The sequence below is a fragment of the Lucilia sericata genome, unplaced genomic scaffold (genome assembly GCF_015586225.1).
Source record: "Lucilia sericata isolate MDLA Ls3-8-SP2 unplaced genomic scaffold, ASM1558622v1 Contig000898F_arrow, whole genome shotgun sequence".
Lineage (NCBI taxonomy): Eukaryota > Metazoa > Arthropoda > Insecta > Diptera > Calliphoridae > Lucilia > Lucilia sericata.
This window is the reverse complement of record NW_023994885.1, coordinates 99,346-171,434: the sequence shown is the minus strand read 5'-3', so window position 1 is coordinate 171,434 and position 72,089 is coordinate 99,346. Positions and strand designations below refer to the sequence as shown.

Here is a 72,089-nt window from a genome sequence, read left to right as displayed (position 1 = left end):
TTGATACAACCATTCTAACGATTTGTATAGATCTTCCAAGAAATTATCTCCGAGATTTAAGGTTGTTCCGAAGTAATTTTAAACACAATGTTTAAAAATATGTTTTTTTTTTAGCAAATTGTCTGAAAACTTTCTTCATATACTGTATATATTAGCACACATACATTTGCATAAACTTATGTATGAGTTTATATATTTTGGTATATAATATTGTAGTAACTATAAACCGTTAAAATTACGTTGTCACTTTTAGTTTCAGTTAAATTTTTTGTTATTTTTTCTTCTTCTTCATTAATTTTTGACAATCCGTCTGACTGTCTTATGATGTAATTTAGTTTTCGTTGTAAAAAAAGCCAAAACTATAAAAATAAAACTTTTAGTTTGTGACGCAGATGACTGATTGTGAGTAATTCCATCATGCAATCGAAACAATAAGGAAATTAAATGTGACTAAAAATACAAAATATTTATTTGTTGTTTTCAAGAAATCCCCAACAAAATAAAAAACTTATAGTTTATAGTTAATATGGTGCAATTTTGTTTATTAACTTTTATTTATTTTTTTATACATACGTGTATAAGAGTAGGATTTGTTAATTGAAAAATTAAATAAACTATTTAAGTAAATGAAAATAATAAAAAATTAGAGTAAAATAATTTTGCATGGTACCCTGTGCCGGATGTTTAAACATTATTAATGTTGTTATTTTGGATTTTAAAACAGAGATCTTAAAAATAGTTGGCACTTTAAGCAATTAAAAAGTTTTATGGACTATATTCACATGGAAGCTGTGGGAATATTTTTAATAATAAAAATGCTCTAATTTTATATGAATTAAAAAAAGTACTTAAAGCTACCTTATTTAAAAAAATTTTATTTAATTTGAAATTAAATTACATATTATGTATATAATAATAATTCTAGGATACTATAAATTTGAAGTCATCATGATTTTTTTTTTGTTGACCGCCTGATTTCAATCCAATTGTGTTTTATCGTTGATTTATCTCACATATTCGGTACCACAACTAATAGTCAATAGTCTTGACTATTGATTAGTCTATAGTCTTGACTGTAGATTAGCCTATAGTCTTGAGTGTAGATTAGTCTATAGTCTTGACTGTAGACAGTCTATATAGACTATAATCTATATAATCTATAGATTGGTCTATAGTCTTAACTATAGATTGGTCTATAGTCTTGACTATAGATTGGTCTATAGTCTTGACTATAGATTAGTCTACAGTCTTGACTATAGATTAGTCTATAGTCTTGACTATAGATTAGTTTATAGTCTTGACTATAGATTAGTTTATAGTATTGACTACAGATTAATCTATAGTCTTGACTATAGATTAGTCTATAGTCTTGACTATAGATTAGTCTATAGTCTTGACTATAGATTAGTCTATAGACTTGACTATAGATTAGTTTATAGTCTTGACTATATATTAGTCTATAGTCTTGACTATAGATTAGTTTATAGTTTTGACTATATATTAGTTTATAGTCTTGACTATAGACTAGTCTATAGTCTTGACTATAGATTAGTTTATATTGACTACAGATTAGTCTACAGTCTTGATTATATATTGGTCTATAGTCTAGACTATAAATTAGTTTATAGTATTGACTATTGATTAGTCTATAGTCTTAACTATAGATAGTCTATAGTCTTGACTATATATAGTCTTTAGTCTTGACTACAGATAGTCTATAGTCTTGACTATAGATAGTCTATAGTCTTTAATATAGATAGTCTATAGTCTTGACTATAGATAGTCTATTGTCTTGACTATAGATAGTCTATTGTCTTAACTATTGATTAGTCTATAGTCTTGAGTGTAGATAAGTCTACAGTCTTGACTATAGATTAGTCTATAGTCTTGACTATGGATAGTCTATAATTTTGACTATAGATATACTATAGATAGTCTAGAGTCTAGACTAATATATAGTTAAGACTATAGTCTAATCTATAGCTAAGACTATAGAATAAGCTATAGTCAATACTATAGACAAATATATTCCTATAGATAAGTCTATGGTAAGGTTAGGTTGATAGGAGGATGTATCTACATCAAATCCGAAGAAATACACCTAGGCCATTATTGGGCCTATTGTGCGCTCCTTTTCATGGAAAATGTTTGTTGGTAAAAGCAAAAACCTTATAGTACTCACTAAATGTATTATCGTCCTATGTTCAGAAACTCAGTTTCCTGGACGTATTTCCTAAGAATTTTCCAATCAGTGTTCGTGATATTTGATCTAATTTCGGCGAAAGTCTAACAATGGCAAAGAAAGTGCTCCAGAGTTTCACTGTCCTCTCTACATGCTCTACATTCATCTGAATCCGCACGTCCAATTTTGTATAGGTGTGCCCGTAATCCTGTGTGTCCACTCAGAATACGTACCATCATACTAATCTCAGACTTGTTCATTTTCAGGAGGCTTCTCGTTCTGCTCTCGTTAGAGTCAACCCATAGGATCTTTGTGGTTCTACCCACGGTTTCATTATTCCAAGAGGCCTTTTTGGTTTCTCTCACCCATCGTTTTAATTCTGCCCTCGTTGCGTCAAATGGTTTTGCGTTCGTCTGGTTAACTACCTCGAGCTCCCTTCCCATTGAAGCTATTACATTCGCTGTTTCATTGTCGAGTACTCCCGACTACTTACCTCTGGGAGAGTATTCGGTTAGAGCTCTTTTACAATCCAATACGGTTGTAGATTTAAGTTTATCACCTGATATCGCCCTAATTGCCTTCTGGCTGTCGGTAAATATGTTAAGCCCTGTGGGCGCCATATTTATTCTAATCCAATTTACGCATTCCGTCTATAGTCTTGACTATAGATTAGTCTATATCCTTGACTATTGATATGTCTATAGTTTTGACTGTAGATTAGTCTATAGTCTTGACTAATGATTAGTCTATAGTCTTGACTATAGATATACTATAAATAGTCTAGACTAGATAGACTAATCTATAGTTAAGACTATAGACTAATTTATAGTTAAGACTATAGACTAATCAATAGTCAAGACTATAGACTAATCTACAGTCAACACTATAGACTAATCAATAGTCAAGGCTTTAGACTAATCTATAGTCAATACTATAGACTAATATATTCCTATAGTTTAGTCTATAGTCTTGACTATAGAATAGTCTATAGTCTAGATTTGTCTATAGTATTGACTATTGATTATTCTATAGTGTTGACTAGATATTATTCTATAGTCTTAACTAGAGATTAGTATGTAGTGTTGACATAGAGCGAGTCTTGAATATAGAGCCTTCAATAGTGTTGACTATAGACTGGTATACATCCTCGACTATTATTATATTGACTTGATTATCGAACATTATATGTTCTTGACTAGAAATCAGTCTGTAGTCTTAACTACAGAGTAGACTTTAGGCTTGACTATATACATATTTCTTTATACTCTTGAAGGTATATCAATATTTCGCTAATATTTCGGTATGAATATTCCTTCATAATCCCCTCTTTCATGTTCCCATTCGGAATCAGTATTTTTGTGTCTTTTCCTCCATATTAAAAGAATATTTAAATTTTTATTGAATGTAGATATTTAAGATGTCATATGAATTTTTAAACAAATTTCTAAAATTTCATATTCATAGTGTAAATATCATAAATTGTGTAGAAATTGCAAAATCATAAGACCTTTAAAAATGTGCCAATAAATTTCGTATGTAAATATTTATTTTATTATTTTGGAATAAACAATTTTTTACGTAGATATTTCTAAATGAAATCTTTGCAATAAACTTTTTGTATGTTTTCAATCAGTCAGTTAGTTCAGTTAAGACGGTGGCTAAATGACGACAATATGTGCGAGTGTGTTTGTAATTTTTCTTGTACAACTAAAAAGATTAAGGAATTTTTTAATTTGCTTTCGAAGTTGTTTTTTTTTTTTTTTCTTACGACTTCTGTTCACTGTTGCCAATTTAGCTATTTTCTCGTCAAATCTAGCGATTTTTAACCGCATTTTGCGGCGAAAAATATGATTTAGCTATTAGCGGGAAATCTAGCGATTTTTCTTTAGATTTCATTTATATTTTGATAATATCGCTTAAAAGTTGCTACGAATGACGATTTACATATCTGTATGTATATAAAAATATGCATTCAATGTAAATTATTTGAGTTTTAGCTGTGTGTATTATACTTATTTTGAATGTTCTGAAGAACATAATTAGGAGCAAATATTTGTGCGTACAGGTAAAGTTATACGAAAAACTTTAAAAGGGGTATATTTTGTTGTACTCAAAAACGAATATTTAATTATTCTAGTCTTTTAGTAAATGAGTTATATGATAATAAAATTTACCATAATTCTAAAAATTAGTGAACATTGGAAATAAGTGACGAAAGGATCGATCCATATAGTCCTAAAAATTTACAACATTTCTAAGGCGTATAGGGCCGCATATCGATATTGCAGATAAACTTCCCACAAAAGGAGTGTATAATAATGATCTTGGGTGCCCCGGTAGGCTAGTTGGTAGTGTGCTAGCCTGTCAGTCTGAGGGTTGTGGGTTTGATTTCCAGCAGAGATCCTGGTCTGCTACACTACAACGGTCGTATGGTTATCGTCACCCTGCTCGGTAAATTAGGTAAGAATATAATTTGTAATTGTATTGTAATGGAAAAATAAATAATACTCTTATGCTGAAAATAGAGGATCGATCCATAAAGGCCAGCATTTCGAAATTCAATTTATCTTTACAACATTTCTAAAGCAATCTGTATAGGGTCGCATATCGAAATTAACCTCAACTTGACATTTTTCCTAACCCAAAGTGAAAATATTTAACATAAAAAAAGATTCTCTTATGTGTTTGTTATAAGATGTGTTTGTATCACTATCCCATTCCTACGTATGTATATAGATTTTAGCGATAAATCGCTGACTTTAGAATAATATAAAAAATCTGAAAAATTTAGCTAGTTTTTTTAGCTATTTGTTTTCAGAATCATATAATAAATATTATTTTGACGATTTATCGCTAAATTTTTCAAAATGTCTTGAATTTAGCTATTTTCTAGCTATTTTTCAGTCGACTTTAGCGATATTTTTGGGAAAAAAGTTGGCAACAGTGCTTCTGTTGTTCACTGTGCCATGCAAGAGCAACAGCAGCAATAGCAACAGCAATAATATTTATTCACTCAAACCCCAATACAGAGTGTATGTATGTTGTCAGTATGTACTGCGAATGTAGCGTAGCGTACATTCATACGTAAATAAGTAAATATAGATTGTATAAACTGGACCATAATAATATCACTTTCACTTACTTTGTTGTTGTTTGCTTTTTTTAGGTTTTTTTTCTGTTGATTTCATTGGTTTCGATCAAGTTGACTGCTTGTTGTTTATTTGCCTTTTTGCTTCTTCTTCTACTTGTCTTTTTCTGTTGCTTTTTGTAATTCTACCAGATACTACTCTACACAGCAACAACAAACCTTCCGAATTTCATATTCAGAGACCTATAAGCGCATATTCATTCGTATTATCCATTATTTACACTGTTGATAACTGTGCTTGTCATTCATACATATTTCTTTGTATTGTTGTGTTTCTGTATTGTTTCTATTTAATCAGGGTGCTGCGTTGTTTATTAATGGTACAGAGTTCGAAAAATATTTGCATTTCACAAAATATTGAAATATTTGCTATGAGATCTTTGTACTACATTAAAATTACGGGTGACATGTCAATGTTGTCATTTCGTTAGTCACGTATTTTAAAATTGGTCACAGAACTTTTCTACTTATACATATCGCTCACTTACTACAAGACTGGCATAATCCGAAAAATGTAATTTCGAGAAATGAATGTAGTAAATGAGTGATATATAGGAATCAGGCATGGGGGATAATGATTACACAAAGTAATTCATTACATGGTCAATTACAATTACTTGTAATGAGTAATTGAGAAATAACCAATTACAAATACTTATAACTGTAATTGAAGTTTTTCAAATTACAATTACTTGTAATGTGTAATTGACTAATAACCAATTACAATTACTTGTAATTGTAATTGAAGTTTCCAATTAAAATTACTTGTAATTGTCATTAAGGTATTACTAATTACAAATTACATGTAATTATAAGGAAAAAAATTCACAATTGTAATTGGCAAAACTTCAATTACCATTACAAGTAATTGTAACTGTCAAAACAACAATTACAAATAATCGTAATTGGAAAAGCTTAATTTACAATTACAAGTAATTGTAATTGGTAACGCTTCAATTACAATTACTTCAAATGTAATTATAATTGATAATGTAGTCATTACCCCCCCAACCCTGATAGGAATGAATGTGTGTTTGTATGTAATGCTGAACCTATTTTCCTGAAAATTTCACAGTGTTCTTTTTACTTCCAAATTTCAAGTATGAGAGGTGCCACGCCCACATATAAAATAAGTATTAAAAGTTGTATATCTCAGAAACTGCCATAGCTAGAGTCCTCAAATTTTGTATAAACAATTTCGTCATCCATATAATCATATGGATATCAAAGTTGTTTATAAAAATTTTAAATTATATATCTAAGAAAATATAACAGCTGAGTCCTACATTTTTTTGGAGCCACATTAATGTCAACATGAACATTTCGAAATGGGCGGACTTTCTTAGTGGGGGCCTGGAAGCCTTCATATGAATTAAATACCAAAATTTGTTTAACTGGGAAATTATTAGAGCTAGAATCTTCAAAATTTGCACGAACAACTTTGACATCAATGTGAACATTTAGGTAATAAATAAGAACTAGCAATAGGAGGCGTGGCACCTGCCATGTGAATTAAATACAAAAATTCGTATATCTGGGAAATTATTAGAGTTAGAATTTTCAAATTTAGCACGAAGTACTTTGACATACATGTGAATATTTGGAGGAAAACGAGCGGACTCTTACGGGTCTTGACATCGACCATATGAATTAAATACAAACTATGGGAAACTATTAGAGTTAGAATCTTAAACTATTTCATAGGTTACAACGTTTAGAACATATTGGCGAACTTTCAATAGTTGGAGTGGCATCTCCCTTGCCTCTTGGGTTATTTTTTGTGTATTAAAGATAGATGATTCACTTCTTCCATAATGCAGCCCACAAGTTACAAGCTCGAGAGTTTTCATTTAATTAATTTTAGAGAAATAACCGGTAGCCAGTAGCTATAAGAGGTACCCTCTATTGCAGAACCCTGTGTTAAATGCTTCGGGGATTGTAATTTTCGCAACGCCGGAAATATATCAAAAAATCTCTTTTATAACAGTTGCAAATTTTAAAATATTCGATTATAACTTTGTACATTTATTTTTGTAGGTAGTGCCATGCCCACTTTTTTATTTTCCTCTCATTTTTGATATAAATTACGTGAAATTGGAGTTGAAATTACCCGTGCACAGTTCTGAGACACGATTTATTCTAGACATTAATTAAAATATTGGTTTTAATATATCACGCCCACTATTCAGATCCCGCCCATTGTTAGTTTTACTTAATAAAATAATAATTAAATAAATCTTGCAATGTTTTAAAAAATAGTAAATATTTTTTGAAATACTCGACAATGGAAGCTTCAACACCCACTTTCTGACCCCTCCCATTTTATTGATAATTTCATTTTTTTCATAGTTTCATTATTATGGAAGATTCTACGAAAATATCAGGAAGATCGATGTCTTTTGAATGAAAAATTGATAAATAAATTGAATCGATAAGAAATTTTGAATCAAAATATAAGATTATTTAATAAAGTTTTGTTTTTATAAACAATTTATATTAAAATATTCACACCTAGTCCTAAAAAGGGCCGGTAAAAATTCCAAAATTAATAATTTAATAATAAATTTCTTTTCCATATTTTGATAATAAATAAATATGTATATATGTCAAATTCGGCATAGCTTTACGACTTCATGTTATTTATATATGTATGTATATCTTCTTACTATTTAAGCAAAGATGATGATAATGAAGATGATCATATGTTCATCATTATTAATGATGATTTTGCTTAACTTTTACTTTCTTTTAATCACACATTGACCGTTCGTTCGTTTGTTTATTTGTTGCTGATCGATCGTGCGTTTGTTTGTGTAGGTCATGATTAGGTAATAATCTAGACTTAAAAGAAAAAGCCCAAAAATTAAAATAAAAATGAAATACGTTAAATTTGGGAATTTAGTTTAAAAGCTAATTTCGTTAAATAAACCAATAAACATTTGTATATGTATGTGTGTGTGTTTGTTGTTGTTATTATGGAAAATTATGTAAATTGTTGCATATTAATGATTTGACAATACGTTTAAGATTTTAATCGTTTTTTTTTAACATTTTGAATATATATAATTTAGTCATGGTATTTGTAGAAGTTGTTGTTGTTGTAGTTAATAGGAATTTTATTGTGAAATGTTTTCTAAATTATATAAGAATTAAGTTAAAAGAAATTGTGTCAATGTCATCATCAACATAAAATGAAATGTTGAAATTAAATTCTGCAGAACTAACAGCCAAGGTTTAAAATTAACTCAAATACTTTAACAAAAAGGGAAATTGAAGTTAAATTTGAATAATTTGTCACCCACATGATGATGTTAATTGAATAATTAAATAATTGTGTAATTTTGTAGTTTTTAAGTAAAACTTTTTAACCTTATAAAAGCTGTAATGCTGGTTATTTGGCAAACTTTTTTATCAGTACTATTAGTTTTTTTTATATTTTCCTAAATAAATTAGTTTAATTTAAAGAAATAATAGATTTCTCAAAAAACAGTTTGTATGTATTTTAAAGGCCAATTAAAGTTGTATGTTCATGACGATAGTTTTCAAGTCCAAATGAACAATAGAAACTAAAAAATGCTATAAATCAATTACATATCCAAAGAAAACCTACATGTTAACATTTATCAGTTGTAATTGTGGCAGAAAAATAAATATTAGGGTGCACTTTTTAAGTTTTCGAGGGATACAATCTAATTCGCTCTCTTTTAATATAAAAATATCAAGAAAGTAGCATATATAAAGATATTTTAGACCAGAGTCTACTATACGGAATGATCTGAATTTGTGTAAAGTCTGACAAATCTAGCATTTATGCTACTTACCTTCTTGGTATGTCCTGGAGTTTATCTAAGTCCCGGAACATGTTTCTATTAGTACTGATTGCACCATATCCATAAAACTAAGGTGCAACTCTTGTTTGTGCTAATTTAGGAACTTTAGGAACTGCCCCTGACTAAAACATCTGCGAGAGTTTTCGGAAAGTTTTATCGCGCCATGTTGACATCATCAACATCGTCATGATCATTATAAGCCACTCCTACGCAATCGCAACAACGCAGTGAAATAAAACTTAAGAAACAACAAAAATTATCTTCGTTGCTCCGGAACCGAACAGTGTTATCCATATAGCAGATCAACTGCAACAAAATTTCCACGAAATTGTGGTCGTAGAGGCCTGGAAGACAAAATTGACAATTTCAGTCTCTAAAGTTGTAGCAAATATAAAGTTGTTCGAAAAGACAGCATCTGAAGTATCGATAAGAGAATTTGGCTTCATTATTTACAACACTGTAATGTATGGAGCTCTTTCCCTCATTCCTAACTCATGAGACCAATATTTTAGAGTTCAATTTATTGCAGTAGGGCGTAACCGATTTAGAGCTCTTCCACCAGTAGCCGGCTGCCCAATAGGTCACTATCCCAATATCAGGATCTTATTAGTGTGAGATAAACGCCTCATTCTAGAGGACATTATCGCACAATATCAGCTCTGGCACTATTGCTTAGGGGAAGACCAAAGAGGAGTTTTAATGGTGGAAAATATTGATGATTTCACTTTTTACACATTGAGATCGCAGAATCGCTGGACTTCCCAACAGAGAACTCTAGTCTGACCATCTACGCAACATTTCGAACAGTGGTTTCTGTGGGATTAGACCATTTATATTCGTTTCTTTGAATTGATCCAACTATGCTGCTCAAAACGTCAAAGGCCAGCCGTACAACACTTTCGAAGATGTCCTGCCATTATCGATGTCCAACTGCGAGAGATGGATTCTGAGTTTTCGGACTGGCCGTCAGTCGTGACCTTTGCGACCTGGTAAATATTTATCCCGAGAATATACTGAACAAAAGCTGCATCTAACATCAGCTAAGTACTCAGCAACACTCTTTAACACCTGAATGAAGAGAGTAAATCTTACTCCTGAATGAAGCTCGAATTTCGACTGTGCACCAACAAATAGCGAAATAGGTCTTCAAAACGGACAAAGAAACCTTGTTGGTTAGAAGATTGCTAAATGATAAACTATGCTGATTCAGTAAGGTCTCCTTCGAGGAGTGATACTCAGTGAAGAAAGAGCTGACAAAATGCCGCCTAGAAGACAGTAACGGGCTATTTAGTAGTTACCTCACAACACGAGGTAATAAACACCTATCAGTCAGGGATCACAATATCATGTTAAAGCAACAGTTCCTCCTGGAATGCAATAGGATAAATTACAGAATCGGTTGCTTCCCCATTATGTATATGATAATAACCTACAGTTAGTATTCTACGGATTGAAACTCGGTATACGACATTGACGCTATTGATAAGGCGGTCTCAGGACACCACAAGAATGTCGTATTTAGAGGTCACCCATAGAAGACAAGAGTAATTATAGCTCTACTAAGTTCAGAATGGACTATTAGGCTTTAGACCAGCTTTAATGTTTGCCCTACATGTGGTCAGGGCCAACATAACATACATTTAAGGACTAATCATGTAAAAGTAACATACTTTTTAGGTTTGAACAGAACTCAGAGATAGTCTAGTTATTACAGAATTCCAAATAAAATCAAAGAACCCCCTAATGTCTATAAATACATATGTATATGTATGTACATGTAATTGCAATTTAAAAATTTAAATTTTTCCCAAAAATAAAAAAGGAAAGTACGTAGATACATACATATACATATGTACATAAATATGTATTAAACATTAGACTTCTTAATAGCAAACAATAGCGAAAAGCGAATCAGTTTGAGCGTTAAAATCATGGTAACAAACACTTTCTCTATAATTTACAGTTAGGACAAACAATTACGTGAAAATAAACGAAAATAACCGAAAAAATCATTGGCGATTTTTCTCAACAACTTCTTAAATTGTTAATAAATATGTATTTCTTAACAACATCTACTAACTCTAACGCACTCACACATTTTGACCTGAACTTAATGATTGTTTTAAACTCTATAGACTAACAGTTAGACGGACAGACAGTCAGGCAAACAGGCAGACATGCAGTCACTTAGTTAAACACTCTTTCAGATACAATTGGTTAGACGAGTTATATTTATTTCAAATGTATATTTTATAAATACTTTAAAAAAATTCAACTTTAAAATGAATTATTTACTCGGTTGGTTAGTTGAGTATGTATGGTTGAACGAATGTCTGAATGGTTGGTCAGTTTGAATGATCTATTCGTCTTCGGTGATAAACATATTATGTGAATTAATAAATCCCAACATCTCACACAGATTATTTAGTTGTACAATCTATGTTGAGATTTCAAATAAAATAGTTGTAATAACATTTTATAACTTAAATGAATTTTTAATGATTGTGTTGAAAAATAACATTTAAACACCTAATGAGAAATTATGAATAATAATGCGATTTTTTGGTTAAATTATTTTTTATGTTTTAATTGAACCAAAAATAATTTATATAAAACACACAAAAATTCATTAAATTTCTACTATTTAAATGGTTGTTTTGTGGTTCATAAACACACTAGTCTAGTGAAATATTATGGAATGGAATTCCTATTGAAAATATGTTTTGTTGGTTTAAATTATTAACAAGTAATATTCGACTATGCCGAAACTTATATACCCACCATCAAAACCTTGTCATATATCGATATTAATATAAACATCATCTATTATCGACCAAAGTCTTGAGATTTCGAGAGATAATAACAGACCATTTTTGTGAGAAATGCTTCTTATTACCTTGATTTTTAAACGATTTATTGACAATAAAGTGATTTTATGTGGGATTATATGGGCGGATTGGGTCAATTATGGACCGATCCTTGTGAAATTAGTAGAGAGATAAAGAGATTTTAGTGCAAAAAATTAGTTTATGTCAAATTTAATTAATCTTTTTACATTTTTTATTTAGTTATGGCCGTTAAAATAATCTGAAGGTGACTTTTATGGGGACTTGGGTCAAATGTAGACTGATTTTGTGTGTTTTACTAGCAGCTATCGAGAAATTCCTGCTCGTTTGGAGAGAGGTTTTAACTCGTATAAAAAATATGTGTGTGTGGAATTTCATCGCTTTTCTGTATTCTGTATTTTTAAGCCAGTAATGATGGTTTAAGTAATTTTTTGAAGGGCACCTTATGTGAGACCGATCCACATAAAGTTTGATAGAGAAATTTTGGCTTCAATGAAACTTATGTGTGTCGAATTTCATGACTATACTCGTATTTTTAAGCCAGTAATGAGCGTTAAAGTCATATTTTGAAGGGGACCTTATATAGGGGGTAGGGTCAATTATGGACTGATCAACATAAAATTAGGTAGGGAGATTTTGGATCATTTGAAACTTATGTGTGTTAAATTTTATCACTATACTCGTATTTTTAAGCCAGTAATGAGCGTTAAAGTAATTTTCTGAAGGGTGCCTTATTTGGGGGGTAGGATCAATTATGGACCGATCCTCATAAAATTTGGTAGGGAGATTCTGGATCATATGAAACTTATTTATGTCGAATTTTATTTGCTATACTCGTACTTATAAAACAGATATGCCTATTAAAGCTGTTTTTCGGGGGTCCACTTGTATGGGGGCTATCCGAAAACGTGGACCGATATTAGCCATTTTCAATACCAAACAAACCTTACCTATAGATAATATTTGTGGAAAATTTCAATCCTCTATTTCGTTCCGTTCGGACTCTATCGTGCTTTCAACAGACAGACGGACGGACGGACAGACAGACATGGCTAGATTGTCTTAGAATTTAATAAGGACCCTGAATATATATACTTTTGCGGGACTATGACCAATATTTCGATGTGTTACAAACGGAATGACAAAATCAATATAGCCCCCATCTTTTTTGATGGTGGGAATAAAAATGAATATTCTTCGTGTTAGGACCCTCCGAATCAGGAAAGTTTAGTCCAGCATAATTCAACTGCTCAAATCTTCGGTCTACCTATTTGTTGTAAGTTGATGTTGTAATCGATGTAATTCTGTTAAAGAACACTTAAGTTCCGATTGCCACCTGTTTCTACTCCCTCCGAGGCATGTTCCCTTGATCACAGACCCTCATCTTGGTGTATTGCAATCCTGGGGTATAGAGGAGCTACCAGTACCTCTAGTCTACCGGGACTATAAACTAGTGATATCAATTCACTCCTTGGTATTTTCTTCGAATGATTTGACATATGGCCGAACCAGAGAACCACATAATCTGGTACTACGGGTGGATGAATGTAAGGGTATAAGGATCTCATTCGCCCGTATACCTAGAGTGTGTCTGTCGTATGTTGTTCTCTTATGAGTGTGTCGGATGAATGAGAAGTTTGCAGGGTTGAATGGTAATGGATGAAAGGTATTTTAAACAAGTGATAGCATTGAATTTTCCTTCCTTGTATGGTGTGTTCAGGAAAAGCTCTGTTCATACCAGATTTTCCATAGTGTGGTCTCTGTGACCAAAGTCTTCGGTTTATTTTATGGATTCGTACTTCGGTCTACCTGTTACGTCTTTAGGTGCTGTTGCCGACTCAACAGAAGCCATCCCATCTGCGTGGTTAAAAAGTGATGTTTTTCATCTCGGAAGTTAAGCAACGGGGCAGCAATGGTACGAGATTTTCCACCTGCGTGTATGATACACAATGACCCGGCGGTGAGTCGTCATAAAAGCTCACCCAGCGGTTGAAAAAAAACCACCGTGAAATAGGCCAACACGGCAGGTGTTCGCTTAAAGTACTCGACATTCATTTGCCTTCCGTTTCTACCATCATCCATGAAACTAGTAAATCATGGGCCAGAATAAGCTGAGGATATTAAGTTCACGATGTAAGGTTTAAGATTCGATCTCTTTCCGAAGGGTTCATTGCAATTTTAGATAAATGTGTTGTACCTTGCCGATGTTAGCAGAAGTGAGCATATTTTAGTCATCCATACAACCTAGAAATTGTTGTTGTTGTGTTTATGAAAAGTTTCAGTGTGTCGATTTATGAGACATGAAATGCGCTTCCAGAAGTCGAGATAGAAAGCTTAATGAGCTGTGCTAATCTTATAAATCGTCCAATATATCAATGTACAAGATGTTGTGTCTTCATTGAGTCTAGTAAATTTGACCCAGCCAGTTTTTGTAGTTGACGTTCTAGTAATTGCCGTTTTCTAAAACGAAAAGACTGCAATCGAATCTTTTCGATAACAAATGTGATTTTCGGTATGGAATTGGCTATATATTAGAGTATAATAATTAGACATAGCATGATCATACTTTTAATGATTCCATTACTATTTAATAAATAATTGTCTTAGAAATGCAAAATAAACTACAAAGCTTTAACGATGCCTCGAGACCACAACAATTTACTAATAATACACAAAAATGGCTCACAAACAAATAGTTTTCTCCTTAAAAATTCATAACAAATTCACAAATAATCCCATAATGAAAAGATTTATAAATTAACTGTTTGTTTACATATTTCAAATAAGAAGTTCACAAAAACCCCATTAATATGCGTTAAAAAAAAGTATTAATCATTTATTTAAACAATTGTGATGATGTTAGTTTATAATTTAATAAAAAATAATGCAGTATTTGTTATGTTAAATGTAACATTTCCAAAAAAAACAAATATTTGTTATGCACAATCACTACTGAAATTAACTGTAAAATTATGCAAATTACCAAAATAAAATTAAAACTATTCATCAAATATAGTAAAACAATAAATAAACGTCTTGTTTCTTTAATATAATAAAAGAAATTTCGTTTCAACATCAATGTCACTTTATTTTTTGACAAATTTTAATAACAAAAGAAATGAATGTTTTTTTTTTGCAAATATGCATTTCCTGCTTATTCAAAAAAGATTTAAAACAATAACAACAAGTAAGAAATTATAGTCGGGCGAAGCCGACCATATAATACCCTACACCTTTGACAAAAATATAATGTGATTTAGTTGCCATAATAAAGCATTTAAGTTGAATTGTACCTTGCCTTAGATATACATACTTAAGCCGTTTATTGTTGAATAAAATTTTGGACATTTAAGTGAAATTTTGATGGGGCTTTTTATAGGGGCTAGGGTCATATGAGAACCTATTATTATGGAATTCGTCTTGTATACAACTTGGTTATTGCAGCTTTTTGTCGAGATATGAGTATATTAAACATAATTATGAACTTAAAAGCCCTATTCGGCGGGTTCAGTTGTATGGGGGCTAGGTGAAATAATGGACCGATGTAAACCATTTTCAACAGGCTTCATCTACGGTACCATAAAAGATCATGTGCCAAATTTCATTTAATTATCTCCAAAATTGCGACCTGTAGTTTGATTACAAGTTTTAAAAGCCCTATTCGAGGGGTTTAGTTGTATGGGGGCTAGGTGAAATAAAAGACCGATGTTAACCATTTTCAATAGGCTTCGTCTACGATACCATAAAAGATCATGTGCCAAATTTCATTGAATTATCTGCTAAATTGCGACCTGTAGTTTGATTACAAGCTTTAAAAACCCTATTGGGGGGTTCAGTTGTATGGGGGCTAGGTGAAATAAAGAACCGATGTTAACCATTTTCAATAGAATTCGTCTACGATATCATAAAAGATCATGTACCAAATTTCATTGAATTATCTTCAAAATTGCGACCTGTAGTTTGATTACAAGGTTTACATGGACGGACATAGCTAAATCGACTCAGAAAATGATTCTGAGCCGATTGGTATACTTTAAGGTGGGTATAGGACCAATATTATTGTGCGTTACAAACATCAGCACAAACCCAATATACCCTCCCCACTAAAGTGGTGTAGGGTATAATAAATTTTGAATAAACATTCACGGTTGATCGAATATTTATATTTGACATATTATTTAAGATGAGAAATTGATCTATTACATCATACTTAGAAAGTAATTGTCAATATTATATCATAATATCCAAAACAAATTGAATAAATCTTAAAGTATTTTCGAAAATTTGATGTTAAGTTTTAAAGACATTTGAATAATATATATATTGATGAGGAGAATTCTTAAAAAATATTTAAATTAGAGCGGAGATCTGCTCAGGAGAATCTATACCAGGAGAAGATCCGAAATCCACTTCAATCGGGCAGGACGTAAAAAGTTCACAGTATACTGGGATAAATAACGTAGAAAACTTAGAGAACTAATGCGAAAATTGGCAAACGAGATTCCTTTTCTTTGAACAGGTGGATGGAATAAACGAAAACTCATGTCCAATCAGAATCCCGTACTTCCCAATTAAAACCTGGGAACGGATAGTCGATAACATTGGTTAGAAGCAATATATCAGACAAAGATATCAAACATTAACAACATGCTTATGTCAATAACATACAAACTGTTCGTTAAGGAATAAATGGAATGTATACCACAGGACGTCGCCATTACTCTAGGTAACCATGATAAATACTCTCCTGAGGACCCTAAGCGAGACTGGACTTATCCCTGTGTAGAAGAGGCGAAGAGGTCCCGACATTATGCTATACTCAACCGATAGTTTTGTATGTCTGACTAAAATCTGACTTTCCACTGTTTCTTGGTAAAGAAGATATCAGTGAACGTGTTCTTAGGTGTCATCATTGACCGTAATTAAAATGGAGACACAACATAGAGAGGATATCATCAACAAGGCACAAAGGTGCTGAGTACTTTTTATGACAGTCGTAGGTGCGTCTCACTATGACAACTGTCTTTCTAACTTACGTCAAACTTTCGTCAAAAAGTGTACATATTATAAAATCACCTCAGGGAGTTCAGCGCATACATATGTCACGCTAACCAAGCCCCCTCAAGTTTCAATCGGTTGATCGTGATTGGACCAATTCATAATTATGTCAAACTTTGATCAAAAAGTGTACATATTATACCGCAGTCCCCTTAACTTTCAATCGGAGGAATATCCATCAACTTAGACAATATATAAAGATATAATTAAAGGTCGTTATAGGACAGTTATTGGACATATTGGAAAGCTATGTATACACAAACATCAGACACGGATCATTAGAGCAAATACCCGTAGATATCCGTTGCTACACGGATTATCTGTAAATTGGGAGACAAAACTGGTTTGGGTATCTGTAAACTGGATGATAATAAATAAGGCACCGATATAGGTCAATATATTTAGAGATTTAGATTTAAGAGTAGCGGGTACCAATTCATTCGAGAATAATCAGCAACGAAAGATTGTAAAGAGAAGGGAGCTCAAAGAAGTTATTAAGTAATGATGAATGTAAAATAAACGTAATGAGATCTGAATTAAAAGCATTGGCGAGAGTGACCCTAACGAGAAGCCTCCACAGAATGAGCAAGTCCGAGCTTAGTATGATGGTTGGTGTCTGAGTGTTGTATGTATGAATGGAATCAGATGCATATAAAGCGCAATGAAACTCTGGAACACTTTATCTGCCATATCCAGGGATTCGTCGAAATTAGATCCAAATATCTTGGGAGCGCTATTATTCCCAATATTACAATCCTCAGGAATGCTGAATTGAAAAAATCCTAAAGAATTACGTCCAAGAAAATCAGTTTTTGAACATCAGACTATAATATAATCTATATATATAAAAATGAAAGTGTGTATGTATGTATGTATGTATGTTTGTTTGTGCTTTATAGACTGCTAAACGGCTGGACCGATTTTCCTGAAATTTTCACAGTTTCTTCATGTATGTCTGGAAGGAACTATAGGCTACTTTTTATGTAGAAATTTCATGTGGGCGACGTGCACGCCCATATTAAGAAAATATTAAATAAGTATATCTGAGATAATATAATAGTTAGAGTCTTCAAATTTTGTCGGAGCAACTTTAGGTAGGTAGGTAGGTAGGTAGGTTGATAGGAGGATGTATACTACATCAAATCCGAAGAAATACACCTAGGCCACTATCGGGCCTGTTGTGCGCTCCAATTCAAGAAAAAAAAAAAAAAAAAAAAAAAAAAAAAAAAAAAAATTGTTCACTGAATGTATTATTTTTCCATGTTCAGAAACTCAGTTTCCTGGACGTAATTCCTAAGAATCTTCCAATCGGTGTTGGTTAAGAATGTTATTTCTGGAATAACATCACTTCCAAGATACTTGGATCTAACTTCGACGAATGCCTGACAATGGCAAAGAAAGTGCTCCAGAGTTTCACTGTCCTCTCCACATGCTCTACATTCGTCTGAATTCGCACGTCCAATTTTGTATAGATGTGCTCGTAATCCTGTGTGTCCACTGAGAATACGTACCATCATACTAACCTCAGACTTGCTCATTTTGAGAAGATTTCTCGTCTTGCTCTCATCAGGGTCACCCCATAGAATCTTTGTGGTTCTACCCACCGTTTCATTATTCCAAGAGGCCTTATGGGATTCTCTCATCCATATTTTTAATTCAGCTTTTGTTGCGTCGAATGGTTTTGCGTTTGTCAGGTTAACTACATCGAGCTCCCTTCCCTTTAAAGCTATTACATTCGCCCTTTCGTTGCCGACTACTCCCGAGTGGCCTGGTACCCATATGATGTGAACCTTACCTCTGGGAGAGTATTCAGTTAAAGCTTTCTTACAATCCAATACAGTCTTAGATTTAATTCTATCACCTGATATCGCACAAATTGCCTTCTGGCTGTCGGTAAATATATTAAGCCCTGTGGGCGCCATATTTATTCTAATCCAATTTACACATTCCGTTATTGCTCGTACTTCTGCCTGGAAGCTTGTGTTATGATTAGGTAAACGGTGGTATATTTCTGTTTCTGGGTCTTCAATATAGAACCCCAGACCCACTTTGTCCCCTAATTTAGAGCCATCCGTGTAGCAACGGATTCCTACTGGTATTTGCTCTAATGTTCCGCTTGACCAAGACATTCTATCTGGGATTAGCGTTTCAAAGTTTCCGACATATTCAGTGTCTGGTATGCGATCAGGCACGTCCGATGAATGTGTATAACCTTCCAATGTGTCCAGTATACATTGATGACGTGTCCTATAACCGTTTTTGGCCAGTTCGCCTAAAGTAAAGAGCCGTTCGGCTGTAAGCGCCGCCTCATATCTTATATATGTTTCAATGGGTGGAATATCTAGCAACGTTTCCAGAGCCTTGGTTGAAGTAGTACACATGGCACCACTTATACCCAAGCAGCATGTACGCTGAACTCCCTGCAGTAGTTTGATATTACACTTTTTGTCCAAAGCACTCCACCAAATTATTGAAGCATAAGCTAGAATTGGTCTAATTACACTTTTATAAAGCCAATTTGTCATAGTAGGACTAAGACCCCATTTCATGCCTATGGTTCTCCTACATATCGCCCAGCACCGATGTGCCTTGTTGATCCTATCCTCTATGTGGTGTCTCCATTTTAATTTCCGGTCAAGTATTACACCTAAGTACTTAACTTTGTCTGTCACCGGTATCTTCTTGCCCAAGAAGCAAGGTTCAGTATATGTAGAAATTTTTGTCTTTCTTGTGAAAAGACAGATTTCCGTCTTCGCCGGGTTAACATTGAGGCCTCTCGGTTGAGCCCAGCTCAAGGCCGTATTCAGAGCCTCCTCAGCTCTTCTACACAAGTAATTTGGATCCTTTCCCTTTAAAAGTATTACGACATCGTCTGCATAGCAGACAGGTCTAAGTCCTTTCTCGGTTAGGGTCCTTAGGAGGCTATTAATCGTGGTGACCCAGAGTAAAGGTGACAAAACAGACATCAGACTATAATATAATCTATATATATAAAAATGAAAGTGTGTATGTATGTATGTATGTATGTTTGTTTGTGCTTTATAGACTGCTAAACGGCTGGACCGATTTTCCTGAAATTTTCACAGTTTCTTCATGTATGTCTGGAAGGAACTATAGGCTACTTTTTATGTAGAAATTTCATGTGGGCGACGTGCACGCCCATATTAAGAAAATATTAAATAAGTATATCTGAGATAATATAATAGTTAGAGTCTTCAAATTTTGTCGGAGCAACTTTAGTATCAATATAATTATTTAAGATAAAAAGTGGGCGGATTAGCATTAGGGGGCGTGGCACATCCCATACAAATTAAATACAAAAATTCGTTTATCTTGGAAACTATTATAGTTAGAATATTAAAAATTTGCACGAGTAACTTTAACATCCATGTAAACATTTTGGGAAATAAATTGGCGGACTACCCATGAGGGGAGCAGCACCTCCCATATTAATAAAATACAAAAATTGGTTTATCTGGGAAACTAATAGAACTAAATTCTTCAAATTTTGCACTAGAGAACTTAAATATTCATCTGAACATTTTGGAGAAAAAAAGAGCGGACTTTCGTCATGGGGGGCTTGGAGCCCCCATATAAATTAAATAGGAAAATTATTATATCTGAGAAACTATTAGAGCTAGAATCTTCAAATTTTAATTGAAGAACTTTGACATTCATGTGAACATTCAGAGAATAACGGTTACATTAAAATCTCGATTACATTAAAATCTTAATTAACGTTCGGAAAAAATGCATCTCTGGAAAATATTACAGTTAGAATCTTCAAAATTATTAGGAAGATTTTTTATTTATATTGATTTTAGGGTAGCAAAGCACACTGGGTATAGCTAGTACCTTATAAAGAGTATTTTATAAGGGTTTTCCCACCAACATCTTCCATATAAAAGAGAACACTACAGGCCCGATAGTGGCCTAGGTGTATTCCATTGGATTTGACATTCTAACCTAAAGTTATCCGTAAAGATTCTTAAAAAGTATTCGGAATTGTAACAATATACCTTTGGATATGATGTAATATACTTTCTAACCTAAAATTAACCGTAAAGGATTCTTAAAAAGTATTAAAAAATTTAAATTTTTTTTTATTTAAGGTTAATTTCCAACATAAATATTTTGAACAGAAAATACGAATTAAAATTTCAACTTAAATTCGGAGTTATGAAATTTATTTTTAAAAGAAACTTCTTATATAGTAAATAATATCGATTATCTAAATGAACTTGAATTTCAACATTAAACATCTTTTTAAGACGTTTTTAAAACAATTTAAGCAAAAAACCATTAAATGTTTTTCTTAAAAACAACATATCCGCTTGGCTTATAACAACCAACAACAAAAAGACGGTCCTTAATTTCACAAAAACACATTACGTAAATTTTTAAAAATAAGTCATAAAATATAAATTTTATTTACATTAAAAAAACATCATGAAAACCAAAAACAGAATGTACTGCACCCATATTAAAGAAAGAAACGAAGAAAAGAAAAAAAGGTGATTAAATAAAAACACCAAAAATTTCTTGTCGAAAATTTTGCAATAATTCCTATACACGAAAAAAAGTACAAGTATGTAAATACTTACATATGTATGTATGTATTTACATGCCGTATGTGTCTGTATCAGATTTATATTTAAACTCACAGGTAAGCAACCAAAAACAATCAGGGAAAGACAGAGCGAACCACCAAACGATCGTCATACAATAATACTTCGAGTGAGTAAGTCAGTCAAATGTAGACAAAACGTTTAAAGTATGTTTCTGCACAAAAAATTCACTTTCACTTAAAGGTGATTCAACTCTTTTTTGTTATTGTTGTTATTATTCGGTTCCCCCTCTTCAGTATTTAACGACTTATGTACAGTGGGTAAGAATCAAAATTTATTAGGAAGTTGTTAGGATATTTGTCACAGTTTTGTAGTTGATTTCACACAATCACTGTATTAAATGCTGCAGATTTCGGTCCATGATTATGATCCTATGTACTTATACATTAAGTATTATATTCCAAAAGAATCGATCTACAATCACCACAATTCCTCTCACTAACACCATCGATTGCATTCCGGAGACCTGGTTGATATCCATATTGCAGTTCAACTGCAATGGCCTCCAATATAGAATTTCTGAGATAATCCGATATCGTGCGGTCCGGGATACAAAATTAACGAACAATTCCAGTCTACAAGATTGTAGCGGATATAACATTTTGCGCCAGAAGTAGCTGTGAGGGTATCGCCTTCATTATTCACAGAACCGTGCAGCTCTTTCTCTTGATTTCAACTTCAGTGACCAAACTTAAAGGTGTTCTAGGTATTGCAGTTAGATGTAGAAACACCGACTTAGAGCTCTATAATGTCTAAGTTCCGCCAGTAGCCAATTATCCAGCAGGCTACCGTCCCGATAGCGCGATAATGGGACATTGGTAGACGGCGATATGCGTCTTGTCCTAGGTGACTTCAATGCCCACCATCAGCCCAATTGCTTAGGGGAAGATCAGAGATGCGCGTTGCTGGAATAGCTTGACGAATACATCTTCTGTACATTTATTGGCCCACAATCCACACGGATTATGGGTATATGCGCGAGCTGGCCCGACTTCACAATTGTTCGCCACAACATGGCGAACAGTATTTTTTTAGGATCAGACCACTCACACATATTCGTTTGTCTGGATCGGCCTAACGATTTTATTGTCTCTGAACGCCGTCAATAGAAAGCCAAACTGACATGGCTTCAGAGAATACACCGAACATGATCTCATATTTTCCTCCAAGGTAGTAAAGCTATTCGCTTTACACGTATTGGTCTTGCAGATGAACGAGATGACATCCGAAATTCCATCCCAGGCGATCGAAGACTCGCCCAGATGAACCAAGAAATCAGCATGTAGGCAACTTAAGTTCAGGTGTTAGTAAGTTGTGGTCTTTAGTTCGATCATTATCTAACCTGAAAAGGTGAAGGACATATCCCAACTTCAGGGAAGGATGATCGCGCGTATTTTGTCGGCATTTCAGGCGAAAGTTCGTGCTATCAAATAATGTGTAAAAGGGATTGAATGTGGATTGAAAAGAGAAAGATATATGTTTTATACAAAATGCACTAAAATCGGAGTCCATAGTAGATCCCATACACATTTTAACTTGTTGTTATAAACAATTTTGAACACTAAATACTGATTAAACAAATCACAAGAAATCTCAAGATTATATTCATACAGTCCCACTGTATATCTTAGCAGTTTGCTACAAACAAACAAAAAAACCCAAACAAAACTCATGGTACAATACAGTCCATACAATAACAAATGTAAAGCACGTTGCACCCTTATCGTGCTCATTAGTTTTGTTTTTCCACATTTCAGCATAAAGAAGTTTTATGGTTATGGAAGAATGCTACCTTCGTAGTTTGAACTAATGAATAGAGCACTTCCATGTGGTTTTTTCAACATTATGTGTAGGCTGCCAACTACAAGTACACTGATGAGCTGAGTTCAACTATAATTAGATATTACAAAAGTTGGCACAGCCAATAGTATTGAGTAATGTGTATGAAGTAATAATGATAGTGGTCTCAGTTTCCAAGTGTTAACAATTGTAACATGGTGTCTGGTTTAGAGCCCTTATTTCTTTAATTGTCTATTGGTAACAAAATGTCATCAGCAATGAAATATTTACTATTAATGTATGTCATAGAAGACACACACACACAAACACACATAATTTGCAATCAATTAAAAAGTGGCATTTATAATGAAAATATTATCAATTTATGTCGTTTTAAATGAAATCTAAATTGTAAATTGCTTACTCATTCATCCGAACACTTAATAAAAACAGGAGTGTCGTTTTAATCATCCAGTCAGCCAGTTAGTCAGTCAATTGGTTGTTAAGTTAGCCAGCAGCATGTGCCTCTATAACTGTATGTAATGCCATATTGTTGTTGTTTTGTTTTTTCTTCTTCTTCTTCTTTTTCTGAACCTCCAATGATAGCGAAAGTAGTTTTTTTGTTGTTGTTGTTGTATAAATTAATTCACATAAAAAACGAGAGTGATATTTAAAAATTTATCTTGTAGGCGATTATTATTTATGATTATCATAGTTATTATTTTTAATAATCATTTTTCTTGGGTTGACATTGTTTTAACAGTGTACGTGTGTGTGAGTGAGTTTTATGGCTGTAAGCCATAAAACAAAAGACTTAAGAAACATGCGTTTTTATAAATGTTTCTAGTTAAACGTTTTATTGACTTGGAGGGAAAAAGATTTTAACAATAATTTTCTGAATTTAAAGCTAATTTTTTTAATTGCTATACTATAAAATAGTCCATTTGAGACCAAATTATTCGAATCGACTTTTTCATTTTTGATAAATTTGGGCGTTTTATTGTAAGTACATACTATGTACATACATACATATATCGGGTATTTATTAAACCCTGTAGTACTTGAAATTGTAAAATATAATTCAATTTTTATTGAAGAAAAAAATATCTCTATAAAAACACTTAAGGTTAAGCTTCCACAGTTCTGTTTAAAAATAGGGATTTTTGCACTTTATCGTTTTTAAAAAGATAATTTTTGATTTTGTCATAATCATAAACTTAAAATAAACAACTGAAATAGAACTGAACTAGAACTGAACTAGAACTGAACCAGAACTGAACTAGAACTAAACTAGAACTGAACTAGAACTGAATTAGAACTGAACTAGAACTGAACTAGAACTGAACTAGAACTGAACTAGAACTGAACTAGAACTGAACTAGAACTGAACTAGAACTAAACTAGAACTGAACTAGAACTGAACTAGAACTGAACTAGAACTGAACTAGAACTGAACTAGAACTGAACTAGAACTGAACTAGAACTGAACTAGAACTAAACTAGAACTGAACTAGAACTGAACTAGAACTGAACTAGAACTGAACTAGAACTGAACTAGAACTGAACTAGAACTGAACTAGAACTGAACTAGAACTAGACTAGAACTGAACAAGAACTGAACTAGAACTGAACTAGAACTGAACTAGAACTGAACTAGAACTGAACTAGAACTGAACTAGAACTGAACTAGAACTGAACTAGAACTGAACTAGAACTGAACTAGAACTGAACTAGAACTGAACTAGAACTGAACTAGAACTGAACTAGAACTGAACTAGAACTGAACTAGAACTGAACTAGAACTGAACTAGAACTGAACTAGAACTGAACTAGAACTGAACTATAACTGAACTATAACTGAACTAGACTGAACTAAAACTGAACTAGAACCGAACTAGAACTGAACTAGAACTGAACTAGAACTGAACTAGAACTGAACTAGAACTGAACTAGAACTGAACTAGAACTGAACTAGAACTGAACTAAAACTGAACTAGAACTGAACTAGAACTGAACTAGAACTGAAATAGAACTGAACTAGAACTGAACTAGAACTGAACTAGAACTGAACTAGAACTGAACTAGAACTGAACTAGAACTAGAAATGAACTAGAACTGAACTAGAACTGAACTAGAACTGAACTAGAACTGAACTAGAACTGAACTAGAACTGAACTAGAACTGAACTAGAACTGAACTAGAACTGAACTAGAACTGAACTAGAACTGAACTAGAACTGAACTAGAACTGAACTAGAACTGAACTAGAACTGAACTAGAACTGAACTAGAACTGAACTAGAACTGAACTAGAACTGAACTAGAACTACACTAGAACTGAACTATCTCTGATCTATGTAGAACTGAAATAGATCTGAACTGTAGCTAAACTAGAACAGGAATAGAACTAGATTTAAAGAACTGATGACTTCAAGGTAACTCCAGAGATTCTATGGAAATCATGATTGACTTTGCGTGTCTTGAGCGATCCTTGCACCAAAACTTTCACTTCCTCTGTTCAGAAGGTGCTATTCCTTTTAGTTTAGTCCTTTTATATAAAAATAATAAAATTAATTAGTTTTATAATAGTTTATATACAATTTCATATTTATTTTATTATCATATTCAAAAAAATGCAGTTTATAAAAAATACTAATAATAAAAAATAACTCTTTGATTCATCAATCAATAACACAACTTTTTTAAACTAATCATAATAAAATGGAATAATAAATATTCTATATTAAAATAGAATTTTTTTAATCAACTGTTATGGTTTATATTTGTTTATAATTAATAGTTTATAGTATAATAATATTCCTGTTAGTAGTTTAACATTTAGATATCTATTTTTTTATTTCGATAACATATCACATATATAGCTGATACATACATATATCTATATAATAATATTCAAAATTGTATATGCATACACATATTATATACATTACAAGATATTTTTGTTTTTACTACTGCAATGTCTAAAGAGATATATAGAGAATTATTCAATTAAATTATTATAATTATTTGAATGCTTAATACTAGACTAAAACTAACAAAAACAAATTTTGAGATTTTATGTTCAATTTAATATATTATATAGTAGTGGTTAGAATAAATTGCAAATTATATTAATAATAATTAAATTAACTCAAAAAAACATTAACATGATCTTCTTAAAGTTTATAAAAAAAATAATAATGCATTAAAGTTATAAAAGAATTAGGGTAAATAGGAGAAAAATATAAATGAATTTAAAATACAACATAATATTTTTTATTTTTTCAACTTCAACTGGGTTTTAAAAACATTAAACATAATTAGGAAATTAGGAGATTTGACAACGAAAATGAAAAACATACTAGGAACAAAATTTAGGAGCTTTCACACGCACATACATTTTAATCCGTATCTTCATCAGATTTACAAAATAGTTTCTTCCCTCTTAAAGAAGAAATATCTAGTGTTTTACGTTGACTTAAATGAGAATCCGAATCACAGTCATCGACATAAGGAAATATTGATTTATCCAAAAGAGAACCATCGTTATCACTGTAAGGGGATAAAAATAGGATACAAATGAAATTTAGTTTGTATAAATTAAGAGATTTTTTTGCGACATACTTGAAACTGTTTCTTATTGAGTCATTTCTTATGCGAAAACTACTGCCCAGATTATGGTTAACCGGGGTGGAATTAACAATTTTATTGTTTTTATTATGATAGGGCGTGGAATGTTCTGGGGCCAATTCCACACAATCGCTATCGAATTGAAAATCTATTCTCGCCTTAGCCTTTGATATAGCAGCCGTCGGTGTAGACGATATTAGTTGGGAACGTATGCATTGTGGTCTTTTCTTTTCTGCTGTCTTTAAAAGATTCGTTCCTTCTTCATCAATTGCCGGATCTGTTGTTGGAGTTTCCTGCATCCCCAAAATAGAGAGTATCGATGTGAAGAATTTAAAAACTATATTTTTAAGATTGCACAATTTTGACCAGGCCATACGTCGGGATTTTCGTATAGTGAGTTTCTGCAAGGGGAAGTGAAGAAAACATTGAATGTTAACAAAGAATTTTACAGATTATTTTTATAATAAAAAACATTCATAAAATGTATATATTTATATTAAAAGTTTAGTAGGTTCAGTAGGACATCTAGCATGTACTGATGTCTAAAATCACCAATTGGTGATTTGATGCACTCATATTAGTATTATTAAAGTTTTTTGATGAGTTAATATTCTCAAGATAACGGAAATTGAAGGAGTTGCTTTTACACCTTAGTTAAAAGCTTATAGACCTTTTGACTGAAGAATACAAAGCTTTTATATTTTAAGTTTTATCAAAAACCGTAACATCCAACTTTTAATTGTAATAACTGAAACTTACCACTTTATGCACCAGCCCCCACTGACTTCTACGCTGTAATATTGACGCCAACTTCTTATGACTCAAAAGCTGATCGACAGTTGGTCTTTCCCGTGGATCAGGTGTCATCATATCCTTTATAATATTTTGCAAATCAAGCGATATGGTTTTAATGAAATCCTCAGGCAAGACAGCATTTCTCAATTGCTGCCATAAGGGACCATTCGAAGGTAATTCCAAATAACATGATAACTCCAGCATCGCAATGCCCAGACTAAAAATATCGGCAGCCTTTGAAAAATTGCCCTGCATTATTTCTGGCGCCACATAACGAGAATCACCTTCTGTAGCCTGATGACGATTAGCACGATCTACATCGATGACTAAACCAAAATCGGCCAATTTGCAACTATCATCATAGCCTATCAGAACATTATCCAGTTTAATATCCAAGTGTATTAGATTGCGATCGTGTAGACTTTTGAGAGCCAACAGTAAATCCAATAAAATTGACCAGATTTTCTCCTCCGGCACACTGCGTTTACGCTCCAGATAACGGTCTAAACTCTCGCGACACAACTCCATTTGCATGTACAAACGATCATCTTGTTCCCAGGCACGATAGAATCTCAGACAATTGGCATGACCTGAAAACTGTTCATAACGTCTCACTTCCTCCAAACGCTCCTGCCGATATAGTTCACTACGAAATAGCTGTTTGGACATTTTTATGGCATACTGCAGACCATCCTCTTTGGAACGCACTTTAAACACCTCGCCAAACGAACCTTCACCAATTTTTTCCAAACGTGTAAAAACCTGTTCGAAATAGGTCTCATTCGAGGAACAATTATAAGTTGAACTTAGTAAATTGTCTACAGTACAATCATCATCTGAACGAAATGAGATGGCATGGGCGGTATGGTCGCGATTACAATTGGAATCGTAGCGTGGCTTCAATTTCGGTGGTTGTAGTTTTGGTGGCCGATGTGACTAAAAACGAAAATATCCATTTTATTTACACAGTAAACACTTGTTTTAGTCGTTTACAACTCACCTGCTTGTAGGAATACTGGAATGTCTCTTCCCGTATATCGGGTACTGGTAGGCGGGTCAAAAATTCAGTCTCCATTGTGTGTATTGTTGAGTTTTTCATAACAAGTTTATTCTATTTTAACTTATAATTAATAAATCGTAAAAGTTAATTCGTAATTTGTGGTATTTTTTGCCACAGGACAATCTGAACTCTGAATGAAAACAAAGAAAATGTCAATAAAGCAAACGAAGGATCCAACACAGAGCCCTGCGCCGACAAATATTAACGGCGGCGGCGACTGACACTAAATATGTCGGCGGCGGCTTAAAATCGACTGTAAGCCGGCTAAGTTTTCAACTACGTTTAGTTTTTAATTTTTCAACGATTTTAAATAAAAACGGAATCCGAGAGATCAGAAAGTAGGATTTTGGAAGCAAATATATTGTTTAACAACAAAACAGAGCAAACTCAAAAGTTGCATGAGAAATTATGCAGGGATGAATAAAAAATTCTTAATAATTAAAAACAAATCCTTTCTCCAAGTTTTACTAGGATCTGCTGATATTTAACCCTATCCTCCATATAAAACGTAAAAACAAAGATATTTTATTTGTTTATTTACTAGCTATACCCAGTATGCTGTGCCACCCTAAAAGCAATATAAATAAGAAATCCAGTTAACGATTTTGATGATTTTAACTACAATGATTTTCCAGATATACAATTTGTTACATATGGGAGATTCCACTCCAAGTCAGTTGAGTTAAAAGCAAGAAAGTTTGAGACATCCGATTTTGTAAAAAAAATGTTTAAGGTCAAGTACAGATGGCAGAAAGAATTGAGGAAAATGTACAATAGAACATTGAATAGAAATAATGATCAGTATAGACTTATTTCAAAACAAATCCAAATTTTGAATATTTTAATAAAAGAACAAGTTAGTAAGGAGCATATTAAAAATTTCAGTGACAAACTTGAAAATATAAAACCAGGCCCTCTTGCTCATAAACAAATTTATAATATATTAGGCTATAAACGTAGAACTACAATTGGAGATTTATCAGTTAATGGTCAAATTATTGATGATGAAAATGAAAAGTTAACTTCACTTAAAAATCATTTTTCGGGGATATATAGTGGCAATACACTAGAGAGAGATATTTCAGAAATAAATAGCTTCTTGACTTCTTTGGATCATAATGTTTTATTCAATTTCGATGATAATTTTTCGGCTCTAAACAATCAAAATTCAAACAGATTTATAAATTTAGACAACATTATGTCTCAACTTAAGGAACTTAATAATAAAAAATCTGCCGGAATCGACAATATCTCGAATTTTATAATAAGAAAATTGCCTGTAATAGCTTTTGAATTTTTAGTTATAATTTTCAATAATTGTTTAAATAATGCGTATTTTCCAGATAGCTGGAAAGTTTCGAAAATTGTACCAATTAAAAAGAAACCAAACTCATGTGAAATAAATAATCTTAGGCCTATTTCATTGTTATCTAATTTGGGAAAATTATTTGAAAAATTTATTCGTGAGAAAATGGATATTAATTTAAATGATGACTATATACCAAATTTGCAATTTGGCTTTAAAAAAGAGCATTCGACTGTAGACGCTTTATCAAAGTTCCAAAATGATGTTGTATGTAATTTAAGAGAACGACGCTGTACAGTTGCTATTTCTCTTGATGTCGAAAAAGCTTTTGATAGAGCGTATCCAAATGGAATACTTTTTAAAATGAAAAATATTGGAATTGATTTACACATCATTAAAATGTTCAAAAGCTTTTTCGAAAATAGGCGATTTTGCATACAATTAAATGATTCTAGGTCCGAATTTGGTGAAGTATCTTGTGGAGTACCTCAAGGCTCAATTCTGGCACCTCATTTATACAATATTTTAATTTATGACTTTCCCCACAACCTATTAAACTCAACAGGTGTACTCTATGCAGATGATTCACTACTCTATGCACACCACGAATCTCCCTCAGAAGCACTTAAAATTGTCTCTAGACACTTAGTAAAAGTTAAAGAATTTTATGATTTTTGGGGAATAAAAATAAATGCCTCTAAAAGTGAGGTAATTTGTTAAAGAAACGCATCTGGCAAATGTCCTTACTATGTTGTCCCTGAAAGTAAAAAACTGAAACTAAGTTTAAATGGTGTTGAAATACCTTTCAATGATAAATTTAAATACCTTGGTATTTATTTTAATAAACTTTTTAAATTCAATGACCACAGCAAAATTATGTTAAAAAAAGTTTATAAAATTAAAGGATGTTTTGGCAGAGTGTTAACCCATAAATCATTGCCTATTAGGACAAAATTGTTAATTTACAAAACCTGTTTAAGGCCTGTTTTACTGTATGGATTTCCTATTTGGTTCTCTATTTCTCCCACTTTAATGAATAAATTTGAAATTTTTGAAAGAAAGGTATTACGATCATGCATTGGTAAAAGTTTTGTTTCAAGATTTAAAAGATACTCAAATGTCGTAATATATGAAGAATCAGGTGTAATGCCGTTGAGCTTTTATGTTATTGATATTATTAAAAGATACATAAAAAGACTAAGTTATCATGAGAACATTATTATTAAAGAAATAAATAATTCTCAAATAGGTTTTAATTTAACAAATACACCATACGTATCTCCTCTTGGAGTACAAAATGAAAATATTGTTTTTAACATGGCTAATTCGTCACCGGATTTTTTTAAAAAAACTTATCCTGGCTCTCACAGGGGTTAATTTTTTATTTGAAGTTTGTTTTTTATCTCTAGATTATAAGATTTAATTTTAAGTTTATTTAGTAATATATGAGATATACTCTCACGACATTGATAGCCTCGGGAGCAAGGGCTTTGACATGTAATTTTTTAATATACAATTTAAACTATTATTGTTAAGTTTGGTACTGTATTTTTACGATATTAATATTTGTTTAAGACATTACATTATAATCTTAAATATTTAATATTAGTTATTTTAATATATGTTGTTCTTATAAAATTGGTTTCAAAAAAGTCTCAATAAATATAACTATAACGATTTTAAATAAAAACGGAATCCGAGAGATCAGAAAGTAGGATTTTGGAAGCAAATATATTGTTTAACAACAAAACAGAGCAAACTCAAAAGTTGCATGAGAAATTATGCAGGGATGAATAAAAAAATTCTTAAAAATTAAAAACAAATCCTTTCTCCAAGTTTTACTAGGATCTGCCGATATTTAACCCTATTTTCCATATAAAACATCTTGCAGAAAATCAGTTTCTAAAAAATTTTGCATTAAGAAATTTATCAATAACGTAAAAACAAAGATATTTTATTTGTTTATTTACTAGCTATACCCAGTGTGCTGTGCTACCCTAAAAGCAATATAAATAAGAAACCTACTTAACAATTTTGATGATTCTAACTACAATGGTTTTCCAGATATACAATTTGTTACATATGGGAGATTCCACGCAAATTATTGCAATTTCGCCAATTATTCCGAACGTTAATTAAGATTTTAATTTAACCTATGAAAAATTTGAATAATCTAATAGTTTCCAGATATACAAAATTTTGTATTTAATTCATATGGGAAGTGCCAAGCCCCCCATTGAAAGTCCGCCCGTTATTCTCTAAATGTTCTTCAGTAAAATTTGAAGATTCTAGCTCTAATAGTTTCTCAGATATACGAATTTTTCTATTTAATTCATATGGGAGCTCCAAGCCCCCCAGATGAAAGTCCGCCCTTTTTTCTCCAAAATGTTCAGATGAATATTAAAGTTGTTCGTGCAAAATTTGAAGAATTTAGTTATATTAGTTTCCCAGATAAACGAATTTTTGTATTTAATTTATATGGGAGGTTCCGCTCCCCTCATTGGTAGTCCCCCAGTTTATTACCCGAAATGTTTACATGGATGTTAAAGTTCTTCCAGAACAACATCATTTAAAGGGATCACAAAGAGATTGAAAAATATTCCAAAAGTTTCACTTTGAAAACATTATTAGAATGTATGAAAACTCGCAACTCTAAAGGAAGACTATTCCTATTTTAGTGGTATTTTATGATTAAAATAAGTATGAAGTAAGAGTTATATTCGGCAAATCATATGTCGTAAAAAAGCAAATTTCGGAAGTGGTCCAATCATTAGATTAATAAGAACGTCGCCGTGATTTTCGGATTAGGGACTTAAATGTGGAATTGGATCAATAATATATATAATTTAAAGTATTTTTTTTAATTCTACCATAATTCTATCATAATGATAACTTTTGGAATGATGTATTAGCTATAAACTGATTTTCTGTAAGAGGGTTATATTGGCGGACCGATCCTCATAATTTTATTTTTCATAAATGTGGGTTTCGGTTCCTAAAAATGTTTATTTCGTCGACATCGACATTTGAAAGCCATTTATGTGCGTTTAAGTCATTTTCTCAAGAAGATTTCATTACATATTTTCGTTCCAACAAAAATTGTTTTATTATGGTATTATTAAGTACGTAGAAAACGTTAAAATCAATTATTGAAGGGGGCAGGGTCAACTATGGCCTATAGAGATTTCGATTGATATCGAGCCCTTTTTGCAAAATGGACGTAAGCGAGATAAATTTTCGTTCAATTAGGATACTGCGTGTTTAATTTTATGTTTATATATTCAATATTTTAGAAAATTCAAAAAGTACCAGTTAAAGAACGAAAAATTACCAGAAATACTCCAGTTTAAATTTTCATTCACTCAAGTCCCTGATTGCTTAGTTTTATGTTTTTAGGTTCATTATAAAAGAAAATCCAAATAGTACAAGTTGAAGAACGAAAAAGTACCAAAAAGTCCCGTTTTATATGTTCTCACTTACTCCATGTTCAATATTATAGAAAATTCAAAAAATACCTTTTGAAGAACGAAAAAGTACCAAAAAGTTCCCTTTTATATGTTATTACTTTCCTAAATTCATGTTTCTAGGTTCAATATTATAAAAAATTCAAAAAGTACCAGTCGAAGAACGAAAAATAGAAAACTCAAAAAGTACCTTTTGAAGAACGAAAAAGTACCAAAAAGTCCACTTTTATAGAGTGCTTAATTACATGTTTCTAAGTTCTAAGTCAAAAAAGTACCAGTTGCAACATCGTATTGGGAGCCCGTTATTATGTATTCATATGTATAAGTTAATAAACCAAAAACAATGTTTTATAAAAAAGTACCAAAAATAGGTACAATTTTCACCCCTTAAACGTTCGAATATCCTAAAAGTACTAAATTTATATTTTTTATTTGTTGTTCTCTGGTTTAAAAGATACATGGGGTGCAAAAGAAGTACCAAATTACAGTTTCTACCCGTTAATTCCCCAAAGGGGCCGAATTTGAAAAAAGTACCAGACACCTGCCCGCTTATTTTTTAAATGAACGACGATAAGCTTTAAACTGTTTTTGTATCTTTTACAGTTTAGGAGATATGAGGTTACCGAATTTACCCGTTTTTACCATTTTTAACCCCCTAATCATTCGAATTTCCAAAAATCCCGTCTAAGTGGATCTATTTGGTGGGAGACCAACCTCTTGTCTAAATTTCAGCTCTTTAGCTAAAACCGTTTAGGCTCTACGATGATGAATCAGTCAGTCAGACAGTCAGTAACGTTAGAATTTTATATATGTATTATGTATATAGATTTCGTGCATTGAATTATACTGTAAAAACATTGTAATGTTCGACTTGAATTCAAGTTTCGTTTTCACTGGAGAATGCTATTGAATTAAAGTGTATTTCAACACTTGAAATTTAAATGTTTGACTGGAATTAAACTTGTTTTAAATTTTAATTCCCGCAAGAATGCTTATTTGGTATAGTGTGACAACTATAAGGGACCTAAAGTCGACATAAAGCCCACAATGGTTAGTACCAATATTTTGCCCAAACAACATCTACATACCTAGCCAGGTTATATCCTCTAGGTCCGTGAAGACATTCACGGACCTAGAGCTATAAATTTGTATAAAAGGCGGCTTAACAATTGTTTCTTGTAAATATTCGGCCACCATAGTGTTTGGAGACAACAAGAGCTTCACTGAAAGGCACACCAGACAGACATCGCGCTCTATTATGGGTGTATGGTAGTGATTCTGCTGAGATCAATGGTATAATAATAAGTATGTATCCCAAGGATACCCCCTGAATACGGCAATCAGCTTCCGTCCATTGCCTCTAGGTGATAATATACCATGTCACCACTAGCCGACCGACCACCACCCGCCTAGGTGACTAGGGAGTTATATATGTGGGCATTCTTCCAGGAGACCATCATGATGCCTCCTCTTTCTTGAAAAGAAAGACGTTCTTTATAGACAAATAAATAATTAATTAACACCATTACTTACATTTTTTAATCTTCTAGATCTCACAAATATGCCAAATATAGATTTCGAAAAACACTTTTGGGTATTAAACGAAAACAAACCCCGCCTTAAAAAAATTTCATCATAATTTAACTAAATTCAACCCAACACTTGCTGTTTCTTTGTACAATGACCCTCGGTATAGTAGTATAGCATACAATCTTAATAATATCAATTGTTAGTAAAAAATTATTTTTTTATTTAAAGAATATCATTTCTGTCATTTTAGATTTTTGCACACACACAACAACAGATTTTTTGTGGCAAATAAAAAATACAGAAAACAGCTTGGCGCGAAAAATTCTAGCAGAATTTCTTTTCGCAGTCGGCAGAATTGACATCAACTGCACACATGTTCGATACCCTAGCCCTTTACGGTATGACATACCAGCAATGTAAAAAGGTGTAGCTCCGTTGACGTCAACGAAGCTGGTTTGAAGTCAAAGCAGCGACTCGAATTAGGCGCGAAAACACGAAAATATCTGAGGCGAAGCATATACATCGAACGTTGAGCAAAGATCTACACCGGCCAAATTTCAATGAGCGGCTTATTATTAAATAAAAGAAAACTTGCTTAAATGAAAACAAATTAATTTTATATTGTAAAATTCCACAAATTTAGCGAAAGTATTCTGTAAATTGTACAAAATATGGCGAAATTTTCAAGCCGTATTAAGCTGAAAAATTTTCGGCGGCGGCGGCTTTGACATATTGTTCGGCGGCTAGGCTTAGTCGGCTTAAGCCGAATCGGCGCAAGTCTCTGTATAGGGGCTTATGACAGGGTTGCATTTTGAAAAATACATGTACATACAAGCTTCGTTAGTATGGCAACTCTTTCGCATGTTATTAGTGCTGGGCGCTTTCGAGCAGACCTGGTGATGTGTAAGTAAAAAAATATATATTTAATCGAAAGAATACAGTTTTCAATAAGTAACAGTGGTGAATTCGACTACGTCTTATCTTATATGCATCTAATCTTATATGCACTATATCTTTTTCAATATTTTTGTTTCGATTTTTTTTAACTTTGAATTAATAAGAATATCGGTATAAAATTTGACCCTAATGTATTTTATATGTGCAAATCATTCTGTGAAAGATTTTACCCATCGGCCCAAAATTGATCATAGCTCCCAAATTAAGCCGTCTTCTGAAAATCAATTAATCGCAAATAACTCATTAATATTAGTATCGGAATACAATTCTACACAAATATGTTTTGTATATATGTATGTTTACAAGTTGGTCCTTTATTTGTTTATTATTTCATCTTTGAAAATTTGCTTATAGGGTAAGGTTAGTTGTTTTGGTATAGTATATATAAATTTATTGTTGTATCTTTTTTAGAATGGGTTATATAAAATAACCGAATATACCACTTAGTTGTTTTGGTATAGTATATATAAATTTATTGTTGTATCTTTTTTAGAATGGGTTATATAAAATAACCGAATATACCACTAAAAATCGAATTTCAGGAAATTTCTTCCTAATAAATCTACATGACCGAAAATACATCTATTGTCGATAATTATTACTTTTAATTGCATATTCTTTGTAATTTTTTCCATATTTTAAAACTTCCATTCACTCGAACGTCACGTTACTGTTGGACATCTCTGTTTTCTTTGGTATATTATTAACTTAAATTGTCCATGTGGCAACATCGTTAACATTTCATTGATAAGGCGAATTCATATAAGTTGAACTCAGTAGCGATTTATTTTTTGTTTTTACATCTAATTTGACAACTACGGTTTTGGGAGTATATTTTTTATATATAGACTTTGACAGTTTTGCTATAACTTTACATGTACAAAAAACAAACTGCGATTTAAATGACTTCACCTTAAACAAATTTGCCTTGATTGATAAATTTCAATTGAATAAAGTGGGAGATTGAAAAAAATAATAAATCAGTGGAGCTTCCATCTTTGCACTCAATTAAGTGAGAACATTCTTAGAGTAAAGTACACGTATACCATCTGGATAGTTAGGTCCAGCAATAGAATTTAGAAAAAATAAAAAACAGGAAGTAGTGAAAATAGTTTTGTTGAAAAGGAAAAGAAACAAATCTAAACAAAATGCTTAAAGTCTTCCTTTTGTGTGTGTTGGCTTTTGCTGTGGTAGCAGCTGTGCCTAAACCCGACGAAGTCGTTGGACATAATCCTTTGGAACAAGATTCCTTGCATGGCGCTCACTTTGCCCATGGCAAACACAATGCCCAGTATGATCATGAACAATTCTTGGGAGAAGATGAAGCCAAAACATTCGATCAATTGCCACCCGAAGAAAGTAAAAGACGTTTGGGTTTGATAGTGGATAAAATTGATGAAGATAATGATGGTTTCATTACCATATCGGAATTAAAAAAGTGGATTGAATATACCCAAAGACGTTACATTGACGAAGATGTCGACCGCCAATGGAGACAACACAATCCTGATGGTAATCTTACCATTTCCTGGGAAGCATACAGACGTGATGTTTATGGCTTTATGGACAGTCTTACCAAAGACGAAAAGGAGCATGAGGAAAATGGCATTTCTTATCAGAACATGTTGAACCGTGACCGCCGTCGTTGGGGTGTTGCTGATCAAGACTTGGATGATGCTTTGACCAAAGAAGAATTTACTGCATTTTTGCATCCCGTTGACCATCCCACCATGCGTGATGTGGTTTTGTCAGAAACCATTGAAGATATAGACAAGGATAAGGACGGTAAAATCTCCATTGAAGAATATATTGGTGACATGTATACCGCCCCTGAAGAAGGTGAGGAAGAACCCGAGTGGATTATAAGTGAACGTGAGACTTTTGCCAAATTCCGTGATGTCGATGGTGATGGTTTCTTGAATCGCGAAGAAGTTAGAGCCTGGATTGTACCCAACGACTTTGATCATGCCGAAAGTGAAGCCAAACATTTAGTCTATGAAGCCGACAACGATGGCGATGAACTATTGACTAAAGCTGAAATTCTTGATAAGTATGATGTATTTATTGGTTCCAAGGCCACAGATTTCGGTGAGGCTCTAGGACGCCATGACGAATTCTAAATTTCAACTCGCTTACTTCGCTCAATTAGCTACAGGCTCTGTAGCTGTTGGATTGATGAAAATCTTTCTCGAATACTCTCTGCTATTTTTGTGCTTTACTTAAATTTTAATATTAGTTTTAAAAAAACTTAGTTTAATACTTTCCGGTTTGATAGAAAGCAAACCGAATGGAAAAACATGTATCATGTGTCGTCAGTGTATTTAAAATTATATTCATTATATCTCTTACTTTTTGCATTCAATCTATGTAGATATAAAATACAAACTATGTAGATTCATATAAATTTGTATGAAAAGCCATTTAGAGAAGATTGTGTTAATGAATATATGCATTCTATGCCATGTGTAGAATACCAAGAATCTCTTGTTTTTATGCCAAATAGTAAATAATAATTTCCTTGTTTTGTACTAATTCTAAGTAATTTTTGTCTATGATATTAAATTAATAATACAAACATACATTTTTTTATGTAAATTTAAATTTCATTGCATTTACTTTAAATGAACAAAGCAAAAAAAATCGAAAAATACATACATTCTATTTTTAAATAAAACCGTCATAATGTTTTTTTTTATTATTATTATTAATATTACTACACATATTTGGTTTGTTCCATATGTTAAAACAGCATGTGTGATTTAATAGTTTTTCTTGTTGATTCTCTTTTTCAATTTATTAGTCAAGGGGTCATTGTGTATGCTCTTTCTCTGTGTTTCTTATCATGGAAACTGCATTGGGACACATCATCGTTTGGTTTTATTAAATTTTTGTTAGTTTAGTTAGTTCTTCTGATAAGCCTTGAAAATATTATTTTCTTTACGAAGAAAATTCAACCCAAAAACAAAAAGAGGTCGTGTTTATTTTAAATAATTTTTTTTTGCTGAGATAAGCTTTAAATTTAAGACAATACTATACATAAATACATATGTACATGTAAGTAAGTGTAGTGTAATTCAAAACCCCGGCCGGCTTAAACTATTCTCTTTTAAATTTCATTATCTAAATAAATATGTATGTGTATATTTCTAGAATTTTTTGTAGATTTTTTGTTAATAAACCAAAACAAAAAACAATTAAATTGTATTAAACAATACTAGAGCATGATTGTGCGTACAACCATAGACACATAGTCAGATTAGGGAGGTCCCGTTGGGAATTAAAATTAAATATTACTGTATTAAATGATAACATTTAATATAATGTTTGTTTTAACAGTGGGAAGAGTATGAAATAAGATCGCTCCCGGCGACCTTAAAAATTCTGAATGTAACTTTGAATAAAACTGCGGCCTTAATTAAATTATTCTCTTTTCAATTTCATTATCTAAACGAAAATGTGTATGTTTCTAGAATAGTCTTTAATAAACCAGATGATAAGTTTTCTGAATCATAGGTTTGGGAAAATTTTTCTTAATGGCTTATCAAAGCGAACAAGATTAATGTTTTAATTCCTGAATCATAAAAAATAGAACTTTAGTTGTACCCAACGATTTTAATCATGAGTGAAAAGTGAAGGCAAAACTTTGATCATTAAAGTATGTAACGATGGCGATGAGCTATTGTAATACTATTTTGTTCCTTAAATTTCAATACTCTTCGAATCTGCTCTGTATTATTATACTCAAACAGAGAAACATATTTTTTATGTAGATTGAAGATGTTATCAGAAATTATAAGCTCTATGATAAAAATTAATCTAAATACCCAAAAAATGGGTAAATAACGTTTATATCTCGAAAATATATGCCGTAAAACCTACATAAGAAACATCTATGTATGTATGTATTATTATGCAAACGGCATTATCAATGTTTTGTAGTGCAGTATTATGTTCGAAGTTATGTTTAACTAGAAGTTATGCTTTAACAAAAGTAACCAGTAAGAGTGTTATATTCGGCTGTGCCGAATCTCATATACCCACCATCAAACCGTATGCCGTAAAAGGAATGCTCCCCTATAAACATCAGCGTGATATTTGGAATATGGCTTAAGTCAATTATGGCCCGAGCTCTTTTGAACTAACAAAATATTAATTTAAAAAAAAAAAATATTTTATTTCAATTCTTAAACCGTGAGCTTCAATTATGAACCGATACTCATAAAATTTTGTACATTCAGCGATATACTCGTATTTTAAATAAGGAACTAAGAGATTAAACTTATGTGCGTCAATTTTCGTCACATTCATATTTTTAAGCCTGTAATGAGCATTGTAGTTATTTGCAGAGGGGACCTTATATGGGGGAAGGGTCATTTATGAGCCGATCCAAAAAAATTGGTACAGAGGTTTTGGCTCGTAAGAAACTTACGTGTGTAGCATTTCATCGTTTTACTCGTATTTTTAAGACAGTAGTAAGCGTTTAAGCTATTTCCTGAAGTGGACCCAATAGGGGGAGTAGGGCCAATTATGGACCTATCCATATAAAAGTTATTAAAAAGATTTTGGCTCGCGAGGAACATTATTGTGTAAAATTTTATTGCTATATTCGTATTTTTTAGCCAGTAATGAGCGTTAAAGTCATTTTCAGGAGGGGACCTTATATGGGGGGTAGGGTCATTTATGGGCCGATCCTAAAAAAATTGTTTAACAGGTTTTGGTTCGTAAGAAACTTACTTATACGGAATTTCATCGTTATACTCGAATTTTTAGGCTAGTAATGAGTGTTAAAGTCATTTTCTATAGGGGACCTTATATGGGGGGTAGGTCATTTATGGGCCGATCCTAAAAAAAATTGGTAGAGAGATTTTGGTTCGTAAGAAACATACTTATACCGAATTTCATCGCTATACTTGCATTTTGGGACCTGTAATGAGTGTTAAAGTAATTTTCAGAAGGGGACCTTATATGGGGGGTAGGGTCATTTATGGGCCGATCCTCAAAAAATTTGGTAGAAAGATTTTTGCTCATATGAAACTTATTTATGTAAAATTTCATCGCTATACTTGTACTTCTAAAGCAGTTATGCCCGTTAAAGCTGTTTTTTTGAGGTCCACTTGTATGGGGGCTATCCGAAAAAGTGGACCGATATTGCCCATTTTCAATACCAAACAAACCTTAACAATAGAGAATATTTATGCAAAATTTCAACTGTCTAGCTCCTCTCGTGTGGTCCCTATCGTGATTTCAACAGACAGACGGACGGACAGACGGACGGACATGGCTAGATCGTCTTAGAATTTAATAAGGACCCGGAATATATATACTTTTATGGGTCTATGACCAATATTTCGATGTGTTACAAACGGAATGACAAAATCAATATACCCCCCATCTTTTTTGATGGTGGGTATAAAAAAAGAAAAGAAACTGATCAAACTTAGATCTAGAAAGAATTGAAGGAAGATCTATTCCTAATTGCCCACATCCTAAAGAACGGCTAATTAACCTGATAAAACCTAACAAATGGAATCTATTTCCTTGCCATTTTTGTTTAAGATCCTGTAATTAGGACAATTGCAAATGGCAGGTTAAATAATTTTTTTAATAATTAGTTTAGTTTAAAAAATTTAAAAAAGTAATATTAGTTTAGTTAATATAAATAAATAAACTAAATAAAAAAGAAGTCCCAATAAACCAAATAATATTATAATGATATCGATAATAATCTCTGAATGATACAAACTATGTTCTAAAATGTTTTAAGTCTATTAAAACTAGTTCCTGTAGTCTAAGTTGACTTATGAAGGCATTACAATATTATATGTACTCGAATTTCCAAAATTAAGTTCAAAAGATTTTAAGGTATTAAAATAATCTATGGATCATAAAAAACATTATTTTAGAATTTTGAAAATTCGAACTTTTGTTCGTTACAAATAGGTATGTAATGTTAAAAATAATTAAAATAATAATTAAGTCGATGATTGTCGATTTTCGACTATGACATACATAATAAGGGTGAATGAAATAACTCCACATTTTTAATGATAAATAATGACCCAAAAAATGAAATAAATCAAATTGTGAAACCTGTTCGAAATATTCCAAAACGACCCATATACAAAAACAAGAATGAATATAATTGGAAGATGTTGAGATAAGCGGAGTCCATCGAAGTAAATTAGGAGATCTATTAAAGTGTTTTTCAAAAAATTGATGAAATCACATTCCGTTAATATCACGGCTAACAAAATTTGGAAAAAGTAGAAACGCTGGTAACAAAATATACTTTCCTAAAGAATATATCGAGGGACTAAATTCAAAATTCTCAATCTAAAATAATACATGTTTTCAGGAGAGCAAAAAAACTGTTTATTTCACTAGCTCTTGTAGATTTTTAAATCTTTTCTTCTATAATATATTTTTTAGACCATATTCTAAATCGTTATATAAAAAGTATTTAAAATTTTGCATTATTTTCAAAATTATTCACAAATTTATATCAGATAGAGCTTTTTTCTACGAAAATTTTTTTGCAACCTTCAGAGTTTTTAATAGAAATATGCAGTTTTTATTTGATTTAAAATCAATAAATATTATATTTTATGCAATTTAATGAAGTAATAGAAACCAAATTGTTGAAGTAATAGAAACCAAATTGTTTGGTCCAAAATCTATGTTATATGGTTAAACACTGCAATAAAATTAATCAAATTAGTATCGTAATGAGCGATACCTCGAAAACTATTAAACCGATTTCTAATATTTTGGCGGATTTGTGTTCAGCATGTCCGAATTAGTAAAAATACTTGTTTTGCAACAAAAAATTATCCAACATAATAGAGTTTGAAGCAATTTTTGGATATGATAGAGAGTTTTGCATTCTGAACTCTTATTTTATTTATTGCCAAAAAATATTTTTCTTCTTTGAAATTTATGTCACTGATGCAGGATATTTTGCCATCAAAATCTTATTTTCGTGAAAATGCCAGATAGAACTATTGAATATAGTCCCTCGATATATAAATTTTACTTTCAAATCCTAATGAAAATTTTGCTATTGTTAAATATTTTTCCATATTTTCTAATAGAAAAATCAACTGACTGAAGAGTTCCCAATAAACCAAACGATATTATAACGATATCAAAACGATTAGGTGATAAAAAATATCATAAGTGATAGTCGTTCTCGTATCGAGAACGATAGTATTTACGTACTAAATGGTACCTTTCCTTATGATATCGTTTTTCCATAAAATTATGATATCGTTTTCGCTATCATAATTTCCAAAAATAATGATAGTTAAATCGCCTTTTTCAGTTTTTTTTCTGTATGCTCTTTTATTCTTAAAATTTCATTTAAAACGCTATTTAACTTAATATTTCGCTATTATACATATAAAAAAGCCTGAAAAGGGAAGGATTGCATTCATTTGTACATATTTACATACATACATTAATACATATTTTAAAGTAATCATATTTTTCATTACATTATGCATTGTCTTGCAAATACCTGAAACTTTTCAAAATTGCATTCATGTCAACTTACCACAAAACTGAAGTATCGAACGAAATTCGCGTATTTATTTGGATTATTTATCAATAATTTAGTTGATTTTATTATAATATCCTTTTTAGTTTTCTTATGTTCGAAAATTTTTATTGAAATTATTTTTATGTTTGAAGTTTTTTTCAAATGTTTGTATTTTCTTAATTTTTTTATTGGAAACAAAATACAAAACGATATTATAATAATATCGTTTTAAATAATGAAATATGATATCATAATCGCCCTTTAAAAGCAATACCGTTTTCGCTATCATATCGTTCTTTGGTTTATTGGGGTTGTTACCTAAGGTTATGTATCTCAATAGCTGATATTGACCAAATTTCCGGTTCACAAAAGAAATAAACTTTAAGAAAAATAGTTGTTTTGATACTGTTTTTACTGTGTCTTCGCCTATGGGCCTAATGGTTACTATTAACGTAATGTACCATCGATTTATAGCAAAATATATGTATTTAATATCACACTTCTTGCTGAACATTTAAGGAGTTCTTAAAAAAATTTCATTGTTTTCAAAACATCCACGAAAGTATACATTCACATGTACATACATTTAAAGTCCTTCTTAATCTTTTATACAACAAAGTCATTGGTATACATACATACATACATATATACGTAACTATTATACACTATAAATTGCATTCAACATCAAATCTGAACTAAGCACTGGATTTCTAAGTAACTGTATATACTATTAACATTCTTTTTTTTATCATACTATGATGAACAATATCAATGTTTTAATTTATTTCTTTGATTGTTTAATAATTACCAATTCAGAAGTATTGTTTAGATATAAGAAAATTAATATAAGAAAGATTTTAAAATAAAATACTTTTAGAAAATAGAAAATTGTGATAAGAATAAAAGAGATGATTTATCAGCAGGTTGTTAAATCATCCCCATCAGCATGCAGTTTATTGAAGAAATAGGCCATCTGCATTGATTAGACGACGTACACGCACCACCATATTTCTAATGTTTTTTGGTTTATTAGTCTCATCTGTTAAAGGTGTGGAACGTACTATAGCTAAAATAAAAACGAATTATATTGCTATAGAACACAATAATTATTTAATTAATATTAATCTTACCCAACTTTCTAAGTTCTTCAGCATTATAACGTTGCAGTCTTACGGTGCAACGTTTCATTGATACTTGTTCACGTGCCTCATCTACCGTTTCCGTATTACGACGAGTGCGTTTAACTCTTATCGAAATATTTTTTAATTTTGGAGATTCAGTCATTGTACTTTAAGATCTTTTAAACTACTATTTGCGAAAATTATTTAATGAAATACTTAAAAAATGGACGCTTTCGATAGATTGTTTTGTTTATTGTGTTTTACTTTTTCTTATCAAAGCAGAGCCCTGCGCCGACAAATATTAACGGCACTAAATATTAAAGACACTAAATATGTCGGCGGCGGCTTAAAATCGACTGTAAGCCGGCTAAGTTTTCAACTACGTTTAGTTTTTAAATTTTCAACGATTTTAAATAAAAACTGAATCCGAGAGATCAGAAAGTAGGATTTTGGAAGAAAATATATTCTTTATAACAACAAAACAGAGCAAGCACAAAAGTTGTGCGAGAAATTATGCAAGGATGGATAAAAAATTCTTAAAAATTGAAAACAAATCCTTTCTCCAAGTTTTACGAGGATCGGCCTATATTTGACCCTATCCTCCATATAAAACTTCTTGCAGAAAATCAGTTTCCAAAAAATTTTGCATTAAGAAAATGTTCAATAATGTAAAAACAAAGATATACAATAGAAAACAATTGTCAAATAAATTATTTGTTTAAAAAGTACATTGAAAACAAAAAATGTTTGAATTTTTTATTTATTGAAAGAGAAATTTAGTTTTTTCTGTACCCATACTTTTTACAAGTACGAAGAGAAAATTCGTTAATTCTCATTAGCCAGAAAAGTTCTGGAACAAAGCTAAAATATGTTTATTTTTCTGAATTCTACGTTAAAATAAAAATTCGATTTGAAGAACACCAAATTTTAAAAGTTTCAATAAGTGATTTTCTTATAAATTTAACTGGATTTCAACTTTAATTCCAATTCTGTTTTCAAGTAAAAGAATAAACAAAAAATTTTCTTCAAACTTTATTTTCTTGTCAAACAAAAAAAAATGTAAAACATTTTTAAAAGAATAAAATATTTTCTATTTCATCACACTATAGATTAAACCCGTTAATTTTCGATTGTAAATTTAAACAAAAGGTATTTAAGTGATTTAAAAATGAATTTATGGCATGATGGAAATTTTAAAATATCTGGCTGATTTATTTGAACCTTTGAAGATGTAAACATGCTGCAAAGTGTCTGTTTAACAATAGTTTATAAAAATCACCTACTAATGTATTTGATATGTAATAAGAATCATATTTCATTCATTTTGTACTTATGTATGTTTAAAATATCCATTTGCTTAATTTGTTTAATAAAAGGTCTGTTTCATAAACTATATGTTTCACCAGACATACATAGATAAATATAAATGCATATAATATTTTGAATCTATTATATACACACATATATACATATGCACATTGTACATACATACATAAATATCAGTAGGATTTTTTCGATTTGAATTACATTATACTTCAAGGTTTAAATTAAACTGTAATTCAACGATTGAATTCAAGTATTTTTTTCTATTTAAATTATAATGTACTAGCTATACCCAGTGTGCTTCGCTACCCTCATCGTAATGGAATAAAATGCAATATCAAAAAGTCCCCCTTTTAGAGAACTCTATAAGTTTGATTTTATGTTTCTAGTCTCAATATTGCAGAAAAAAAACAGTTGAAGAACGATAAAGTACCAGACAGTGCCTTTTTATAGATTATTATTAAATCAGAAATTCCACGCATACAGATTTTTATACAATCAGCAAGCTGCGTGTCCAATTTTAGGTTCAATATTATAGAAAATTCAAAAAGTACCAGTTAAAGAACGAAAAGGTACCATAAAATATTCCAGTTTAAAATTTCATTCTCTCAAGTCTCTGATTGCTTAGTTTTATGTTTCTAGGTTCATTATAATAGAAAACTCAAAAAGTACCATTTGAAGAACGAAAAATTACCAAAGGGCGCCCCTTTTATAGATTCTAATTTACCCCGGGCTCTACATATCGTGACCCTATATTCAAAAAGTGCGAACTCAATTTTGGGCAAAGTAAGTTTTTGATGCAAAAGGATTCCTCAATGCATGATCCACGTCTGGTATAAATTTGAAACCAAAAAAGTAATTTTTGCACTTTTAACAACAATTTTTGTTAATATGCTACCTCAAAGTTAAATTTTTATTGAAGAAAATAAGTGCTAACTTCCATACAAATTTTACAAAATTTTTTAAAACTTCAAATTTATTTTGTATATTAACAAGATGAACATGCTGAACACAAAACAGGTGAATATTAATAAATTGAATGTATAGTTTTTAAGATATGATCATTTATATATTTGTATATAAAGCCAGTTTTAGACTTTAAATAATGTTTTTCCGAAAAATGTAAAGTTATTTCAGAAATCGTTTATAACACTAAGATCTATAATATTCGATGGTTCCAATTTAGAATTTTGATTATAAAAAAGTCTTTAAATGTGCAAATTATGGAGTATTATTCAAAAAATATTGGTACTTTTTATATTAAAAAACTTTTCATAATTTAAAATATTTGTACTGAGAATAAGGAATAGTAAACAAGCAGATATGCCATGAGTTTTTCTACTTAAATGGTGTAAATGCATCTTATTGGACTTACTGGTTTGACTTATATCCTTAAAAAAAACATTTCATAAAATTATAAAATAACGCATATTATTAGAAGAAATTTTTGTTCTATTCTTTGAACAAAACATGCCAACTTAGAACAAATGTTTGTTTTTTTGTCGACCAAAAAGTGCTATCTTAAATAAGAAGCTAAAATGTGCAAAATATTAAAATTTGTTCATAGGTAAGAATTAGTAAGGATGTTGAAAACATATTATGGAAGAAATATTGTCTTTTAATGCAATATTTCACGAATTAAATAGTTTTTTTTGCTTTCCTGAAAACTAGACATTATTGATTTAGCACTTTTTGAATACAGGGTATCGATATTTATTTTTATGTTTCAAGGTTTAATTTTATAGAAAGCTTAAAAAGTACCAGTCGAAGTACGATAAAGCACCATAAGTAAAGATTCTCATTTACTTGGGGCTTTAAATACTTAATATCATGTTTATAGGTTAAATTTTTATAGAAAACTCAAAAAATACCAGTCGAAGAACAAAAAAGTACCAAAAAGTCTCATTTTATAGATCCTCATTTAGTCCGGGCTCTACATGCATAATTTCATGTTTAATTTTAAAGAAAACTCAAAAAGTACTTGTGTAGAACGAAAAAGTACCGAAAAGTCTATTATTAATTTCATGTTTCGATTCCAATATCATAAAAATCTCAAAAAGTACCAGTTGGAGAATGAAAAAGTACAAAAAAATGTCACTTGGTACCGGGGTTCCAAATAACACCCCTTTAGCACAAATTGGATCATTGTATTTGAATAAAATCAAATTTCCCATTTTTACCCCTTTTGGTAATTTTTTTCTCCTTATTTACGAAACAAAAATTCTATTCCAAAAGTTGCAAAGTTGGACGCCGTTATTATGTATTCATATGTATGTATAAGTTAATAAACCAAAAACAATGTTTTATGAAAAAAGTACCAAAAATAGGTACAATTTTCACCCCTTAAAACGAATAACCAAAAAGTACTAAATTCATATTTTTATTTTTTCGTCAAGTTATGAAGAAGTCAACAATATTGTTTGAATGTTCACTGGTTTAAAAGATACATGGGATGCAAAAAAATACCAAAATACTGTTTTTACCCCTTTATTCCCTAAAGGGGCCGAATTTGAAAAAAGTACCAGACACCTGTCCGCTTATTTTTTAAATGAACGACGATAAGCTTTAAACTGTTTTTGTATCTTTTCTAGTTTAGGAGATATGAGGTTACCGAATTTACCGTTTTTATCCCCTAAACATTCGAATTTCCAAAAATGGATCTGTTTGGTGGGAGACCAACCTCCTGTCCAAATTTCAGCTCTTTAGATTCAATCGTTTAGGCTGTGCGACGATGAATCCGTCAGTCTTTTGTGTAATTAACACATTCTGGTAACACCATCACAAAATTCAAGAAGTCATCCAAGGCGAATTCACATAAGGTGGTGGCAGTTCGGCCACAACAACAATTCCATGTATTTTGTTTTTGCATTTGGTTCACGTAGATGTTAAAAACAATAAGTATGGCGAATTCGTTTCATGAAAAATGTTTATATTTTATAAGAAATAATTATAAAAATTATAAAATTTGAAAAGAAAATATATCCTACATGGAATAATGTTTGTTATAAATGAAAAATTCTATTTCGGCAGATTAATTTTAGAAACATAAGTCTGTGCCTGAAATTATGTAAAATTTATTTTTTTTTTTTAAATGTAGTTGTTTATAAAATGCTTGATATTTTCATTTTTTTTTACATAAATAACATTATTATGATAAATAATTAAAAAAACATAAATTTGTAAATATAAAAATGCTAACAATAACAAACTCTGACATTAGTGCGTACCAGTCAAGTGAAAAAAGAATAATTTGCTGATTGACTTACACCACCTTATGTGAATTCACCTCAGAAGTCATCTTTATTTTGAGACATTGCGATTTTTTTGTTTATTCTATCAAAACAAAATCGTGTAAAAAGATATAGAATTTCATTACAAAAAATTAATATCGCATACATTTTATCTCAAGTAACAATGGGTGATGTCCAAATGTTAATGGAAATGGGTTTTCCCAAAGAAAGAGCGTAAGTAATAAAGGCCGATAACATTATGCCGGTTGTAATTTTTGTGAATCCCAATTTAAACTTTTTTCGCAAATTTAGTGAATACGCCATAAAGGCTACAAATTATAAAGGTGTAGAACCGGCTATGGAATGGTTGCTGGCTCATGCAGATGAAGAGATACCTAAAGAGGCGGCTGGTAGTGCCGTAGGAGAGCCGGCTTCTCCCGCAAATACCGAAGCACCCTCAACTTCGAATACCACAGAGGAGGGTGGCGTGGCCAAATCTTTGAAATGTGATGATTGCGGTAAACTGTGCAAAGATCAATCAGAAGTTGAATTTCATGCTGCCAAGACCGGGCATAGTAATTTTTCCGAATCCACTGAGGAAAAGAAACCTTTGACCGAGGAAGAGAAAAAACAGCAATTGGCTCTTATTGAAGAGAAACTGAAACTAAAACGTCTGGAACGCGAAGAAAGGGAAAAGCAAGAAGCTTTAGAAAGAGAACGTAATCGCATCAAATCCGGCAAAGACATGACAGAGGCTCGCAAACGTTTAGAAGAAATGGAAATGAAAAAAATTGTAGAACAACGCAAAAGGGAGAAGGCCGAGGAAAAAGCAGCCCGTGATAGAGTGCGAGCTCAAATTGAGGCAGATAAGGCACGTCGCAAGTTGAGCCAACAACAATCGCCTACAGCCGAGGCTCCAGTAGTTTCAGCCGCGGTAACTTCTACTACACCGCCCACTGCCACTGCCGTCAAATCTCCCCCTAAGGAGTACAAAGAGACACGCATACAAATTCGTTTACAGGATGGTTCTGCTCTTACCGAAACCTTTAGCATCAATGAAAATCTGTCGGCCGTACGTTTGTTCATACAAATGAAAACTGGCAGTGATATGCCATTTGGTCTAATGACTTCGTTTCCTCGCAAGGTCTTCGATTACGATGACTATGAGAAACCTTTAAGTGTTTTGGGTTTAGTGCCATCGGCTGTTTTGATTGTGACTAAAGCAAATATGTGAATTCCATTATAAAAGGCTCGAGAAATGTATCGAAAAAAATTTCCACAAGATGATTATATGGGAAATATTAGAACCATCAATCTAAATATTTCTAGAGATTTTTTATATAAAAAATATAATATTATAATCGGTGTTTTTATATTGAGCTTGGTAAAGTTTGATTTTAATTTATAAAAAAAAATAAAAGGAACAAATTCGACAAGAAAAAAATCGATGTTATAGGGGTTTTTATAGTATTCGGTCCAGTCTATAGTACAAAATCTATAATGTAATTTTGTTTAACGTCCGAAATCTAGGCTTTCAAAAGTTAAGACTTCAGTCTAGTTCACATTCAAGACTATAGTATAGACCAAAGTCCATATTATAATATATTCCAAAGGCTATTATTTATTCCAAAGTTTGAATTAGTCCAGATTATAATATGATCCAAAGTCCAACGTATAATTTTGTCCAAAGACTAAAAGCACTTCTTAAGTCTAGAATTTAGTCTGGACTATAAAAGTCTAGTCCAAAGTCTATAATAATGTATAGACTAGTTTATCCTAAAATATGTTACAATGTGAAGTTTAAACTCAAAACTACAGTCTAGTCTAAATTTAAACTGATCTTAATATTCCAATATAGCGTAATGTATTACATTAGTTCTTGGAATGTTTATATAAATTTTTAATAGAATTTGAATCCACGAATCATGGCATAATTAGAATATTATATTTATGCCAAGCTTAGAATATACAATAACACCTTACTTACGTCCCGATAATGCAATACAAACAGTGGCAACTCTTTCTAGCAACTCTGTATTTGTTTTGCAAAAAACAGCTGTCAGTTCCATTCCAATCATCCCTGTTGGCAAATTCAAATAATTTGCAATTTGTATTCAATTTTTGCCGGCGTTTTTTGTTTATAATAATAATTTAATATTTCAAGAAAACAAAACTTCAAAATGCATTTTGAGGAATTAGAAGCATTAGATCCTCGAAATCCCACATTATCGCGTATAGAAACTCCAACACCACACAAAGTGGCAGTGTTAATATTGGTGCAACAATACATCAAGGTGAGTTATTCTCAATTAAATAACAAATGCAATTCATCTTTTTATGATTTTCCTTCATACTACAGGCTAAAAAGGCGGCCAATGATGCTGGCATACCTTATCCCGCCCAATCGCGACGGAATTTCTGCATGCTTCTCTTGAAATTGATACAATATCCGGATATGACCTACAATGATTTGTACCAATTGTTGTGCTCCACCAAATACAAAATAGATCCTTTACATTTGGAAGGTTTTGAAAAGGTTATGTCTGATTTGTTTTCATTGGGCATTGAGACATTATTTGATTTTGCTGAAATGGAGAATATTGAAAAAATGTTAGCCGAACAATTGGGGGTGAGCCAGTTTAGCTTGGTGGGATTGTATATAAGACGTGTTGGAGTTATTCTGGAACGTCTGTCATTTCCTCAGATGATGGCTTTGCATAAAAATATCTGTTTGTATTATGAAAAGGGTGAGTTCAGTGAAGTTATAATTGGAAAACGAGATTTAGTAGTACGAATAGATTGGCAAAACGGCATGGAATAGAAAAAAAATACTATTAAACATTTTCTCTAATATTTTTGACAGGCATTCGTTCCCTTACTATTGGTCCCCGCAAATTGATGCGCGGAAATATGCTTGATAGTCACACGGCCACCAATGATACCGATGATGACAATACCATGGAAGAATCTGTGCTCGATACCGAAACGGTGCATCAAGATCGCAATCCTCACAGTAAATGGTCTCCCAAACAGGCTCAACTGTTTGTCACACAACAATGTAATTTGCTGGAAAAAAATGAGTTGCGAGCATTGCCACCGTTGGAAATGCAAACCAAACTAAACGAAATAATACAAGATAATCCGCTCAATGCCAAATCCTACTTTCTGGGCTATATGAATCAACTGCGTTTGCGTGATGTCTTCGGTTCGATAGATGCTCTACATCGTTCTTTTGATCGCAGTCCCATGCATATGATGGGTCAATATGAACAGAAGGGATTTCAATATTTCAGTGTTAATTTAGCCATTCTGCATGCAAGTTTTAATCATAAGAAAGAAGCTTTAAGTGCTTTAAGGGAATGTATCATGTTGGCTCAGGAATGTGGGGATAAACGTTGCCTAGATTTGGCCAATTCTTGGTATTGTCTTTTGAACAGCAGTCGCATAGGACCCTTTGAAAAAAGCTTACCCGATATACAAGATCCTGGTCTTATACAGAGTTTGTCATTGGCTATTGAATTTGTGGTGGCTTTTGGTGCCAAATGTGGTTATTTACCTTTGGATTTGTTCGAATTACTATTGAAAAGTGATGAACTAAATAACAAGAACTCTCTGCTGGAGCATATATCCGATTCTCTGGCTTTACGAACTACTTTGTGGGTTTTATATGGTCGTTATGAAATGTCGGCTTTGTATTCACAACTATTACTGAATTTAAAAAAGACTTGGGTTTTTGGTGATGTCAGCAATTCGGAGAGTGTGAGCAAGGTGCTATCGAATCTTGCTCTTTGGTTTAATACACAAGGTGAATACCAGCTAAGTGCTGTTTTAATACATCATGCACGCACCAGATTTCCTCGTCATCCTTTTGCAGGCGATTGGATGACTAGCGAGTGTCATATTTCCATACAGCAGGCCATGTATCGGGGTCGTTGGCAGGAGGCTTTACGCTGGTGCTGTCAACTGTATTTGCTGGATAAACATGATGGCAACATACAAAGAGCTTCTGTTTATATAGCTAAAGGTTATAACAATACTGCTCGAGGAATTTTACAACATTTGCTGGGCAATAAGGAGTTGGATGTTTTAAGGCAAATACGCGTCTTAATACTATTAGCCTACAATAGTTTGTCTGAAAATAATGTTTCCGCCGAAACTATAGAACTTTTAATGCAGGCCTCTGTACTCTCCGAATCTGCCTATATGCAATATGAACATGCTCTCATCGATACTATTATTGCACAAGTACTATTGCAAATGGGTTTGCCGCAAAAAGCATTACAAGCTCTACGTAATTCCATGGATAAAATTTACATTAATGGTGGTATTTACGATCGTGCTAAAACTGATTTTACATTTGTACGTTGTCTCGTAGCAGCCGGTAGGGATCGTGAACAGCAGCACAAACGTTTAGTTAAATCTCTGGGTATTTTGGAGAGAGCTGTAGAACTATTTCGTAAATTGGAAGCTCATGCCAAAGTTCTGGATGTGTACGCTTATATTTCGAAAACATTTAACAACTTTGGCTTTGTGGCAGAACGTAATAAGTATGCTTGCAAGTTTAAACAATACTATACGGAAAATCCGGTATGTCGTGAGTATTTAGGTTTGGCTTTTTAATTTATAGTTTTAAGTTAAGGTTTTCTTTTTGGGTATTTTATATTTATAATAAAAGAAACTATTATATATTTATTACAAAAAAAGAAAGATATTTTGAATATCAAGAGACTTGAAATAAGGGGTCTAATCACTTATAAGATACAAAATTGTTCTATAAACCTATTGTTCTATAAACCTTTATCCTACGAATTTATGAGTGTGTTATTTTCTGTATTTACTGTATACAAATATTTGCAAAATTAATCTCATTAGTAAAGAGTTACTAGCGTTATTATCAACTTTAAAGAATCTAAAAAGCAACAGATAATGTAAAATGTGTACAATTATTAAAAATATTATATTTACCTTTCCACATCTTACCAGTTCAAACAACTTCTAACCGCTCCGTCATTAAGTTTGTTAAATTTCAGTCCAAACAGAAATTAGCAGTGACGATTGTACTACTAGTTAAATTAACTAGCTAATCTTAACAAAAATATTTGGTTATCTTGAGAAAAAAATGGATTTTAATTTACAACCTACAACAAAAGTCATCAATCATAATCAAATAAAAATATAAACAATAAATTTGTCTACTTTTTGACCAAATTGCCACTAAACTTCTCTATATAGTCCATACCCTTAAAGGCAATGGTCATCAACTGTTAAAGTAATATTTAAAACAAACAGGTGTCTTTCTTTTCTACAACTATCTTTTAAGTGTTATAAATAAAATTTCAAACAAATGAAAATAAAGATCATATATATTTATTAAAAAGGTAATTTACCTTATAATTTAAACTACAGTAACTTAATACGTACAAAAAAATATCCACTCCAAAGAGAAATTACTCTAATTTCTTACGTTTTGATAAAGAAGGTTTATCGAATACTTGTTTCATGCCGCCCGCACGTTCATTATGAAATTTGATATTATTGGAGGTTTCAGCATACCAGGGTGAATCGAATTTTGTGGTATCTTGATCAACTAAATGTGTATATTTGGTACGACCACAACGTCCGAAATTTTTAACTTGCATAACTTTGGGTAAGATAGTCTTATCGAAATGATCTTCTAAAGTGGCTTGAGCAAAGTCACGTTTCAGTACATCATTCTCTTCATCCAAATAGAAAGCACCACGATGATAGTATTTCTGCAAGAACTTATATTTACCCTTAACTGCTTTATTGGTAACAAGTTTGGGATTCTGTCGTAATTCTTGGCGACGCTCTTCGTCGGTGAGATTACGCATACGTTCGATTTCGGCTATTTCACGTTCGGCACTGTAAAAAGAGATTTAGAAATCATAAATTATAAAATGTCTGAAATGTTAATCATTGTTGGAGATTTTCGAGTTGCTCTAGTCTTTTTATAGGAATAGAATTCTATCAATTGAGCATACCGCATCCTCTCACTTCATAAGTTAATGTCTAAAAGAGTCTTTATATGGGTGCTAGGGTTAAATATGAACCGATCGAAATATAATGCGGTAGAACGATTCATATTTATATAAAATATTTAAATACATTTTGTGGCATTCAAGCCATTTTCTGAAGGGGACTAAATATAAGGGCTAGGGCCAAATAATGTACTATCATTTCAAAAGTCATTAGAGTCCTGCTGGCTTATCAGAGTTAGCTTGACGATGCAGAAAATGATTCTAAGCCGATTGGTGGGTTTGCACCAATATTTTAAGGCGTTAAAACTTCAGTACAATCCCCATACACCCTCCCAATTAAGGGGAATAAACATAACTTTTAATTTCTTTTCTATAAACAGACTTTGTTTTCCTAACCAAAACAATCTTAGGATCTAAGTCTGTATAAACAAAACTTACTTTTCTCTTTCCTCACGATCACGCTTCATACGTTTCAATTCTCTCAATTTCCAAGCTTCATACTCGACCTCATCATTTTCATCATCTGTACAAACATCTTCAATGTGAGGTTCAGCCGTGTCATTCTTAAAAATATAAGTAGCATTCAATACAAATTAACTATCTAAATCATTTTCTTTTACTACCTTAGTCTTTTCCAAATCTTTCTTAACACTTTCCTCGACCAGACGCAACGTATTACGTCTTCTCTCTTTGGCCGAACGTTTTGCTTCTATTTCTAATTGCTTTTGTTTTTGAGCTTCTCGCTCCTTTTCCTGTATAGTGGCACGATCTTTTTTACGTACAAATAAAGGTTTCAATCTGGGTTCATTATCCTCCTCACTCTCAGTTTCTTCTTCATATTCGGAACTTTCAGAGTCTGAAGATTCTGATTGTTTTTCTTCCTCTTTCTGGAGAATCTCTTCTTCCTTTTGTTGCTGCAACATACGTTGTCTCAATTTTGTACGTCTGTTTTCCAATTCAGTTTCACTTATATCGGAATCAGAGTCCGATTCAGAGGCTAATGTAATTTTATTGGTGGCTTTTTCCACCATACGTTGTTGTTCCTCCTGCTCATCTTCCGAATCACTTTCTTCCAGTAACTCGGGTTCGTGTATGTGACGATGTCGTTCCATACGTTCTCTTTCCAATTCATCAGGTTCAACAGGTCTGGCCCGCAAACGTCTTAGACGAGGATCGTCAATTTCAGCTTCCTCTTCTTCCTGTTCCTCATTTTGTCGATCGTCATCGTAGCGTCTGTGTTCATCTTCTTTATCTTTGCGTTGACGTCTCTCATGATGGGCTGCGGCCTGTTGTTTGCGGCGATGGTCTATAAAATCCTCTAAATCACTGTCTTCTGAACTGGAACCATATTTGGCATAATCTGGTCTTTTGCCTGATATATAACGCTGCACCTTCACCTTTTGCATAGAAATTTGGCCTAAAAATGATTTATAATTTCATATTTTTGTCCAACACATTGTCATAATTACAATCAACTTTTACAAACCTTTTTCATTTCTTACGGGAACAGCTCCAGCTGTACTTTGTATACCAAATGGTGCTGCAGGATTACTCATTTTGTTATATTTTTTGTAAAAATTTAATTAAATTGATTTTTAAGAAAATTTATGATTTTTTCATAAATTTTCTATATTTTCTTTTATTTACAATGCGTTGTTGGTACACTTTTTTTCTTCTGTTTAGTACATAGTATTTTTAGTACATATTGTTGACAGCTGTCATTGTGATAAGGCTAGAGTTGCCAAAGTTTAAAATAAATCTATTACACATTCATATCAATAATATTTATTGGGTATTATTTGTTATGACTGTTATATTTCGAAGTTTTTTAAACTCCAATTGGATATATTAATAAATTAATCAAATAATTAATAATAATAAAACAATTAAAATTCTAAATTAAAATAAAGGAATTTAAACTAATTTTTAATGTTTTTCTGAAGTTGGATGTTTTTATTTGTATATCACATTCTATTTCAGGTCCATTCTTTTATATTTTTCGAATCGACCTAAAATATACATATGCATCTTTTTAATCAGCTTGTTTTTCTTGGTTTCCTTTCTTTTGACTTTTCTTTTGTCCAGGTATTATCATTGTTGAAAATTATGACCGCCGGTTGAAAATTTCATATAGCTCCCATACAAATTTATATAGTATTTACTCCCGAAAATGGATTCTAGAAGCTGGGTATTACCATAAAATCTTTGCAAATATAAATCTAATGTCGATAGAAACCAAAACCTCCATAAACGGTCCGTAATTGACAATAGCTCCCATATAACAAATTTATATAGTATTTACTCCCGAAAATGGATTCTAGAAGCTGGGTATTACCGTAAAATCTTTGCAAATATAAATCTAATGTCAATAGAAACCAAAACCTCCATAAACGGTCCGTAATTGACAATAGCTCCCATATAAGATCCATTTCCCCATATAAGATCCATTACTTACACTATAATTCTTCAGCGCAATTTTTAACGGATCGGTCAAAGTTTTCATATAATGTCCACCAATGAGTGGTACATAATATGTATGTTAAAAAGGTGTATTATTAATAATAATATCGCATTAAAATAGTTTTTTTACCTTAATTCCGAAATATATTAACTATTTGTTGACAAAGAAGTGTTTTTTTAAAGCGGCATTATACGGGCGCAGCGGTAAATGTGGGTCTATACTTATTTATGTTGGTATATGGATTATATACTGTTTATAAGTGAACTATTGATCTTCATGACATTTTCTGTGGGGTCTAGCGTCAAATGAGATCCGAACATTACGAAAGTCTGCAGAGTCAGACATTATACAAAACTAAGTTATATCGATTTTTGTAGAGATACTAGTACATTTAAAAGAATTATGAGCTGAAAAAGCACTATTCGGTGGGTTGTACGGTTGTATGGGGTCTATGTGAAATAATGGACCAATTTCAACCATTTTTTTTATCAAATTATCTTGAAAATTGCGATCTTTAGCGTACACATAAGGTTAACATAGACCAGACCTGGGATAAATGCATTAAATATGTTAATGCATTAACAATTTTTTCACCATTAAAAAAATTTAATGTTAATGCAAGTTTATTGCATTAACATTGGTACATTTAATGCATTAAATTTGCATTAACATTAAATATTTTTGAATTTAATGCATTAATTTTACATTAACATTAAATATTTTGAAATTAATGCATTAATTTTACATTAACATTAAATATTTTTGAATTTAGTCTTTTCCAAGCTGTATTTTTATTTATGTTTATCAATTCAGGGGCAGGACCTAGATATGACCAATTATAGTCCGATCGTAAAAAATTCTTTAAGCAAAATTTCTGTACATAAAAGCTATATTTCAGTAAAATTTTATATCTATATCGTAATTTAGTAATAAGTAATGTGTGTTTAAGTGATTTTCGGAAGGGAACCTTGTATGGGACCGACCGCACCCATGTTATGAGCCGATCGTGAGAAATCTTGAAATAGAATTTTTGTATACAAAACTAATATTTGTGGCAAATTTTGTATCAATAGCTTTATTTGGTAATGAGTAATGTGCGTTTAAGAGATTTTCGTAAAAGGACCTTGTATGAGAGCTATGACGAATTATATATAAAAACAAAATTTCAAAATTCTGTATCTATGTATATCATTATTTGGTAATGAATATTGTGCATTTAAGTGATTTTCTGGAGGGGACCTAGTATGAGAGCTATGACCAAATATGGACCGATCGTAAAACAATTTTATAGTGTAATTTATGTATATAAGAGCAATAATTTTGCTAAATGTATGATATCAATATTTGGTAATGAATTATGTGCGTTTAAGTGATTTTCGGGAGGGAACCTTGTATGGGAGCTATGACCAAGGTTGGACTAATCGTGAAAAAATTTTGAAATAACATTTATGTGTACAAAAATAGTATTAATGCCAAATATTTTATGGGTATCACTATTTCCTAATGAGTTATGTGCCTTTAAGTGTGTTCTGAAAGGCACAGCAGCTATGATCAATTATGGACCGATAGGAAAACAATTTCACAGTAATATTTCTCTGTATATGAGCAATAGTTCTGCCAAACTTTATAGTTAGTAATGAGTTATGAGCGTTTAAGTGATTTTCGGGAGGGGGCCTTGTATGGGAGCTATGACCAATTATGGACCGATCGGAAAAAAATTTCACAGTAATATTTCCGCGTATATGTGCAATACTTGTACCAAATTTTGTATGGATATCTTAATTTAGTAATGAGTTATGCGCATTTAAGTGATTTTCGGGAGGGGACCTTGTATGGGAGCTATGACCAATTTTGAACCGATCCAAAAAAATTTTCACAGTAATATTTCTATGCATGTGGGCAATTTTTATACCAAATTTTATATGGATATCTTAATTAAGTAATGATTTATGCGCGTTTAAGTGATTTTCGGGATGGGACCTTGTATGGGAGCTATGACCAATTTTGGACCGATCGGAAAAAACTTTCACAGTAATATTTCTATGCATATGGGCAATACTTGTATCAAATTTTATATGGATATCTTAATTTAGTAATGAGTTAGGCGCGTTTATGTGATTTTCGGGAGGGGACCTTGTATGGGAGCTATGACCAATTGTGGACCGATCGGAAAAAACTTTCACAGTAATATTTCTGTGCATATGGGCAATACTTATACCAAATTTTGTATGGATATCTTAATTTAGTAATGAGTTATGCGCGTTTAAGTGATTTTCGGGAGGGGTCCTTGTATGGGAGCTATGACCCATTTTGAACCGATCGGAAAAATTAGAATGTGAAAAAAATGCTTATTTTTTTCTAGGTTGTTTTAAATTTTGATTCATAACTTTTCCCGATGTGAACCGATATTGCTCATTTTCAATACCAAACTGTACCGGATAATAATGAATATTTTGGGTGAATTTGGTTAAATTATATTGCTTCGTTTTAACGTGAGCGTGTTTTACACAGACAGACAGACAGACAGACAGACAGACGGACGGACGGACGGACGGACAGACGGACATAGCTAAATCGACTCAGAATTTCATAAGGACCCAGAATATATATACTTTGTTGGGTCTCAGATGAATATTTCTTGGTGTTACACACGGAATGACAAAGTTATATATACCCTCTATCACCACTGATGGTGGTGGAGGGTATAATTAATGCATTAAATTCAAAAATATTTAATGTTAATGCAAATTTAATGCATTAAATTTTACAAATTTAATGTTAATGCAATATTTTTTACATTAAATTAATATTTTTTAATTTAATGTTAATGTAAAATTAATGGAAATCGCCCAGGTCTGACATAGACACACAGACGGACTGACAGACGGAGATAGCTTAATCGACTCAGCAAGTGATTATGATTGGTATACTTAAAGGTGTTATAGCGTCTCAAGTATGGGCAGAAACGAGGCATATTTCATTACACGATTTTTAAGTTATACACCTAATAAAAAAGATTTGAAAAACCCATTCTTTAGTGGCGAAACTATAATCTAAACATTGTGGCAATACTTTAACGACAGGGTGAAAAGAAAATGATTTATGTTAAGTATTAAGGTTCTAAACTCCACTTAAATAAATAACCGTTAAATTTTATATTCAAATTGTTTATTGTTTAAAAAGATATCAATTTCATTAAATAACGCATATGTAAATAAAACTAGTTGTTGAGAAATTAAAATAATAATTAGCATTTAAATAGATAATAGTTTTTCTTCTTGATTGAACTACAATTTGTTTTGCTTCACAATATTACTTGTATTGAGCATCAATAACGACTGTTACGTGTTTTAGTATTATTTCAAACGTAATAATAACATTAAATAAATGAAAATATAAGTAATATTTTAACTTTCATTATTAATTTAATAACTGAGACTAATGATATTCATTTAAGGGTGTAAAGTTATGCATTCCCTTTTTCCGGGGCGTAGCTAATTTATTTTTTTTGTAGGGGTACTTATTATCAATTAAAGTTTTTATTAATTTTAGATTATTAATCAATTAGCATTAAAATAATACTAGAGTTTAGGACATTAGTATTTTATAATTTAAAATAATTATCTATTAATATAAACAACTACGTATTTATTACTTATCATAGTATGACTGAAAAATTGTGGGTGATTATAACACCCAACCACCCACAACGATTTTTCCACTACAACGCCCTATTTCAAACGCTTTCAGTTAGTTTTGATTCAAATTCAAATTGCAAATCATTGTTTAACTATTTACATTTTGTAAAATTCTAGTCGTAATAGTCAAGTGTTTAGGAAAATCAGGTTAAAACCAAACTTGTCCAGAAGTAACTACAACAAAGTATAAAAAAGTATTTAATTTTTTTTAAATAAAAATTCCATTAATAAATAAACAACATAAAAACGTCAACAATATTTCAATTACCAAATATTTTGTTAAAAATTAATTTTATTATTTTTTTGCACGCATGTTGTTGATAATGTGTAAAAAATACTAAAAATATATTTATTAACATTTAATTATTTTGTGTGATCAGTAAATAAATAGAAAAACAAACAATTTGTTTTACCCGACATGAAACATTTCAATAATGTTGACATGAAGGGTGTTAATTAAATCAATTATAATAGATCAATGTTACAATAGAAATCAAAGAATTTTCCAAAAAAAAAAAAATATTTCCAACAAAGACATCTATCGCCAATAAGACGTCATTGTCAGTTTCTAATGACGAGTTTTAGTAGTTATTTGTTTAACAAATTAAAATTAACAAATTATATTTAAATTTTATAAATATTTAATTTTCCGTTACATGTTTTTATTTGGGGATTCACCTGCCTTCAATACACATGTTTAAACTACTATTTTTTGTTATTGTCTTTTAAAACAATACAACAAAATCTAGTCGCGTGTGTAAACAATGTTTGTATGTAAATCTGAACCCAACTACCAAAATGCAGTTCAAAGCGGTTAAATGCAAAAACATAAAAACAAGTTAAATATTTAATATGCAGTGGAATAGACATACTTATTATCTTTTCCTACGGCATAACTTATCTCAGTGATCCCTAAACTTTGGAAACATTGACCATGTTCTAAGAGTTTAATTGAAATACATATAAAGATATCATTAACTATCTAGAACCGCAATTATATCATGAAAACAGTAAACTATAGACTAGAATAACGACTAGACTTTGGACTACACTATAGACTAGACTTTATGCTAGACTAGACTATAGACTAGAGTAGACTAAATCATAGACTAGACTATAGACTAGACTATAGACTAGACTATAGACTAGACTATAGACTAGACTATAGACTAGACTATAGACTAGACTATAGACTAGACTATAGACTAGACTATAGACTAGACTATAGACTAGACTATAGACTAGACTATAGACTAGACTATAGACTAGACTATAGACTAGACTATAGACTAGACTAGACTATAGACTAGACTATAGACTAGACTATAGACTAGACTATAGACTAGACTATAGACTAGACTATAGACTAGACTATAGACTAGACTATAGACTAGACTATAGACTAAACTATAGACCAGACTATAGACTATAGACTAGACTATAGACCAGACTATAGACTAGACTATAGACTAGACTATAGACTAGACTATAGACTAGACTATAGACTAGACTATAGACTAGACTATAGACTAGACTATAGACTAGACTAGACTAGACTAGACTATAGACTAGACTATAGACTAGACTATAGACTAGACTATAGACTAGACTATAGACTAGACTATAGACTAGACTATAGACTAGACTATAGACTAGACTATAGACTAGACTATAGACTAGACTAGACTAGACTAGACTAGACTATAGACTAGACTATAGACTAGACTATAGACTAGACTATAGACTAGACTATAGACTAGACTATAGACTAGACTATAGACTAGACTATAGACTAGACTATAGACTAGACTATAGACTAGACTATAGACTAGACTATAGACTAGACTATAGACTAGACTATAGACTAGACTATAGACTAGACTATAGACTAGACTATAGACTAGACTATAGACTAGACTATAGACTAGACTATAGACTAGACTATAGACTAGACTATAGACTAGACTATAGACTAGACTATAGACTAGACTATAGACTAGACTATAGACTAGACTATAGACTAGACTATAGACTAGACTATAGACTAGACTATAGACTAGACTATAGACTAGACTATAGACTAGACTATAGACTAGACTATAGACTAGACTATAGACTAGACTATAGACTAGACTATAGACTAGACTATAGACTAGACTATAGACTAGACTATAGACTAGACTATAGACTAGACTATAGACTAGACTATAGACTAGACTATAGACTAGACTATAGACTAGACTATAGACTAGACTAGACTAGACTATAGACTAGACTATAGACTAGACTATAGACTAGACTATAGACTAGACTATAGACTAGACTATAGACTAGACCAGAGGAGCGCAAGATTGCCATTACATAGCACGCGTGATAGGGTAAGAAAATTCTGCTGACGCTAAGTTGATACACAAACACTATAGGTTTAATTCTTCTTCTTTTTATAATGAGCAATATCAGTTGGTTTGCTCTCAATTTGAAAAACAAAATCAAATCAGTTGCTGATCAGCACTTGTCGAAGCAAGGTCTGTACGCGACGTTTTTAAAATACACACAGAAATACAACAACAAAATTTTGAGAAAGCCGAATTAATGTAGGAGAACATGAGAGAACAGTTGATAGTTTTTTATATATAGACTTTGATATACGCTGGCTGTCAAAATCCATAATAAATATTTGACAGTTAGCATATGCTTTATAGTTTATAGTAATTTTATTAGTATACTTTTATTTTGAATTGAATTCTGTTCTCTGCTGCTTTACCAACACAAATAAAACTATGGTAGTCTATGGTAGTATGTGTTTGAGCAACACTGGACTAGACTATAGACTAGACTATAGACTAGACTGTAGACCTTGCGAGAGACTAATTTATATACTTATCTATAGACTACGATTTTGGAAAAAGCAGAATAATTTGGGAAAAAAGCAATCTGGTAATGATAATGAAACACTGGGACACTTTATTTTTCATTAACAAGCTTCTATCAAAATTAGATACTAAAACTTTGGGAACGATCTAATCATGATTTGTATGATGGTTTAAACTGTATTCAGGGGGTCTCTTATAAAGGGCGTTGAACAAAACGTGCACTGATATAGCCCATTTTTAGTAGAAAAGAAACTAATACCAAACCAAGACCTCCAATTAAGGGGAACAAATAAGGCCCGATCATTACGAAAATCGTTTAGACTTAACAGATTTTTCTATTATATCTTTTTAGACTTCTAATGCCATAACATTGTACCGTTTTAGAAACTCTGATTCATAAAAATATTTATTCAAATTTACACACTTATCTACTGTATTAGTCAATAATCATATTTATTGACTAATACATATGATTATTTATCGTTACCCATAAACTTGCCAAAAACGTGATGACGATTTATATTATATCAAATCAGATTTGTTTTTTATTATTGTTTTAACACTAAATTTTTACGTCTCATTTCTAAACATATTGTTTAAAAAAGTTTAACAGAAGACAAAAATTCGACCTTTGGTTGTTGTTGGATGATTAGTAAATTAGAATAACAATAAAAAAATATTTTCAATAGTTTTTTTGTGTTAAACAAATTAATCAAATAAATTATTTATTAATATTTAATAGCCTTCATTATAGATATGATTTGAGTAGAAGAACAAGGTGTTAAATTATGATACATTTTGCAACTTATTAAAATATTCAGAAGAAATTAAGAATATTGATTTAGGATTTTAATTCAAAGAAAGTTTGGAATATAGTTAATCCTTTAGACTGATATAAATATTCACCCGAAGAAAAATACGATGTTATTGTATAAAAATATTTTTTTTTTTTAATTTCGCGGATATCAGAAATCCATTTTGTTAAAATTTTTCAGATATATCAATGACTAATACTTGCAAAAATGTATTATACTTGTTTTAATTTTTATTAATTAATTTTAAAAATTTTTATTATTTAATGTTAATTTAGAAATTACTTTCATTTGTAATATATTTTAATGCGACAATCCCCAAAGAAATTGCAACGCAGTTAGAAATTTTTGCAATTTAAATTAAATATCAATAAATTTATAATAAAACAATCGTAAAAATTTATTTTTTGTATGATTTTAAATAAAAATTATATTCAGTTATAGATTTTGCATTCAACGAAATGGCTCAGATATTTTAATGCTTTTCATTTTTTTTAAATGGCGCCTATGATTTATATACTTTTTTACTAAACCAGTATTTAGAAATGTTAATCAACTTTAAACCAGTATTTTACTAATTATAAAAAAAGAATGATAAAATTACAGAATAGCTAGAAGTCATTTTGAAAAGTATTAATTTAATTTATTTGTAGTATTCATGAATTGGGAAGCACTGCTTAGGACTTATCATTACTTATATGGGAATACCACAAAATTTAGACCTTGTAGGATGTTACATAGATATTTTTATATAAATAACACTTAGAAATTTTCGGAATGCTTAACCTTTTAATACCCTCGAAATTTTAGTATGACAATTTATCCACTCCTCATATTGTATATTTGGACCCAGAGTATGAAATTAAAAAGGTGCACCAGATGTTCATATTTGCTCAGTCTCTGGACTCTCCAAGAGATATATTGGATTTTCTCCCAATCTGTTAAAGCAAAGAATTTCAAATCTTCCGAGAAACTGTATATTAACGCTTATAACTAGCTAATAAATGCGATTATAGTAATGAAAATCAATTTAGGCATGTTTTATAGGAACATATATGAACCTTATGTATATTAGGAACAATATTTGCGCCTACCCCGCATATAAGAACCTCTTCATGAATCAAATTAAAAATATCACTATAACAATTAAGTTTCATAAAAGCTAGTTTTATAATAACTTTAATCTTCCTACTTAATTTTAGAAACATCGGTCCATAATAAATAACCTTAGCCCCATTTAATGAACTCTTCAGAAAATGTTTTTTAAGCTCATAACAAGTATAACAACGAAGTTCGATATATCTAAGTTATATAGGAACTAAAATCTTACTTACTTTTATAAGGATCGGTCATTAATTAACTCTACCTCCATATAAGGTCGTCTTCAGAAAATGGTTTAACGCTCATAACAAGCTACCTACATACATACATATATCAGTATAACAAATAAAATTCGACCAAAAAAGTTTTAAATCTCTCTGGCAAATTTGATAAGAATCGGTCCATATTGGATCCATGCCTTTATATAAGGTCCACATAAATTGCTTAAAATTATATATAACTATAAAAATGGTTTGATTTGAACACAAGTCTCTCTTTTAAATTCTTCAGAGATCGGTCTATAATCCAAACCTGATAAAGGCCATATTCCGAAAATTATTATAATATTACTATTGATAACGATTAAAAAAATCAGCATACATCTAATGTATAACACTATTACTTGCTACTAATTCAAGAGTTATTTTTGTGATTAAGTGATTTTCAGAAGAGGGAGCTATGACCAATTATGGGTCGATAAGGAACAAGTTTTATAGAACTCGCGTCGAATCCTGATATTGTTTTTAATTTATAAGTTATATATTTACGATTAAGGGATTTTCGGATGTAGACTTTGTATGAGACAAGGTCAATTATAGACCGATCCTATTTGTATATATACATGACATATTCGTGTAGAATTTTATCCCGGTATTATAACTAAACCCTTTAACTCCACCTCCGGTTATCGTTTAACCTGTAGATATTCTGCCGGTTAAAATTTGTATGAAAACTGTCAATTTAACCTTACGATCAAATATAACCATACATTGAGATAATGGGTGTAAGAATATTTACAATTAAGTATGGATGTAATGACCAATTATGGGGCCGATCCGGAAACAATTTCTCCGGATAATTTGTGTATATCATTATTAATAATGATTTATTAACGATTAAGTGATTTTCGCCAATTATGGGCCTATCCAGGTTATAATTATATGTGCAAGTAATACTGATATTCTAGAGGTATTAATTAAAAATTGATCCTTTTTCGGGGAGTAGGTAAATTATTGGAACTTAATGAAGTTTTAAACCGATTTTACTACGAACTTTGTTAATTCCTAGATTAAAGAAAAGACTTCCGACAAAATGTATTTCTAAAAAAAACTAATAGAGAATGGGAAAAAAAAATTGCTTATCTCGAAAGCATGTCTGATAGAATTATTGAACCCTAGATCACAACGGTATCAGGGGTCTTCAGAAAATTAATTTCCACAAATACAAACACAGACAGATAGAAAGATAGACAGAAAGAAAAGCAGACAAACAGACTATAATAATATAAGAAGTAAAAGTGCTATATTCGACTGTGCTGAATCTTATACACCCACCATCAAATCATTTCCGAAAAGGAATGCTTCTTTATAAATAAACGTTAATGCTTTTGCTATTATCCAAACAACTTTCCAATTTGAAGTAATTTTCTGAAAAAACATGTTTATGGGGGTTGGGTCAGTCATTGACCGTTCCTCATCATCGGTAGAAAGATTTCAGTTCCTATAAAACTTGTTTATATCGAATATCATTACTGCTCTCATATTTTTAACCAGTAATGAGCGTTAAAGTTATTTTCTGATGTGGACCCTATATGGAGATGGGGTCAATTTTAATTTCCTGAAGGGGATCTTAAATGGCAGGTGTGAACTGTTTTCGGCAAATCCTAATCGAAGTCGGTAGGAAGGTTTCAGTTCCCATAAAACTTGTTTATGTCGAATTTCATAGATCTACTCGTATTTTGAAGCCAGTAATGACCGTTAAAATCATTTTCTGAAGGGGACCTTATATGGGGAGTAGGGACAATTTTACAGCACGATTTTCGTTTATACAAAACTTGTGTATGTCGAAGATTATCGCGGTACTGGTATTTTTAAACCAATAATGAGAGTTTAAGTCATTTTCTGGAGGGGACCTTATATAAACTTTTGTAGAACGATTTAGGTTCATACACAAGTCTTGTTTATGTCGAATTTTAGCGCTGTACTCGAATTTGTAAGCCAGTATTGGCGTTGAATTCATTTTCTGAAGGGGACCTTATATGGGGAGTAGGGTCGATTATCGACCGATCCTCATAAAATTTGGTAGAGAGATTTTTTGATGGTGGTTATAAAAAGGTAGAAAATTAGTTTTTTCTAGGGTAATTAATAAAATGTCTAAAATATGACTCAGACCTTTCTGAAATGATTGATTTTGGTGTTATATATAAATATTAATTTCTCTGACGTATGAATAAATAAATTTGTTCTTTCAAAATTAATAAAATCCAAAATTAAGTTTATTTTTTGTTATTATTTGTTTAAGAAATTATCACAAGAAAATGCGTATATTTAAAAAAATGTCTGTTTAGTTTGTTTGTTAACGTCATGAAATTTACTAAGAATTGCAATATTTACTAAAGCTACAGCTGATTTAAAAGCTGTGGAGCAGAAAGAAAATAGAAAAAAAGACTTTAGAAAATGAATCCGGATCAAAGTGAAACAGATTTTACAAGACCATAAATTTAAATTTTAATTAAAAATTAAAATATTAATAAATAATAAAACTATTTAAATTACGCGTTTTGTGCGAAACACATTGTGATTTATATCTATCGATATGTCAAATACTATATTGACAGGAAGTCATCATTTTAATTTCCGCTAACGCCCTCAACTACACCAAATAATTATAACAATTAATTTCTTTTACAATGTCAAAACTGAAATAAAATAATTTCGCAATAAAAACATTTCTATTTTTAATACTCAGGATTCTAGATTTTTCATGATAAAAAACATAAATTAATCAAATATTTAACAAAGAAAATAATTCTTTCTAAACAATTATTTTTAAAAACAATTAATTAAAAAACAATTTTCCCTTTAATAATTAATTGTTTTCAATTAAAAAAAAAAATACAATTTATAGCACCATTTTTGGGCGGTAGAAATAGAGAAATTCTTTGACAATTTTCTAAATGACCAAAATCACACAAATAATGAGAAAAAAGTAATAATATTGGGTGTTTTCTTTGTAAAATTAAGAAAATATATTGTATAAACGACGTATTTAGATGTAAAAGTAAAATAAATTAAATAAATTATTATCTGAATCAATTTGATAAATTCTTTAGACAATATAGATAATTCATTTATTTAGTTAAAACTTTTAGTCTATTATTTTATTTGCTGCCTACTTTGATTCTCTTCTTTGAATGTTTTGATCAGTGATGTCAATCTTTTGAAAGTACATTTTTTTAAACTATACAGACTGCTAATTACTTTTATGCAATCAAGCTGAAATTTATATGAGAAATTTCCAAAAATATTTTACGTTAAATATTATAAACAATTTTTGTTTTCCATTTTTGTACATTAACAATTTATTAAAAATTTGCATGAAACATTTACATACTATAACTAACTATGTATCTCAGGAAAAAATAGTAAGAGCTTTAGAATCGGCTGTACCGAATCTCAAATAACCAATAGTTAATTTAAAGTGGGTATCCCATTTGGGCCGCTCCTTTCGGAATTTATTACTATGATAAACTAATTTATTAGATTTAAACAATATTGTGATTTTCGAAAGAGTACCTCTTTGTGGGGCTTCGTTTAAATACGGATCAAACTCTATAAAATTTTGTAGAGTGTCTAATTTCTTAAAACAAATCACTTTTGTTAATTATATAATAATTTTTAAAGGATTTAGACTAGACTATAGACTAGAGTGTAGACTATCCTATAGACTAGACTATAGACTAGACTATAGACTAGACTATAGACTTGACTATAGACTAGACTATAGACTAGACTATAGACTAGACTATAGACTATACTATAGACTATACTATAGACTATACTATAGACTAGACTATAGACTAGACTATAGACTAGACTATAGACTAGACTATAGACTAGACTATAGACTAGACTATAGACTAGACTATAGACTAGACTATAGACTAGACTATAGACTAGACTATAGACTAGACTATTGACTAGACTATAGACTAGACTATAGACTAGACTATAGACTAGACTATAGACTATACTATAGACTATACTATAGACTATAGACTATACTATAGACTATACTATAGACTATACTATAGACTATACTATAGACTATACTATAGACTATACTATAGACTATACTATAGACTATACTATAGACTATAGACTATACTATAGACTATACTATAGACTATAGACTAGACTATAGACTAGACTATAGACTAGACTATAGACTAGACTATAGACTAGACTATAGACTAGACTATAGACTAGACTATAGACTAGACTATAGACTAGACTATAGACTAGACTATAGACTAGACTATAGACTAGACTATAGACTAGACTATAGACTAGACTATAGACTAGACTATAGACTAGACTATAGACTAGACTATAGACTAGACTATAGACTAGACTATAGACTAGACTATAGACTAGACTATAGACTAGACTATAGACTAGACTATAGACTAGACTATAGACTAGACTATAGACTAGACTATAGACTAGACTATAGACTAGACTATAGACTAGACTATAGACTAGACTATAGACTAGACTATAGACTAGACTATAGACTAGACTATAGACTAGACTATAGACTAGACTATAGACTAGACTATAGACTAGACTATTGACTAGACTATAGACTAGACTATAGACTAGACTATAGACTAGACTATACTATAGACTATACTATAGACTATACTATAGACTATACTATAGACTATAGACTATACTATAGACTATACTATAGACTATAGACTAGACTATAGACTAGACTATAGACTAGACTATAGACTAGACTATAGACTAGACTATAGACTAGACTATAGACTAGACTATAGACTAGACTATAGACTAGACTATAGACTAGACTATAGACTAGACTATAGACTAGACTATAGACTAGACTATAGACTAGACTATAGACTAGACTATAGACTAGACTATAGACTAGACTATAGACTAGACTATAGACTAGACTATAGACTAGACTATAGACTAGACTATAGACTAGACTATAGACTAGACTATAGACTAGACTATAGACTAGACTATAGACTAGACTATAGACTAGACTATAGACTAGACTATAGACTAGACTATAGACTAGACTATAGACTAGACTATAGACTAGACTATAGACTAGACTATAGACTAGACTATAGACTAGACTATAGACTAGACTATAGACTAGACTATAGACTAGACTATAGACTAGACTATAGACTAGACTATAGACTAGACTATAGACGACTAGACTAGACTATAGACTAGACTATAGACTAGACTATAGACTAGACTATAGACTAGACTATAGACTAGACTATAGACTAGACTATAGACTAGACTATAGACTAGACTATAGACTAGACTATAGACTAGACTATAGACTAGACTATAGACTAGACTATAGACTAGACTATAGACTAGACTATAGACTAGACTATAGACTAGACTATAGACTAGACTATAGACTAGACTATAGACTAGACTATAGAC

General features: G+C 31.4%; 5 protein-coding genes across 6 annotated transcripts; 3 read left to right on the top strand and 2 right to left on the bottom strand.

The window, feature by feature from the left end:
- Positions 1-26,108: 26,108 nt before the first annotated feature.
- On the bottom strand, positions 26,109-35,491 carry LOC119608895 (membrane-associated tyrosine- and threonine-specific cdc2-inhibitory kinase). 2 transcript variants are annotated; one of them, XM_037963471.1, is made up of 6 exons: positions 35,258-35,491; positions 34,813-35,198; positions 28,895-29,084; positions 27,859-28,830; positions 27,094-27,500; positions 26,109-27,021 (listed from the first exon to the last, which is right to left on the bottom strand). In XM_037963471.1, exons 3-6 carry the CDS (start codon positions 28,991-28,993, stop codon positions 26,871-26,873), a joined length of 1,629 nt encoding a protein of 542 aa, XP_037819399.1. In that variant the 5' UTR covers positions 28,994-29,084; positions 34,813-35,198; positions 35,258-35,491; the 3' UTR covers positions 26,109-26,870. The 2 variants fall into 2 exon arrangements, with proteins under 2 accessions (XP_037819399.1, XP_037819400.1); XM_037963472.1 differs by having other exon boundaries at positions 34,813-35,194.
- A 1,655-nt stretch (positions 35,492-37,146) lies between these two features.
- On the top strand, positions 37,147-38,691 carry LOC119608894 (calumenin-B). Its single transcript, XM_037963470.1, has one exon. It carries the CDS (start codon positions 37,360-37,362, stop codon positions 38,329-38,331), a length of 972 nt encoding a protein of 323 aa, XP_037819398.1. The 5' UTR covers positions 37,147-37,359; the 3' UTR covers positions 38,332-38,691.
- Positions 38,692-49,420: 10,729 nt separating this feature from the next.
- On the top strand, positions 49,421-50,866 carry LOC119608897 (UBX domain-containing protein 1). Its single transcript, XM_037963474.1, has 2 exons — positions 49,421-49,656; positions 49,735-50,866. Exons 1-2 carry the CDS (start codon positions 49,607-49,609, stop codon positions 50,654-50,656), a joined length of 972 nt encoding a protein of 323 aa, XP_037819402.1. The 5' UTR covers positions 49,421-49,606; the 3' UTR covers positions 50,657-50,866.
- A 615-nt stretch (positions 50,867-51,481) lies between these two features.
- On the top strand, positions 51,482-54,764 carry LOC119608892 (anaphase-promoting complex subunit 5). The gene is made up of 3 exons (XM_037963467.1): positions 51,482-51,716; positions 51,782-52,169; positions 52,286-54,764. The coding sequence occupies exons 1-3, from the start codon at positions 51,603-51,605 to the stop codon at positions 54,040-54,042; spliced, it is 2,259 nt and encodes a 752-aa protein (XP_037819395.1). The 5' UTR covers positions 51,482-51,602; the 3' UTR covers positions 54,043-54,764.
- Positions 54,765-54,773: 9 nt separating this feature from the next.
- Positions 54,774-57,135, bottom strand: LOC119608893 (microfibrillar-associated protein 1). Its single transcript, XM_037963468.1, has 4 exons — positions 56,908-57,135; positions 56,045-56,838; positions 55,860-55,984; positions 54,774-55,305 (listed from the first exon to the last, which is right to left on the bottom strand). The coding sequence occupies exons 1-4, from the start codon at positions 56,975-56,977 to the stop codon at positions 54,870-54,872; spliced, it is 1,425 nt and encodes a 474-aa protein (XP_037819396.1). The 5' UTR covers positions 56,978-57,135; the 3' UTR covers positions 54,774-54,869.
- Positions 57,136-72,089: the final 14,954 nt, after the last annotated feature.

What these genes read in the sequence shown, in the direction of transcription:
- LOC119608894 (XM_037963470.1), top strand. Translation starts at nt 37,360, where the DNA reads ATGCTTAAAGTCTTCCTTTTGTGTGTGTTGGCTTTTGCTGTGGTAGCA.
- LOC119608895 (XM_037963471.1), bottom strand. Translation starts at nt 28,993, where the DNA reads ATGAAAAACTCAACAATACACACAATGGAGACTGAATTTTTGACCCGC. An exon ending in TCCAGTATTCCTACAAGCAG is followed by an intron (nt 28,831 to 28,894) that starts GTGAGTTGTAAA and finishes TTTCGTTTTTAG; the next exon opens with TCACATCGGCCACCAAAACT. An exon ending in GGGGGCTGGTGCATAAAGTG is followed by an intron (nt 27,501 to 27,858) that starts GTAAGTTTCAGT and finishes TTCCCCTTGCAG; the next exon opens with AAACTCACTATACGAAAATC.
- LOC119608897 (XM_037963474.1), top strand. Translation starts at nt 49,607, where the DNA reads ATGGGTGATGTCCAAATGTTAATGGAAATGGGTTTTCCCAAAGAAAGA. An exon ending in GGTTTTCCCAAAGAAAGAGC is followed by an intron (nt 49,657 to 49,734) that starts GTAAGTAATAAA and finishes TCGCAAATTTAG; the next exon opens with TGAATACGCCATAAAGGCTA.
- LOC119608893 (XM_037963468.1), bottom strand. Translation starts at nt 56,977, where the DNA reads ATGAGTAATCCTGCAGCACCATTTGGTATACAAAGTACAGCTGGAGCT. An exon ending in AAGATTTGGAAAAGACTAAG is followed by an intron (nt 55,985 to 56,044) that starts GTAGTAAAAGAA and finishes TATATTTTTAAG; the next exon opens with AATGACACGGCTGAACCTCA. An exon ending in GATCGTGAGGAAAGAGAAAA is followed by an intron (nt 55,306 to 55,859) that starts GTAAGTTTTGTT and finishes CTCTTTTTACAG; the next exon opens with TGCCGAACGTGAAATAGCCG.
- LOC119608892 (XM_037963467.1), top strand. Translation starts at nt 51,603, where the DNA reads ATGCATTTTGAGGAATTAGAAGCATTAGATCCTCGAAATCCCACATTA. An exon ending in TGGTGCAACAATACATCAAG is followed by an intron (nt 51,717 to 51,781) that starts GTGAGTTATTCT and finishes TTCATACTACAG; the next exon opens with GCTAAAAAGGCGGCCAATGA. An exon ending in CTGTTTGTATTATGAAAAGG is followed by an intron (nt 52,170 to 52,285) that starts GTGAGTTCAGTG and finishes TATTTTTGACAG; the next exon opens with GCATTCGTTCCCTTACTATT.